The 70583-nt window shown below is 49.2% G+C and overlaps 2 protein-coding genes across 3 annotated transcripts in view; one reads left to right on the plus strand and one right to left on the minus strand.

Moving 5' to 3' along the window:
• The window catches only part of Angel1 (angel homolog 1), a 21514-nt gene extending 17459 nt beyond the window's left edge, over positions 1–4055 (plus strand). The window contains exons 8-10 of the mRNA XM_046440777.2: positions 236–305; positions 831–994; positions 1944–4055. Coding sequence (XP_046296733.1) covers positions 236–305; positions 831–994; positions 1944–2104 — 395 coding nt within the window. The 3' untranslated portion in view covers positions 2105–4055. The remainder of the gene's footprint in view (positions 1–235; positions 306–830; positions 995–1943) is intronic.
• Positions 4056–7232: 3177 nt separating this feature from the next.
• Positions 7233–28797, minus strand: Vash1 (vasohibin 1). 2 transcript variants are annotated; one of them, XM_046440781.2, is made up of 8 exons: positions 28463–28797; positions 26670–27063; positions 20102–20190; positions 18946–19002; positions 17394–17468; positions 13984–14365; positions 12003–12115; positions 7233–11117 (listed from the first exon to the last, which is right to left on the minus strand). In XM_046440781.2, exons 2-8 carry the CDS (start codon positions 26979–26981, stop codon positions 11045–11047), a joined length of 1101 nt encoding a protein of 366 aa, XP_046296737.1. In that variant the 5' UTR covers positions 26982–27063; positions 28463–28797; the 3' UTR covers positions 7233–11044. The 2 variants fall into 2 exon arrangements, with proteins under 2 accessions (XP_046296737.1, XP_046296735.1); XM_046440779.2 differs by lacking the exon at positions 28463–28797 and having other exon boundaries at positions 26670–27645.
• Positions 28798–70583: the final 41786 nt, after the last annotated feature.

Here is a 70583-nt window from a genome sequence, read left to right on the forward strand (position 1 = left end):
GATCTAAGAGTGATTTCAAGGGACTGGGGTGTGGCTCAGAGGTATAGCGCTCGCCTAGCATTCGTGAGTCACTGGGTTCAATCCTCAGCACCATATAAATATAAAATAAAGACATTGTGTCCACTTAAAACTTAAAAATAAATATTAAAAAAAAAAGTGATTTCAAGGTGGAAAGCTATGACCCTACTTCACTGACTGAGAATGATAAAAGCTTTCTCTCTCTGGTCTTCTACAGAGCGACCTGCTGGTTGGGCCGAGTCTGTCCTTGAGGAAGACACATCTGAGCTTGAGCCTGTCTTCCCCAGGTAAACTTCCCTCCAGCTCTCTTCAGCTTTTATTCAGCCCCTTCCTAGGTGTGGAAGAGGGATTCCATTGGCTATCCTGAGGCTGATTTGGGAAGCAATTTTTACTAAGCTCTTGCTCTTCTCCCAAGAAGATCATGGAGAGAGTATATGGATATGCAGAACTCAGAGGAGCCCACTCTTATTTTTGCAGACAGAAAGCACATGAATGTCTTCCTAGGCAGGTAAAGCCTCTTAGAGAGCTTGGTGGCTCATGGACAGGGGCACTTTGGGTATACTTTATCAGGTGGCAAGTGGAAAATGCAGATTTTAAGGGTTAAGGGTCTCAGTATCAATGTGTCTGTTTCTGGGCTAATTTTAGCTAAGTCTGCCCATCTTGTATTAGCATGGAAAAGTATTTGGTGAGATTGAATCATTAGGATTATCCCTTTAAAAAAAAAAAAAAAGCTTTATCAAACACAGAGAGAAAGTGATCTGGGGAAATTTTAATGGTTTCTGTTGACTGACATCTCCCCTCTATTCCTATAGGGTTGTAGGCACCATCCAGCACTGCCTCCACCTGACCTCAGTCTATACCCATTTCCTGCCCCAGCATGGCCGTCCAGAGGTCACCACGATGCCCTTAGGTCTTGGAACAACAGTGGATTACATCTTTTTCTCAGCTGAGTCCTGCGAGAATGGGAACAGAACTGGTAAGTCTGGGGGATCCAAGGTTCTGAGAAGCTACCTCCAGGGTCCTGGGGATCTGCTGATAATAAGCCAGGCATTTGGTGGCATAACTTAGGCTGCTGGGACATGATTAGCAGAGGAGCAGGTTCTGTACCAACCTTGGTGCTGGCTGCTGCCCTCATTCTTCCTGTAGGCTCCCTCCCTGCCTTCTCCATTTATCCTTCCAGCATCAGAGAGAGGTGAGTGAAATAGGCACTCTCTACCCCTATTTTAGGGGTAAAAATAGAGTACTAGGAGTGATTGGACTTGTTTGGGTGGGAATGTGGGGGACACAACTAAATGAGGCCCTGTTTTCTCTCTTCATCTCATACCAGTAGTCACAGGGAGGAGTTTACCAACGTCATGCCTATTTTGTTTAAAATGTAGTTTTTAGAGTGTTAGAATCAATTGTTTATGTTTAAAAGTCAGATTTTATATAGAAAGTCTGGATTTTTTGGGGGGGGCGGGTACCAGGGATTGAACTCAGGGGCACTTGACCACTGAGTCATATCCCCAACCCTATTTTGTATTTTATTTAGAGACAGGATCTCACTGAGTTGCTCAGCGCCTTGCTTTTGCTGAGGCTGGTTTTGAACTCATGGCCCTCCTGCCTCAGCCTCCCGAGCCACTGGGATTACAGGCGTGTGTCAGCGTATCTAGCAAAAGTTTGGATTTTTTTGCTTCTCTTGGAAGCAAAACTGTACCTGGGCTATGGTCCTGTTTGCCATAGGCCCTGGCACCCACCTGTCTTCTCATTGATATTACCACAGGGGGGCATCTCTGAGGAAATGAGGCCTCATAGCCAGAAGCTGTAGGAGGTGGGACACAGCCATAGGGATGTGGCCCACAGAGGCTTGGTTCCTGGAGGGCCTGTCGTGCTCCCCAGGAGTGGCTGTGGCTGCTCTACCCACTGAGTTCTACTTTGTGTCCCAGGTGATAGGCTGGATCGAGATGGAACTCTCAAGCTCCTGGGCCGCCTCTCCCTCCTCTCTGAAGAGATTCTGTGGGCCGCCAATGGCTTGCCCAACCCCTTCTGCTCTTCAGATCATCTCTGCCTGCTGGCCAGCTTTGGCATGGAAGTCACCGCCCCGTGACGGCCCCCAGGGGAAGAGAGCTTCTCTTCCGGAAGACCTCAGTGACCAGCGACTGTGGAAATGCCCTGTGCTGTGGAAACTTATGTCCCTCCCCCTCATTCCCTCCTGTCCGTGGTTAGACTTTCTCCAGGCCTGTCCACGTTTTCTGCCTGTGGTCCCTGCCCTGCCCCAACCTCTTCCTAATCCTTTGCCACATACTCAGTGGCCCTGGGAGAGGCAGAAGCGGGGGGGGGGTCCTCCTTCCTTCCATGTACCCAGCGCTCCCCCTTGATTTTTAATTACCAGGGTTGTGGGAGCTATTGATCTCATTGGTTATTTGCTTTTAGGCCGTTTCTTGGTGGTACCTTCTGACCTGACCTTCTCCCTGCCTTCCTGACCCCTGGGCCTAACCCTCTGGCAAGGCATGCACACATGTGATGTGTATATGATACATGTGCCCCCTTGGGGTGGGACTGCCCAGCACGGCCATGCCTGCCTCTGCCTGGTCCACTTTCCACATGGGGCTGGGTGCCCAAGGGTAGGTTGAGAGCTGGGTGCTGCCAGGTGGCAGCAGGGCTGTGGGCTTTCCCTCTTGTGACCCTCTTGAGTTTCGTCAGTTCTTTATCTTGCCAGCCAGGGCCTACTTGCAGTCTAGGCTCTGGGAACAAATGGGCCCCACAGCCTGCAGCAGCAGATGGAGGGGGATGTACCACCTACCCAGTGGGCCCTGAGCCTTCAGCCCAGAGGTCCCAGCAGGCTGGCCATGATTGCTCTAGGGCTTGTCCCTTTCCCAGGCTGCCCTGAGACAGGCAGAAGTTTGAAATCTTATGTGGGGTTCAGTGGGCTGGGTGTGGTGTGAAGTTTAAAACTTTCTAAGAATGGGGAGAAAGAACCTTTAGGAAACTGCTGCTCAGTGGACTCGACAGAATTGGGCATAGGAGGGAGTCACAGCCGGGGAGAGTAGGTGGGCTCTGCAGCCGCCTTAACCAGCACCCAAGACCTAGTGGGCTTGTTCTCTCCTCTACACCCACAAGCAATTGTCTGTTTCTTTTTTCCCACAGTTTTTTTTACTTTTTGCTGCCTCCTCTTTTCCCATTCCCTTCCACTTTCTCTCTAGAAAAGCCTGCTGTTTCGCACAGGCCAATTTGTCTCAGCAAAAAGATGGCTTTGGGCCAACCTGGTCCAAGAACGCAGGGCGGCCATGCTTGAGGATTTGCTCTGTCCAGCATCCCTCAATGCACAGTGTCTGTGCTTTCCCTCCGTAGCACAGGGTACTGTGGCCCTCCCAGGGACCCCAGCCCACTCTGTGTCACCTGCATGCCTTACTTTTTCATGTCTGGGGTGTGTCCTAGGGTGTTCCTGGGCCACCTCCTCCCAATTCCCTGAACTCCAGAGCAACAGCTGGCCCTTGTCACTGTGACTTGCTGTTGCTCCACTCAGCCTCCAGAAAGAGACTGAAGGGACTAGCCAAGAGGCTTGCGTTAGGGACAGTGGTGGGCCAGAAGTTGATATTCTTTTCTTTTTTGAAAGCCAGAGACCTAGCTCCAATTCTGCTACTGCATTCCTGGTTATAAGCTTTCATGCTAAGTTCTGAAATTTTTCCTTTTTTATGTTTGTGTATTTTAAAGCTTTGTTTCCTGGGTACCAGGCACGTGCCTGTCTGAGCCCCAGGCCTGCCTGCCCATCATTAACTCTGTCTGTCCTTGGGCACCGCTTGAGGTGGTGTCAAGACAGTTCCCTGTTTGTTCCTAGGATGAGAGCCCATCAGTGTTCTCTTCTGCCAGGAAATGCAGGTTAGAAATGGCTAAAGACAGCAGAGGCCGGAGTTGACAGGTTATCCTTTCTTTGTTTTCTTATTTGTTTCTGTTTTAGAGATGAAATGGGGGGTGGTGGTGGTTAAATGGTCATTTAAACTTCATTCTGCAGTCTGCAGAACTGGGGCACCTTTTTCCAAATAAAGGTTTACCTTTTACCTCCCTATTGTTGGTCTTTTTATTAGGACCCTGAAGGGCCTGGGGTCTTGAGATAGGTCATGGAGGATGAGGTGGACACAAAGGAAGAGACTGTGGAGCTTCTGATCCTGGGGTGGGGTTTCAAGACCAAATCCAAAAAGAGGAATTTCTTGTAATTTGCATTTGTTAACCTCCTACTTCCCCGGTCTGGGAGGAAGATGGGCTTGAGCAAACCCTCCGCCAGCCTTTCTTCCCGGTGAGAAGAAAAAGCTCTGTCTGGGCTGCTCTATGCTCACCTCATCTCCTGTCCCTTGCCTCCCCATGGGCCACACCTCATGTAAAGGAGGGCCTGTGCCCAAAGCAGGAAAGACATGTTTTCTTGGTCAGAGCTGCGGCAGCTGTGAGAAGCATGAGGCACGTGGCAGATGCCTCTCGCCGAGCATCTATTTCTGATCATCTCTTGCATTCTGGAGCCAGGGCTGAGCTGTGGGCCATCTGTCGCTGGAAACATTTTCTTCTTTGCCAGGTCTCACTTCTGGGACTTTTGTCCTCCATCCTCTCTATGCATTTAAGCCTTGCCAAGAGCATGAGGAGCCAGGTATGGTGTTCCTCTGAATAGATTCCCAGACCTCAGACTCGACCTCTCAAGAGTCTCTGGGCATCTGAGTTACTTAGAGCCACCTGGTGCTTCAGTTGCACTACCCAGGTTGGGATTCACTGATTTGGTAGAAAGTAAACTGAGCCAGGGATTAAGAACACCACTCGCCATCTTGGCTGGGTTGGTTGGTGACTGCAGGTAAATTACTTAGCCCTCTGAGTTTCAGTTCACATTCACTTGGTGAAATGGAAATTTCTCTTATGAGGATTTTCAGATCTGCTGTGTGCTGCGGCAAGAAAAGAAGGCTCAGAATTACACAGAATTAAGGAGTTTGGGGTAGATGAGCCCTGGCACAGAGGAATCCTGGCTACCTCAGTCACTTGGTGTGGCACAGCACTGGTGCTTGTCCATTGTCGAACAGCATGCCACCAAACAGCGTGGTGGTGTTCAGAGAGGGCCGTTACATCTGATGAGACAATCCCAGAGAGAAGTTGAGAACCTCGACTTACTGCTTCATTTCTTGCTGGCATAAGTTCCTCGGAACACAGCCTTTCTGGAAGCAAAGGTCTGAGAAGGAGAGCTCAGAGGCAGCTTGAAACCAAGGACTGAGAAGGAAAATGATCAACCAGGGTACTTTTTTTTCCCTCTGCAGTTCCTGCCCTGGCATAGCTACTCACTGGAGGATTGCTTTTTGGTCAGTTGCGTGATGGCTTTTCCCACCCTCCTTCCTTCCTCTGTTCCGGATGGACTACCATGGGCTTGGCAGGGACCAGGGAGGGCACGGCTGGGATATAGGCTGGGATGCATCTTGGGAGTGGACTCTGGGGCTCCTTTCCCTAGTGTCCATCAGGAGGATCTGTTGCAGCTCTCGGCTCCCAACACCCTGGTGCACCCAGCCTTTCTGAACAAATGTGCAAAACCAAAACTCTTGCAGATGAAGGCCAGCTGGCTGAGAGCCTGGTAGAGTGCAGATTGGCCTGGGTCAGAATATGTGAATTCCATGTGTTTTGAAGGGAACTTCCCTCTGTCCCATTCCTAGTCTGCTCCTATACCCTAATGCCTGGGACCTCAGCCAGCTGTGGTGAGAACAGTCTCTACTTTCACATCCTTCGAAGTTTTGTTTCCCATGACCAAGTCCTTTCTGGCTAGGGATTAACAGGAATCTATGTATCTGTGCACACTGTCATGTGGGCTAGGTCAGCTAGCCCTCCAGCTGACCTGAGGTGTCCCATCACCACAAGCCAGGCCTCAACAGCTGGTCCCTTCATCCCCACTGGCAAACGCTAAGGGTTATCAGTCAACCTGCGTCTGGGCCAGTCTGCTTAGTGTGACAACTGCTTCCCATGGCCACTGCCCTCCCCAGTAGCAGTCAGAGTGCCAGGTCCTGGCGGATGGGGGGGGCAGAGTGTCAACCTTTTCATCTTCAGGGCTGAGACGTGCTACCCACTTCCAAAGGTCCAATCCAGTTTAATCACATGCTTAGGTTAGGCAGGCACATGCTGTGCACCTAAGAGAACCAGGGGAGCAAGAAATGAGGCAGCCCCTCTCCCCAGGAAGTTGGGTTCTTACCCTCCCTGGAGTCTGCATTCTAAGGAAGGGGCCCAGGCCTGCCACAGGCCTCTTACACAGGAGAGCCGTCTTCTTGGTGCTTGCCCACCAGGCTTCTGTGCTGTGTTGTTTTAGCTGAACTTTCAGCGTGTGGATGACGGCTCTGCCTGTGGAAGGCTGTGCAGTGCGAGACATTGCTAATTCAGTTACCTTCGTGGAAAGGCTTTTGGGATGTCATTTCAGTGGATTCAGATAAGCCTGCAATAAAAGTGCTTCTACTTAACAGTGCACAGTCCAAGATGTCGTCAGTTCCGATGTGGCCTCTCCAGCTGCCCGCTGCCAATCTGAGCGCGCCACACTACTAACAAGGGCAGCTTCCTGTGGTAAACTGCAGTCTAGTCAGGACTTTGTGGAGATGGACTGGGGTAAGAAGTAGGAAATATCTCATCTCCTTTGCTTACAAGTCTGGGTTTTGCTTTTAAGCTGAAGGAAAGGAGAGCAGAGACATGGGACAGAAGGAAGGGTTAAGGAAATGCCTGAGATCCTGTGTTTCTCCACTGATTGAGTTTGTCAGTGTGGAAAGAGTTGACACACAAGGACAATGAAGGGGAAGAAAGGGCATGTTGGGTGGACCCAGGGGTGCTCTCCAAATCTGTGGCCTGGTGACTGATGAGGAGGGACTTCAGTTCCCTGTTGCTATGGTTTCCTGAAGTAAGCTCATCTCCTGGAAGAACCTCCCTTTCTCCTTTGTCCTGATGGGTGTGGTGGGCTTGAGCAGGGACAGCAGGGCTGGGATACACCTGAGGGTGAGAGGGACCTTATCTGCTCCCAGATAAGGTTAGCAAGAGCTGAGTGGCTTTGGCAGGCTGAGAAAAAATGAGACCTCTGAAGGCCTGTGTCCATGGTCCATCATGATGGCGGGGAAGTTTCCTGTTTCCTGGTTTTAGACTCTGCTCCCCTCCTCTCTGGGTTCTTGCAGCCAGTGGCTGATGATGGTGGGAGGCGGTGGGCTGGGGCCCCAGCTCCCAGGGGGAAGAGAGACGAGGAGGCCTTGTTGTGATTTCTGCCCAGCCCACACAACAAGCTGGGGAGACTTTATTTGTTTCAGGGGGAAAGTGAGAACAGGAATGAGATGAAGTGTCAAGGTGAAAGGAAGGGCAATACTGATATGAGCAAAGGAAGGACAACATGAGGACCACACGTCACAGCCTGGGGAGGGCAGCTGGTCATCACAGGGCCCACGGGCCAGGCCCAGCTCTGGAGGCCCAGCTCTCCTTTTTATCAGGCAGGAACTAAAAGGGGACCACGGAGCACCAACATGGAGCGAGAGGGTCACCCCAGTGGACTTGCAGCTAGCACCACGCAGCCCTGCCTGGCCCGAGAGCCTGGTAGGAGGCTGGTCCCTGGCAGGAGTGTGCTCCCCCGCAGTCCTCTACAGGAGGCCTCCTGCCCTTCACCCATCAGCCTGTTGGGCCTGGCACTCCCCTGCTCTCCAAGGTCAGGGACACAGTGCAGGTGGTGGCCTGCCATGGCACACACGCACAGGGGCCCCTGGGCACTCACCAGCCAGCGTCAGACTGACTCCCAGAGCCAGACCGTGCTCTAGGAGGTGGGGGCAGAGAGGACAGAAAGGCTAGAAACAGACATGTCGACGTCTTGGCTCTTTCTGAAAATCAGTGCCCTGGCCCTTGGCTGCATCACCTCATCCTGGGGCCACAGGGCTGCTGCTCTCTGCACTTGGCCGTGCCCACGTGAGCACGGGCTGCTGGAGTGGCGGGCGAGGGGTATGAGAATGTGGTGAGGCCACAGAGGGAGAGGATTGGCAGTTGGTGGATGGGAAGGCTCTGAAGCCAGCTTCCTGGTGTTCCCGCCCTGGCACCTGGCACAAGGAGCCAGGCTTTGGGAGGCCCTGTAATCACCCCTACCCCAGGCCTCCTCCACCAAGCAGCTTTCTCTGACCTCACCATGACCCCTCCTTAGCCAGCAGTTTGCACCAGGGCAGAGGAGCTGGGGTCACATCAGCCAGGCCCCGTCCCTCACAGGCAGTGTAATGAGGTGACACCATGGAAGGTGACTAAGGCCCCAAAGTCCCTGCCTCTCTGTCTCCCCAGAAACCTCACAGTCAGGCCAGCCCCGGAGAGTACAGCCTGTGTAAACAGCCCGGGGGGAGGAGGGGTTGCTACATACGGGAAACAGTTAAAAACAAATTCAAAAGCACCACTGTGTCCTGTGGTGGTCTCCACAGGCCTGAGGTCTCAGCTCAGGAGGGGTGAGTGCCAGGGATTGCAGATGGGGGTCAGCAGAGAGCAAGCAGGGTAAGGGTTCCACTCTGCTTCCTCCTCCCAAGCTTCCCCAGGAGAGAGCCTGTGGGTCAGAGTGTCCTAGGAACTAGGAGCAGTTTCCTCTGTCTACCTGACTCTGGCTCCCAGCTCCCTCTTGCATCTCTTCGCCCTATACCCTGTCATTTCTGGGAAGTCGCCAGAAGCATCTGGGGCTTCTTCCCTGCTGATGAGCAGCCACAACCAGACCCAGAAAGGACCTTGTTTCAGCCTCACCTTTCCTGAGGTGAGCCATCTCTATCTTGGGGAAGGGAGGAACATGGGGACCACAATCCCCACTCCCTGAGAGCTGAGATTGGCCAGTGAGCCAGGGATCACCATGACCATCTCACTGGTCTGGCCAGGGATGTGGCCTGGGGGCAAAGTGGGCACCTCCCTAGGGCCCACTGACCCTAAGAAGAACCTGGTGAGGCTCCCAACTGGGAGTGACCGGCTGGCCTCCTCGGGTGCGTCGGGCCTGGCTCTGGGCCCTGAGCTGCAGGGTGGATGAGAGGCAGCCTCTGGGGCCTTCCCTGCAGGCTCTGCCCTCCTTCTCTCTCTCTCTCTCTGCTTCCAGGCACCAGCCCTTCTCCTGGCAGGCTGGGTGCCACCTACCCAGGTCTCCAGCCTGTCTGCAGGGACAGCAAAGATGAGCTCAGGGTGGCTCCCTGGTGGGAGTGTGTGTGGGGTGGGTGTCTCTGCTGCTGAGACTCGACTCTGGAGGAATCTCCTCTGAAAAACCCGGACCTTCCCACTCTAAAGCATCCCTTGGACTCCTAGCCAGCACAAGCTCTTGACTGCAGAGGAGGCAAACGTACTCTTTTGCATAAACTGGCATTTAAATTTCTTGACCTGATTTGCCAACCTTTAAAAATCAGATTTCTCATCCAGATTCAGGGTTCTGGTCTCTAAAACACAATCTGGCCCCACAGGGCCTGCACTGTGAGGAGAGCTGAGCAGCAGCAGCCCACAGTGTGCCACGGTCCCCATGCAGCCCTCCCGTTTGTCACTTGCTGGCCCTGTGGACATTTGAGTTTACAACCCCAGTTCTGCTGCTCCCCTGCCCAGGCCCACAGCTCCTCTGCAGCCTCACTGAAGGCTGCCCCAGGTCAACACAGCCTCTCAGTAAAACCTTAACGATCGCCACATCAAGTTGCCCTTCTATAACCTCATCCTCTCTCCAGCTTCCTGACAAGAAGCCCTCTGTGCTGGGGAACTCACCCCTCCCCAAGGCAGCCTGATCGTAAACTTCCTCCCACATCCCTTCCTCACTTACACCCCCAGGTCTCGGGCTCTGTCCCTTCTTAGTGGTCCAACTGCCCTTTGCCCTACACCTTCTTATTTGAACTTCCAGAACCTTCTCCCAGCTCTGCCAACATTTCCGCATGCTTTCTCTTCCCTGCCAGGGGTCTCATGGATGATGGGCAAAATGTGCACGACTCCAGGTACTTGGCTTCTTCTCTACTAGCGCCCCGAGGAATCACTAACTGTGGCAGGCCCCTTTGTCCCTCTAACCCACGAGCCTAAAGGGGCTGCTAACGGAGGGGATGTGGGCCTGGGGCACAGCTCTGCTGGTCTGGTCTTGATTTCCCCTGCAAGGGCTGAAGTTTTAGAAAGGGGACACAGCAGAGGCCACTCCCAGAAGAGCCAGGGGAAGGACCCAGGCCTGAAGTCCCACCCCATGCCCACCTCAGCCAGGACTGGAACCCAGGTCTGCTCAGTCCCACAGCCATGCTGACCGACCCCAGTGTCATTCTGGGCCCTCCACAAAGTCCACACCCTCTGCTGGGAGCCCCCAGGCTGCAGTAACAGGCGAGGCGGGGCTGCGCATGTGGACCCGCTGCTGGCCCGTGACCTCTCCTCTGCCCAGGGCCCTCTTCTGGTTCTCCTCCAGCCCAACCCCTGCTAGCTTTAGCTCAGGCCCACATGGTGTGCCTATGGGGCCACAAGGGCCAAGGGCTCTTCTGGGCCACCAGCTCCTGCTCTTAGGCAGATGCGGCCTGAGCCCAGCTCCTGATTTATGGGCTGCACAGACCTTTCTCAGGATGAGTCTACCCTGCTTCCCTTTCCCTGGGTCAAGTTTCTGCCAGGACAGTCCCAACTGCAGAACACCTCATCCTCTCAACCCACACAGGCTGGTGGGGCTGAGAAATTTCCCATCTACAGGATGCACCCAAATCCCAGAGAGCCACTGGGAGTAAAGTCACTGGGGAACCAGCAAGCCATCCTCCCCCAGCCCCGCGGCTCTCAGGCCCCTGAGCGCTGCCCTTCCAGCCACCAGCACATCCATTTGTCATTGTCTTTTTCCCCTAAATACCTTAAACGTCAGTCGTAGAGCCAAAGACTCCAAATAAAATACTAACTGTCTTCTTGACCCAAAGTTAGGGACTTGGCTCAGTGGCAGGGGCAGCAGAGTGGGGCGGAGCCACAAGGCACCCTTCCTGCAACCTGCAGCCTGCCCCCACAACCCCTTCCCTGGAGCAAGGCCAGTTCCAGCAGGTGGATCATAGTCTCCAGAAGCAGGGGCTGGGGTGCTGCTTGTGCCTCAGACTCGGATCTGGTACCCGTTGAGGTCTGGCATGGCTTTGGGCTCTGAAGGCTTCTTGTCACCCGAGGGCCTGCAGGGAGGCAGAGCAGAGCAGCGGGCAGTGAGTGGTAATCGGGAGCTGGAGGAGGAGGGAGCTGCCCTGCTGGCTTCTCTCCTCCATTCTCCTAGGGGCCCTGGAATGGGAGGACACAGGGGAGACATGTTTCTGGAACCCTGGCCAGCCAGAGCCTCCCGAATGGGATTCCTATCTCACAGGGCGCTTGTTCTCTGCTGGAGGTTAGCTAATCTGGTGGCAGCTGGTGGGTAATACCTTAGAGCATAAATCTCCGCAGGGGAATCTGTTCTTTACAAAAGCTTCCTAGGTCAAACTCAATGGTGATGGACATTTTGGTGCCAAAGATCTGCTTGGTATCCCTTAACTCATGCCAGAGGGGTGGCTCCTAAATGACAATTATATTTAAAGCAAGAGCCAGAATGATAGGAGAGGGAATCAGAGCAGGAGATTTGGTATTTTAAGGGCATTTTTTTTTTTTTTTGCCATCTAGGCACAGACAAAACCCACAGACTTTTGGGAGTCTTGGGGGCACAGTTGTGTTCAAAGCTACTTACCCTGGTTACACAGAGCTGCAGGAGACGGCAGGGGGACTCTTTGCCTGGCAGGAGCCCGGTGGCCACCCACCCTCACACCCCCCCATTCTGCTGCCTGCCGTAGACCTTTCTGTCTGGACCACATTGGTCCAGCACAGGGCGGCCAGGGGCCTTCGGAGGGGTGTTTTCTTTGGGGAAATGGCACCACACTGCTGTGGGAGATGCCAACACCTAAACACACCCATCCCAGGTCACTTCCCATGGGTGGGACACAAAAGACAGAAGGATGTGAAGGAGAGGGACCCAGAGGAGAAGAGGAAAGGGGAAGGCTGTGTTGGCCCTGTCCCCATGCAATGTCATCCCTCACCGTCTCTCGCTGCGGCTGTTCCTGCGGTGTGGGCTGGACTGGGCCCGCTGCGGGGAGGACACATCCTTCTTCCGGTCCTTGGTGGGAGAGGGTGGGCCGGTCCCTTTGCCAATCTAGGTAGGGAGGGAGAAACAAAAGCATCCTTCAGGGCTGCCCGAGAGCCAACCTGCCCCACGGAGAGAAGGGCACAAGTCCTGGAGGCTGCCCCAGGCAGGGCCCGGGAAGCCCCAGGCAACCCTCTACCCTGTCTTTGGCTCTTTCCAAATCTATTTCCCAGGCACCGAAGTGCAGCAGCTGCCCAGCTGCCCAGCCCCTGCATCCCGAAGGTGGCACGGGAGCAAGGGAAGCTGCTGGGCTGTCCCATCATTATAAAAAGTCTTCCAGAAGAGGCCTCTTGACTCACACCAGGCCCATGTGCCAAATGGAGAGGTGGCCTGTGTTTGAGCTTTGCCTGGGAGCCTATCAAAGCCAAGAGTGGCACTAGTTACCTTGAACAAGCCAAAGTCAGATTAGTAACTCTGTCTGATTAAGAAAAAAAATCAGGCATGGTGGCACATGCCTATAGTCCTAGCAACTCAAGTGGCTGAGGCTGGAGGATTACGGTTCTAGACCAGCCTCGACTACTTAGGGAGACGCTGTCTCAAAATAAAAAAGAAAAGGGGTTGGGAATACAGCTCAGTGGTAGAGTGCCCCTGGGTTCAGTCCCCAGTCCCACAATAAATAAATGAGATGAATCATTCCTTAGGCAACACGCTCAACTTGACTTGAGTTCTCGCTACTGCGGGGAGCTGGAGAGGGGAAAATACCAGAGAGGCCTTCGTGCTGAATGAGTGGGGAGTCACAGGACTAATGACCAAGTGACTGTTGGTTCCACCTCTAGGTCTAACCTGCAGCCTTGGAGACACAATAATATTCCCTGCAGCAAAAGCAAGGGTGCAGGGGGACCCAGAACAGGGTGCCCGCCTAGGCCAGAAGACAGCAGCCCCTCTCTAGTGTGCAGGGTCCCTGCAGCCCACCTCTGCCTTGGGGGAAGGCACTGTCAGTCCACAGGGTCTTGGTCTAGGGGCTGGCTGAGAGTCCCCTGCCTGGACTCTCACAGCTGCCTGTGACAAGCTCAGACCCTCCCTCAGCAGGCTGAGCTCCAGTCGGATCTGCCTCTCATGCCACCCGCCTGCCCGCGAGTCTCTGGGCTTCCCATCCTGCGAAGGCAGCTCCATGGCTGCTCACCCCAGGGCTGACACAAGGACGGGGCATGAGCCAGTGCCTAGGCTGGTAGGCGAGCTGGAGGCTCCAGGTCATCTGGAGGGGCACAGTCACGGTGTGGCTGGGGCTGAGCAACCAGAGTGGCTGAGCCCAGGAGGGGACCCTATCAGGCCCCAAGGGAAGTCCCTCTAGTCCAGCTGGACCCAGAAAGAGCCCCAAATTCTGACTGCAGAAAGGGGCCAACTCCTCAGTAGCTCAAGCCCAGCTCTTCTGGGTTAACAGACCCCCGAAGTCCCCAGACATCCCCTTGTAGGTGGCAAAGAGGGGGAAGAAATCACCACCTTATTGTCTTCCCTGGGGCTGAATTTCCTTTCTTCTACTCTCCTTCTAGTGTTTTGTGAAAGCTGGGTGCTGGGGCTCAAGTGTGGGGGCACACAGAGAGGGGAGGCTCTTGTGTCCCCCACACCACTCCCCTCATTTAGGTCAGGATTTCCCCCTAGCTGGTCTTTACTCCAGAGTCCCCGCCACCTGGAATCCATGCCTCTGGCCCTTGCTGTGTCAAAGACCCACCCCCATGCCAGCTCCATCCCTGCTTCCTCTTTCCTGAGCTGCCCTTGGCCTGCCCACCCAGGGGACAACGTGGGCAATAAGACAAAAAGGCTGAAATGACGCAGCTAGGACACACCATCCCCTCCCTCATCCTCCCACCACCTCTGCTGGAGTTGGGGCATGGAGCGGGGTGACAGCAGGGAGGGAAGCCGCCAGGGCAGAGCCTGACCTTGAGCCTCAGGTCGCGGGCGTGGCGCTCCAGCTCCTTGCGGAAGTCGTCGCGGCCCAGCTTCTCCACGTCCAGGACCGAGTGCTTCCACTCGATCTGCTCCACGCTGTGCGGGTCGTGGGACACGCACTGGCCCAGCTTCACCTTCTTGAGCGCGTGCCAGCAGCGGCCGTAGGCGGCCTCGTAGTCGAGCACGAGCTCGCTGAGCGTGCGGAAGGCCGGCGGCTTGTACATCAGGTCCTCCCGCCGGCTCATGCCCAGGGCCCCGTAGCGGCCCCCGAAGTTCACCCCCAGCACGATGTGGCGGAAGTAGTTCCCTGAGAAGTAGGTCTTGAAGCTGATGGGGAAGCGTTCCAGGGCGGGCATGCTGTTGGTGAGGTAACTGGCCAGTCACCCCCGCTAAGGAAAGGGCCAGCAGAGCGGGACCAGCATGCGGGGCAGGGCCGGGGCAGCCGCTACCCACCTGCATGTGGCTCAGGGACCCCTAGGCCACCAGCTTCTGAAGGCAGACACCCCAGCTTGTTCATCTCCAAACCCCTGTCCTCTAGCCTCAAGCTGGTGTACAGGGGGGCCTCCTGAACTGGCCTCCGTGGGAACACTGAGGCTGCCGTGATGTCAATCAGAGCTCCCAGAATAACAGCTAACAGGGGTCCCCTACTCCAAACTGCAGGGCTTTCCGGAGCTGTAGGGTGCCCCCCCCACTCCTGTCGATCACAGGCACTTCGCAGTCGCTGGTCCCCCCAGACACCTTCTCTCCATTTTCTCTTTCGCACAGACATCTCCTCACAGATGCACAACATTCTGGTGGCCTCTACTTTTCTCACCATCGCCCCCTCCCCCTACACAGACACTGTCCCTTGACCCTCAAATAGAATCAAGCTGTGGCCACAGCCGGTGGGAGGCACACGGAAGCCTCTCAGCACATTGGTCCCACTTGCTCACCCCCTCCAGGCACCTGGGCCTCTCACCTCAGCCCCTAGCCCAGCTCCTGCAGAGTCTCCTGCCCTGCCCGCCTGGCCTGCAGGCCTCAAGCAAGTCAACTCCCCGATTTTCCTCCATGGCACCCACCACCACCCATTTTCCACTTATTTCTTGGTTTGCTTGCTGTTTCTGTCTCCTCCACCAGAGAGGAAACTTCCCGAGGACAGGGACCTTGGCTGCCATGCTCTTTGCTCTTTCTCCAGGGCCTGTCCCCGAGTCCCGCCAATCACAGTTACTCAGTAACACTCTTCTTGAATACATGGGTAGAAAGGGATGAGTGAGCAAGTGGGGGGCAGATGCCCCCTACAGAGGCTGCACTCAGTGCCCTGGATGAACGACTGTGCCACAGGCACTACCACTACCCCCATTTGCAAGGGAGGACTCCAGGACTTGGAGATGTTAGGGAACTTGCTTGGGGGTCACGTAGTATGTAGCAGAGCCAGGATTAAGCCTGTGGCCTCAGACACTACACCGTGCTTCCTCTAGCACTACTCAGTCTACAAGCGCTGACTGAGCCCAACGCCTTGCCAGTGACCAGGGACACAGAGTATATGAGAAAGGCACAGCACTGCTCGGCAGAGTGCAGTGGGAAGGAGACCCAGGAGCTAACAGTGCAGAGCCCACTGCACTGAGGAGCTGCGGGGACACGGGGAGGGGCCCTTCACCAGACTAGGTACTGTTCCCATTTTCCTTGTGCCCACAAGCCACCAAATGACCTTGAAAGGCCTTGGGACCACATGATCTTGGCTGGCCCAACATCCAGGTTGCTCTGCAGGGATGGAGCCTCTGCTTTAGTGCATGGCTCCTGAAGGAGAGGGGACGAGGGGTCTTCAAGGAGGTGCTGGCAGTGGCCTGACGTTCCTGAGTGGTCTCATGATTAAAGTCACAAAGAGCCCTAGACAAGGTGATGCTGGCTGGGCTCCTGGAAATGGGTCCATCCTATCACAAATGACTGCCACAGTGGAGCTAGCTCTTAGGACCTCTGAGGGGATGGGGCAGGGGGCACCACAGCCTTTTTATGTAAACTTGAGGCAGGTATGTCCATGGGAGAGTGTCACCTCGGTTACAGCCCTGAGGGAGCATCCTTCTCACTTTTGACTTCTCCTGAGACCTAGTCCTGCAGATGCACTTCCTGTTCATTAGGTGTCCTTCCCTGACCCTTCCGGCTACCTCCAATCTGCACTCTCTGCAGCACTGAGCTGGTGGGCTATCTGCCCCAGGGATCATCAATAGGCAAAATGATTCAAGGCTGGCAGGGACCCAGCATGTGGTGGTGCACACCTATAATTCCAGTGGCTTGGAGGCTGAGACCCGAGGATCATCCAAGGATCAAGTTCATGGCCAGTCTCAGCAACTTAGCAAGGCCCTAAGCAACTTAGTGAGACCCTGTCTCAAAAAGTAAAAAGAGATGGAGGTGTGTCTTGGTGGTAGAGCCCCACTGGAGTCAATCCAAGCCAGGAAAGAAAAGCTGGTAGGGAATATGGGAGGGGTGGGAAGAGACGAAACACAATTGGCTCTGAAATGGTAAAGCTGAGAAATGGATACATGGGAATTCATTATATTATTCTATATTTGTACAAGTTTTAATATATTTTAATAAAATGACTCATTAAAAAAAAAGAAAGGTAGGAGCCAGGTGTGGCTCTGGAGGTTGAGGCAGGAGGATTGCAAGTTCAAACCAGCCTCAGCAGCAACATAGTGAGGCTCTAACCAACTGAGCAAGAACTTGTATTAAAACAAAAAATAAAAATAGGCTGGGGACATGACTCAATGGTTTAGCACCTCTGGGTTCAATCCCCCATAAAAGTACCAAAAAAAAAAAATCATGGGGCTGAGGTGCTGACCAATTAAGAAAAGAACTGACCACAAATACCTGCCTCACCTTCCCCTGCTCTGACTGGGGGCCCTGGGGGAGGGCAGCTCCTGGGAGCTTGTCTGCTTCTTCCAGTTGTTTTGTGGTACTGGGGATTGAACCCAGGGGTGCTCTACCATTGAGATATGCTCCCAACTCTTCCTGTTCTTGAGACAGGGTCTCACTAAGTTGCCTAGGCTGGCCTTAAACTTGCAATCCTCCTGCCTCAGCCTCCTGAATAATTGGATTACAGACATGCACCACCTTGCCTGGCAGTGGTACAACAGCCCATAGGAGACACTGTGCCCTATTCAGAATTCAGAGAAAGATCACTGGGTCCATGAACTCAAAAAAGACCTGCCCAGCAAACCTGAAGAGGAAGCAACTGAGGCACAGATGGCTGAGTCCCGAGGCTCCTCCACCTGGGGGAGGCTCCTCACCAAGGGTCAAGTTCCTGGCTGCACAGGGGAGCTGGGAGAGCCCTGGGCCTCTTTCCCTCTCCCCACTTCTGGAACAGGAAGCTGAGGCCAGGACAGGCGGGTCCCCTAGCAGGCCTCCCAGGGCAGGGGAAGGATACATTCCTAGGATCACGGCTTCCAGGCATTTGATTGGCAGAGCCTCTTTGGTCATTTCCTTGGCCAGGTCCATCAGCCTGTGGGAAAGGGAGACAGCGGAGGACAATGCCTCTGGCCCCTTCCAGTGGGGGATGTCCGAAGGAGGGGGCTGGGTTACCAGAAGGCTAGAAGGACAGACCCCCACCCCTCAAGCTGCCCTCAGCTCAGGCTCCTCCCCTTCTCCCGTGGCTGCAGCTGAGGGGGTGGAAAGAGGCCCCTCTCCCTCAGTTCCTTCCTTCCTTTCATTTTCTCTCCCACTTGTCCTTTAAAGACCTCTGGGGGAGGGGAGCAGCACGGAGGACAGGACCTTGACGGCCACTGTGCTGGGGCCTCTGCAATGACAGTGGTAGGAGGAGGTGGGACCTTGGCATTGACCTCTTCCCTGCCGGAGCGCAGTGGCCATTCCTGACTTAACCAAGGTGCCTTTGAAGAGCCGGCTAATGGATGCAACTGCTCCCCAAAGCCCAGAAGTGGGGTCTCAGGCAGGCGGCTGCCTGGTGGCCCCCCACCCCCACTCCCGCGGCCTGCTCCTGAACTTGGAACTCAGGTTTTAAGAGAGTCTGTCCTGGGGCCCGGGGATTCGGCCTGGCCACTGGCCTTCCACAAGAGTGCCTGGATTCCTCCACCTCAGGGGCTGGAGGCCCCCCCCCCCCAGAGAACAAAGCTAGGGGCCTAGGGAGGTGGATGTTCCCCCTGGGGCCTCAAGAGCCGGTCATTCAGTAAATAAAGCATTTAAACCTTTTTTTTTCTTTTTTTTTTCCATAAGAAAGCAAACATAAATTATGTGTGGAGCAAGATGCAAAATTTATCTGGGTTTTAAAAATTATAAACTCCTGGATTTAAAAATTTTAAGCCTATGGGCATCTCTGGGCCATGCCCCCAGCCTCAGCGGCCATCCTCCTCGCCATTCTGCCCTTGGGGCTTCCCTGGCAGAAGTTCTCTAGAGCCTGGAGCGAGTGGCTCAGCCAGGGGTCGAGGAGTGAGAGATGCCACCTTCCTTCTAGAGGGGTCCCTAATGCTCAGACACTGATATTGGACCTTCAGTTACATGGCCAGGAAAGAGTCTAGAAGGACACGATGGGTGGATGCCCAGGGGCCTGCGAGGCAGATGGGCAGAGAGCAGGGGCCGCTGCGGGAGAGAAGGAGAAGGGCTGTCTCTTGCTCTGCTAGAAAAAGTCCAGGTGGCCCATCGACCTGGGACCACCCTCTATCATCAAGGCAGGTGGGGGGTGCTGCCTGTCATGTTCCATGCTCAGCATGGACTGGTGGGGGTGGGCTCCCTTCCACTAAGATAGCCCTGGCTGTTCATCTCAGGTGAACGTTTACATCATGACACCCTCAGACCCAGGTACCCCAGGTACCAGCCCACGGCTGGCTTTCCTCCAAGAAGATCTAAACTTCCATCCAAAGGCAAACCACAGGGGCTCCTAGGGATTCAGCCCAGCCCGGGGGCACTGTGAGCCTGGGCAGGGGGCACTGTGAGCCTGGGCAGGGGGCTGGGTGTCCCATTCTTACCCTGTCAGAGGTCTGCTCTTCTTAATTTCAAAGAACTGTGTCCCTGTGTGATTGTACCTGTGGGAGCTGGTTAAGGACCGTCTGGGTTCATCTGAAAAGGTGTCCCTTTCCCCTGCCCATCTCCCAGGAGTATAGGCTGGGTAAGGACACAGCAAGGGGCCTCCTCAAAGCACCTTGGAGGATGCTCAGACCTGATTCTCCTGGAGGGGAGACAAGGGCACAGGGCGGGTGGGTGCCTCTCCTTCCCCCTCACAGCCCCTTCTCTTTCCTCCCCCCTCCTCATCCTCTCCAGCTTTCACTCATTCTTTCCTGGCCTCCCTGTCTCAGACGGGGACTTTGAGCAGACAGCTGATGGCCAGAAGCCATAGCTGGGAACGGCTTCCTGAAGCACTGAATTTTGCAGACAGAGGAGGCTGGAGGGTGGGGGTCCAGCTCAGCCTCCAGTTGCTAGGTGTTCCCAAGCCAGCCTCTCCCTCCGCACCACAATATTCCCACTGGAGAGCAGAGGGACGGGGCCTGACTTGCAGTCCTCAGTGGGCCTTTCTCTATTTGGGACCCATGTCTAGTTCCCCCACCTCGGCCTCCTCTGCAGTCAGGAGGGCTGAGGTAGAGGACCCAGGACACTGCTCTGGGGCAGGGGGAAGGAGTTAAGGGGCCCTCCAACAGGCCTCAGGCACCCACCTCCTCGCAGGCTGGGCAAAGGGCCTCTTGCCAGGAAAGACAAGTTGAAGAACCAGGAGAAAATTCCAGGATGTGCAAGTGACCTCCTGGAGCTTAAAGTCCCTTATCTTCCCCATTCCCCACACTTTTAAAACCCTTTTTCCAATACCCCCAGGGAACCTTCTTGCTGCTTCCTCTAGGGCTGGATGGATGACAGGGACCACCCACTTCCTGCAGCCCGTCCCAGGGGCCACTTCCCTCTCTCTCCCTGTCACACACAGGTAACAGGGAAGCTGGTGAGGGAGGGGCTGAAGCAAGTCATCAGACGAAGCCCCCCCAGCTCCAGGTAGCACAGAGATGCCTGGGTGAATCGCACCTCGAAGCTGGGGAACCAGGTGGCTCTGTGGACACCTCTCCAGCTTCCTCTGAGGCAAGCCCACTTGGCCTCTGGTTGAGTAACGAGACGGTGGTCATGGACCCAGACCAGAGAGGATACTGCAGCTCCCTGATGTAGCGCTGCACGGCTTCCAGGCGCTCGGGGACGGGAGTGGAGGGCTGGAAAGTAGGCACACTCGGTACGGGGATCTGGAGATACAGAAAGAGCTCTGGTCACAAGGACAGGCTCACCCTGAGCTTCCGGCCCTGCAGACACCAGCATTCTCCCCCGAGAAGCCAGACCCTGGGGAGAGGCAGCTTCCTTCCCTCTTGCCCAGCCTCCTTGCTTGGCAAACCTTCCTCCCCTCCTGCCTTGACAGCATTTCTATACAGAGCTTGCGTGGACTTTCCAATTTTATGCTTCTTTAATAATTTTAGCAAAACATAGGTTAATTCAGCAACTGTTCGTATTTTTACATATTCATTCACTTCAAGGCTTAGGGAGAATGTCAGTATTGGAGTTAAGCTCATTAGGTGTGCGGTTCACTCTATGCTATGGTGAGTGTGGTTTGTCCCCCAGAGGTGTGGGAGACTTGGTCTTCAGTGTGGTGATGTCAAGAGATGGGTCCTAGTGGCAGGTCATTATGTCACCAGAGGCCTGCCCTCAGAAGGAAAGAAGGCAGTTTTCTTCTTGTGGACGCTGAAGCAGATCTCAGGGTTGTCATAAAAGGAGCATGCCTGACCCCTCCCCCTTCCTCTGGCTTCCGCAATGTGACCATCCTTCTCTCACCTGCTCTCTAACCATGATGCCATGCACCGCCACTGGGCCCCCACCAGAGGCTGAACTAATGGCATTGGGGTCACCAATCTTGAACTTTCATCATCCAAAGCTGTGAGCTAAAAAGACTATTTTTCTTCCTAAGTATCTTGCCACAGGTATTTCATTAGAGTAACAAAAAACAGTGCTGGGTGTCCTAACGTAGTACGCCTGAAATCCCAGCAATGTGGGTGGCTGAGGCAGGACTCCAAGTTCAAGGTCAGCCTCAGCAACTTAGCAAGGCCCTCAGCAACTTAGTGAGACTCTGTCTCAAAAAATAAAAAGGGCTGGGGATGTGGCTTAATTGTAAAGCTCCCCTGGGTCCAATCCCTGGTATCAAAAAACAAACAAAAACCTATAACAGGCTTTCCCAGAGTCCCCTCCGCCCAGGGTGATGTCTCGGGAGAGATGAAGATATCTTAGCAGTGGACATCACCCACCCCAGTAGCACAGGCACATTTAGCAGGGTTTCCAAAGTGCCAGCCTGGATTGTTGGGGACACCTCTCAGTGGCAGCAGGGTGAGAGGACTTATTTTGGGACATGTCTTCTTGTAGCTCTACTCACCAGAACCTGGCTGCTCAGAAGGGTCTGACAAAGGCCCAGGGCCCTTGGGGTCTCCTTTCCCACCAGCTCCCTACCTCAGCAATACGGGAAGCCAGACGGTCCTCAGAAGGGACTCCCCAGCATCAGCCCGGCCAGGCGGGACGGGGATGAGATGCTGGGATGCTGGGAGTCAGGCAGCAGAAGCAGACCCTGGCCTTCCCTCAGCCAGGCAGCCTCCAGGAAGGAGGCCACATGCAGGTGTGGACCCCCCCCCACCCCGCCCTTCAGCCCCGGGAGCCTGAGTCCTGGCATTTGGCTGCCACAGTCAGAGAGGCCAGGGGACCAGGAGTGCATCCGTGAGGGTCCTCTGAGAACTCACAACAGATTCCCTGGGTAGAGCCAGACCTTCAGGGGCAAAGCCACCCCTCTGGGCTTCCCTTTGGCTACCAGCACAGGGGGCTGTGAGATGGCCTTAGGCTCCGCACAGGGCGGTCCCACCCTTGCCCCATCTCTTTCCCCAGGCCACCACCTGGTCCTCTAAGGTTACACCGGGCTCTCTCGCCCCAAGGGGCTGGGGCTGCAGTGGGGGGTCTGTGGGGGCATGTGTGAAGGGCGGAGAGGGGAGCCCTATGGGGGAAGGGCAGGACCCAACTCTTTCCTTCCTCTCCTTGGCAGGCTTCCCAGAGGAGGAGATATGGAGCCCACAGGGCACAGCCTTTTAAATGCTGTGGTTTTGGTGGCCGGGGAGGAAGGGACATTCTTCTTATCATTTCTGACAGGGAGGAAGGGACATTGTACTTATCACTGCACACTCACATATGGGGCCTGCTGATGGCAGGGGACACAGAACAGTGTCTACCAGATGCCTCCTCCCTTCACAGGGCAGAGATGCAGGAGAGGAAGGGCCCCTGGTCCAGAGAGTCTTGCGCAAACAGCCCCTCCCCCTGCCGGGTCCTCTCCCTCTTGCCTGGGCAGTCCTTGTCCCTGGCAACCACACACGCCCACGCAGCTGACAACCCAGTCTGGAGAAAGCTACTTCCCTTGGCACGTTACTCTCCTCCTCAAACTGGTGCCACCACTTACAGTCACTAGTAGGATAAAAGTCCAGGGGTGGGGGCTCCCCCTCTCCCTGCCTGACCACCCTGTGCCCCATGGCCTCCTCTGTGTCAAGAATATGGGGGCAGAGGGGGGAGGGAAGTGGTATTACAGGAATCACTGAGCCATTTCCCATCAACAGCACTGCACACCCATTCAGGCACCCAAACTCAGGTGGCACCCAACCACAGGTGGCACCCTCCTCGAGGCAGGGAGTTAAGGGGGCATCCGGTAAGGGCACCTCCCATGAGAAGCTCCAAACAGGGAGGGAGCTTCGGTCCAAGAACCATGCAGAACCAGGCTGAGGCTGAGGCCAGGAAGTGCCCACACGAGCATCGAGAACACGGGCACCTGCCATCTAGAGAGAGAGCCCAGGGACTAGCAGCTTTGCAAGAAGGAAGAGAGTCCAAGAGACTGGGCTTCCCAACAGGGCCTCAGAGTCCCCATCACCCAGGCCAAGGAGGAAGGAAGCGTCTGGCCAGCTCCCTGACTCACACTGCCCCAGTGCGCTCTACCTTCTTCCTCAGCGTCCATGACAAACACAGACCCGTTCACTTGCTGGTTAGAACTCTGCACATCCAGGTGAGCAGGCCACTTGGGGACTGGTCTCCTGGATTTGACCTTCAACCCCCACCTCCAAAACAGGAGGCAGCAAAACTTCCTCCCTGTTGAGGGGTGGGGTCAAGGGGCACAGGGCGGGCTGGTGATATCTGCTACCCAGATCTCCCTGGCAGCTCCTCCTCCATGATCCCAGGCAAGGGTGCCCCTGGCCCCAGGAGTCCCTGAAGGCCTGAGTCCCACAGGACAGTAGCACTGGTGCAGCCCCTCAGCCCAGCACAATGAGGCGGCCTCGGGAAGGAGGGGATCGCTGATGGCAGGAGATGACAGAGCACACTCCAGAACTCGACATGCCATTGAAGCCCAGCTCCGTGACTTCAGTGATGCTCCTCAACTTCTGTGTCTCAAAGCCTCGTTTTAAGACAGGAACCTTTATAGAACCCATCTGCAGTGCAAATGGGTTGCTGCATATGGACACCTGGCGATATAGCTCAGTTGGTAGAGTGCTTGCCTTGCATGCATAAGGCCCTGGTTCAATCCACACACACACACACACACACAAAAAAAAAAAAGAAGAAGAAGAAGAACAGGGCCTGGCATGTAGCAAAGCTCAATGTCTGTCCACCAGCACTCCTACCCAGGCATGCCCATGAGATGTCCAGATTCCCACTCTGCAGGTGCTTAATGGCCAGAGTCACGGTTAGACCCTCAGCAACTGGGTGTCATAAGCAGCCACCAGGCTTGTAAAGGTGGTGACAGCTTGAAATGGCAAGGGGAGATTGTCATCAAGGAGCATCAACCACTGCTGGCTTTGGGATCCTTCTAGATACTGTTGCTCTTGGCCCTACTGACACCATCCTGGCAGAAGCTCTTTCTCCAAAGCCCTGTGTGTGTGTCTGGGGTGCTGCATGCCAGCTCTGTGCATTTTGGAGCACCTGCTGGATGCTTCTCTAATGAGGCCTTCCGTTCTTTCCACCATTCATCCTGCCCAACATCCTCTGAAGTGGGCCTTGCCCATTGAGCCCATTTCACAACTGAGGAAACCGAGGGCAAGGGGGTTGCACACCTTCCTCCCATAAGTACATGCAGAAGAACAAGATTTGAACATGGGGGCTCACTCCAGAGGCGCTCCTTTAATCACACTACCTGGCAGGGGCCCAGACACAGCTGCCTACCTGGGCTGGGCAGGTAACAGACACTGGAGGGCATGCTAGCAGGGGGAGGGGGCTGTGGCAAGCTGGGGGAGGGAACCCCTCCCCAGCCCCTGCTGCCATGTGAGACTGAAGCCTCATTTGTCTCGTTTTCTGAAGGGATGCCAAACCTGTGTTTTGTTCTGTGAGAATCTCCCCATTTTAGCTTTTGGCTCAGGTGGGCTTTCAAAACATAGTGTAGTTGTGACAACACTTCCTGGACCCACCACAGTGACTTCGTAGAAATGCCCCATGCCAGCTCCAACATCACGGCTGCTAGGGAAGGTGTGCCCTGGGGACAATGCTCTCTGAGGCTCAGGGTATGACACCCACCACAGCTGCCCTTCTCCAAGGCCTCCCTTGGACTCGGGGCCAAGGTAGTGGAGGAACTTCCTGCAGACACAGGTGACTTCTCTGAGACACCTTTCCCACCACTCAAGGAGGAGAACTTTCAAATTTTTCCAAATCTTTAATAAAATTCCTCCCACCCCATCACAGTCCTGTCCACCTCAACTCCTTCCTCCCGGGTAGCTTCTTTCCCTTACCCATCCCTTTCCTGTACATCAGAATTGAAGATGACAAAACGCTATCACTGAGCAGTTCCTAGTGAGCTCACCGGTGTTTTTTTAGTCCCTAGAAGTGGTGACAGCCCTACAGGAAGCCATTCACACTCTCCTGCATCCCTATTTAGACATAGGACAATGGTGGGAGAGCTGCCTGCTCAGCACCATCCTGCTCATGTGGGACAAGTGTGCCACTCTGGTTTCATTGGCACTGATGCTCTGAGTAACATCTACTCCCCTCCTCCTGAAGAAAGGGAGAACAGGTAAGAGCACCCACAACCAGTATTGGTTTGGTATTTTCCAGTTTGTCAAATGCTTGAACACCTGGTGACTCATTCACTCTTCCCCACAATCAACCCCGTTTTACAGATGAGAAAACTGTGGCTTAAATAGGTTAAAGGGACCTTCTTGAGGTCATATAGACAGGCAGGTGATCCAAACCAATGTACATACCCTTTGACTCTGTGTGTGTATGTGTATGTGTGTGTGTGTGTGTGTGTGTGTGTGTGTTTGTGGTACTGGGGATCAAACCCAGGGCCTCACTTATGGTAGGAAAGTGCTCAAATTTATCCCAAAGGAAAAAAAAATCATAGATGGATCCCATATTTGTTTTAGAATGTTCAACACAGTGTTCATTTTAAGAATAAAATCCTGGAAACAATGTCCAACCACACATTAACTAAATAAATTATAAGTCAGTACAGAGGATCATGATGCAGCCATTCAAAATCAACCTAGTTTTTCTCTCCTGGAAACATTAGACAATAGCTCAGCCCTCAATCTCTGACTTGTTTTCCCAGGCATGTATTTATTTATTATTATTATTTTTTTTTTGTGGTGCTAAGAATTGGACCTAGTGCCTCATGCATGCAAGGCAAGCCCTCAATCACTGAGCTACCACCCCAACCCCTTCCCAGGCATTTTTAAATGGCTCTACCAATAACTTGGTAAAAACAGGCCACTTTTCCCCATGCATAAGCCTCTCTAATTCCATTCTCCCTAGCCCCCACCCTTCTCACCTGAGCAGGTAGGATTAGGCATTGTGCTCTGACCTCTGCCCAAAGGGTTCTGTACTGGAGACACTGCTTCCTTTGACTTACTGGTAACGTTTAAAAAATATATCAGACATGAATTTCCTATAGCACTGTACAGGGCAGAAACTCTCAAATACCCTTTCATTCAGCAGACACACATCAGTGCCTGTTCTGTGCCAGGCACACAGGAGACCTTGGGAGGACAAAGATGAATAAGATACAGCCTCTGCCTTCCTTGGCAAAACAAGTGAAGTATTGCTGTTATAGAGGAGTTCCAGCCAACACAAAAATTACTTAATTTTACTCTTCTCCATATTTTTTCCTCCTTTATTCTTAATTTCCCTGAACCTAGTGTTCAACAGAGCAGAGACACTGGATTCCAAACCCCTGGCGCTCAGTCCCCACTCTGACACTGGCTTGACTTGACTTGCTACTTGTGCTTTGATCTTCCTTATCTGTAAAATGGGGACCCAAAGTGCACTTACTTTGCAAGGCTGTTGGAGAATTCAGTGAGGTAACACCTGAAAATAGTTCCTCAGCATATGAAGTCCTGTATTTCCTTAGTCCTTTATTATCTGTCTGCTCCAAGTTCTCTGGCTTAGCAAGTATCATTAGCCAAACAGATGTCAAGCCATATTAGTTTGCTTGTTAGTTATCTAAATCCTGCCCCAAAAGTGATGAAGGAAAACCTCCCTCATAGAATGATCCCAAAAGCAGTGGAGAGAAAGTTCTGGACAAGTATGACCTGTCTAGTTTTTAACTCTTACCACACCTGTGGTTGCTGCCCTAGCCATCAGAGGAAGAGTGTGGCTTTGCTCTGCCCCAGGTCACTGCCCTAGCTCATCCTGTGCCCATCCCTTCCACCCGCATCCATGCCCCATGCCTCACCTTGGGCAGGTCCGTTGCTCCACGGATCCGCTGCGCCACTTTCTCTCCATCAGGGTGGATCTTGGCTACATGCTTCCACATCCTTTCCCAGGTGGCTTCGTCCACAGGCAGCCCACCCCGGTTGACGAAGAAAGGGACGCCTCCATCTCGCAGGTCCTCTTCCCCTTCCTCTTCTGGCTCATCATCTCTCTGGGCAGAGGCCCCTTCGCTGGTCTCCAAACGCCTGACCCCAGTAGGGGCGGTGACAGTGGCAGCAGCAGTTGGGGCAGCACAGCTGCTGCCACCCCCAATCACCTTCTTCCCTCCTGGCATTCCTAAATCCTCGGCGCCGGTGGGAGGAGGTATCAGGAGGCGGGAAAAATAGGTGGTTCACAAGAGGCCTCCCACACACTAGCTGCAGAAATAACACATGGCCAAACAGAGGGTAGGGCGCCTTTAAGAAACCAGGGCGTGGCTCTTGTACAATGAAATACTACTTGGTAAGAAAAAAAAATCAGTGCATCAACCTGAAGTGGGGGCCCAGGGGTGGGTTGTCCTGGGTCAGCCTTAAGGGCCTTGTTTTGTTTGAAAACCGGGATAAAGAGACTACACCCCAATCCCGCAGCCTTCACAAAGCACCCTCATTGGGCAGCGAGAACAATGACGGGCAGCCGGGGGGTGGGGGAGTCGGAGGGAAACTGAGGCCAGACAACTCGGATCTGCGGCCGCGGAAAGGGAGGGTCAAAGGCACAGTGCCCACGCCGCCCGGGCGTCCGGGTTCCAGTTTCGAAGTGAACAAAAATCCCTCTACAAAGCCTCGCTCGCTCACACCTGTGCGCGCCCCTGGGGGTGGAGGGACCGCGGCCACGGGGAGCCCGGTGAGCTCCGAGTGGGGACCCCCGGGCGGGAGGGCGACGCGGGGGAGCGATTTCTCGGACGCGACAAATCCGGGAGCCGAGACTCGCAGCTGGCGGGGCGCGGGGAGGGGGCGCGCGGCGACGCGCACATTCCACGCCCGCGGCCAACTCCCCGCACAAAGTGGGCTTTGTCTGCGCCCCCGCCTCCTCGCCTGCGGGAGCCGAGCCCGCAGAGGGGGCAAGGCGCGCGCGGGTGGGTGTCCAAGACCCGGAGCGCGAGGCCCCGCCGGTCCCAGCCAGTCCCCAGCCGGGCGCGTCTCAGCGGGCGGACGGCGCCAGCCAAGCCATCGCGGGGCGCGGTTCCCGCGCCAGGGCCCGGAGCTCAGAGGGACCGGCTCGGGCGGCGCACAGGGGCCAGTCCGCGGTCACCGAGCGGCGGGCTCCGGCCGCGGGGTCGCTGCCCCAGGCCGGCTGCAGCATGGGCGGTGGCGCGGCCGGGGCGGGCGGAGGATGCTCCGTGGCTGTCGGCTCGGGCTCCCGCTGCCCGGCTGCGGGATGGAAGGAGGACCGCGGGGCGGGGAGGGCAAGCCTCGGGCTCGCGCAGCCACGGCCGGCGGATGTAGCTGGAGGCGAGTGACAAAGCCCGGGCGGGCGCGGACGGCGCTGGCCCCCGGGGAGCAGCCTGCGGACCCCGAGCCCACGGGCAGATGGCGGCTCGGCAAGGCTGGGGTCGCCGCTGCCAACCCCGCCGCGCCAAGGCCCGGCTGCGGCCCGGCTGCTGCCCGCCGGGTCCCCTGCCCTCCCGCCGCCCACCCGGCTCGACTCCGGCCGCGCCGCGCATGCGCTCCGTCCCCCCCTTAAAGGGCCAGCGCATTCCCGCCGGGTCCTCCCCTCCCGCAGACGTCCCTCTGCTCCTAGTTCTCTCAACCGCGCGGTGGGCGTTCGCTCCCTTCTCACCTTTCTTTTAGGGCGCAGCAAAGACCGTGCGGTGTTGCGGAGGAAGTTTACAATGGACCGAACAGAGCGCAAACTCTAGGAAGATTCCTGGCGCCAAAGGAATTCCTGCGGTCGGGAATTTCCTAAAGTGGGTACCACGTCGGGGACCTCAGCGTGGGGCAGCGAGAGCACTGGTCTGGGAAGCCCGGGGTCAGCGCTTGTTTTGCTCAGGGACATTCAATAGATCACTTCCTCTCTGGGCCTCAGCTTCCACATATTGGCAGAGGTGATCACCAATTCAAGAGTCCCTCCTGGCGCGTCTGCTCCTTAAAGGGGGACATCTAGTAGAGGAAATGAAAGGGTGAAAAGTCATCCTGTTTCACCTGGTTCCTGCCCCGGGGGGAGTGGGACGCCCAGGGATGTGACTAGTCAGTCTCACTGGACTGAACTTTGGATGCCCATGTCCCGCGGTCATGGCAGGATGGATGCTTCTCCCTAGGGTTGTGGGACCACCACATAGAAGTGGGAGTCCTGGCTGGGGAGAGCCAGTCGGTTCAGAAAACGGTGAAAATACAGCTGATTGTTGTGCTTGGCTCTTGGACTTTGGAGGCACAATGCACCCTCCTCCTCCCCCATCCCACCGAGAAGTAACTCTCTGAGCTCAAGCTAAGAACTTTGCTAAAGTCCACAGCCTCTCCCCCTACTGGTATTTAGTAAGAATAACAGCCTTCTGGGGGAAATGCAGATTCCTGAATGCTATAGACTGGATGTTGAATGTCTTCTCAAGGTTCACGGGTTAAGGTTTTGGTCCACAAGGTGTTATTCTGAGAGGGAGGAATCTTTGGGAGGTGGGGCCTTGTGTAAGGGATTTTGAGACTTTTTTTTTTTCTCTTTCTCTTTCTGCTTCCTGACTGGTGATCATAAAGATTCTACTGTGCCATGCCCTTATAATATGCCACCCTAGCCAGAGGCCCAAAATTATGCACTACCCATTTTGGATTGGAACCTTCAAAATGGTGAGCCAAAATAAACCTTTTCTTTTTATGTTACTTGCCTCAGCCATTTTGTTATAGTAACTGGAAACTGACTAATACATTAAGCTCCATCAGGCTGAGTTGTATTCCTTAGATCCACATTGTTGCATTTCTTGATATGCGGAGATTTCCACACTGGTGGTATGACAGGGAGTCTAAGAGACTCCTCAGACCCTCAGTGGTTCCCCATCTGCTACTTAAAAGTTCTGCCCAATATCAGAACATTCTGGGTCCCCTGAGCTCCTCTTGATGCTTCCAAGATCAGAAACCAAAGGTATGCAGTCATGGGAAAGGTTCTGTAACTCCAAGAAAGTTAGTTAAGCCTGGATTCTCTTAAGAGGGTCAAGAAGTCAAGACTTCAAGCATGTCTCTGTCACTAAAGAGCGCCTGCCACCTTCTTACTGTACAAATAGGAAAACTAAGTCTTAGAGAGTAACTTTCCCAAACTCACCCAGATAACAAGTGGCAGAGCTAGAATTTGAATGGAAGCCTTCCTTCTTCAGAGGCTCAGTTTCCACCCCATACTGTGCCTTTTGTGTTAGCCAAGTGCTTGTGGTGGTTTTAGAGCATGTTTATAAGTTCTTATGCTTCTCTCAAAAGATGGAGCCTGGCTCCCCTCTCCTTGAATGTGGGCTGAATATAGGGAGTCTAATGAGTAGAATGTGGTAGGAGGGATGCTCTGTGGATGCTATATGACTCTGGAGGCTAGGTCACTGAGTCAGCATCCACACTTTCCTGGAAGACACCAGCCCCACCATGTTGTGGGGAAGCCCCCCTGCATGGAGAGGCCACGTCAGTATCCTAGCTGACAGTACCCACTGGACTCTCAGCCCACAACCAGAATCAATCTCCAGGTAGGTGGTAGACTGAGACTTCAGTGGATCCCAGCTCCAGCCTTTGAGTTCTGTGACTGAGGTTCCAGACATGGAGCAGAGAGAGACCAACCTCACCATGCTCTGTCTGAAATTGAGATATAAGTCATCATTGCTGTTTTAAGCTGGTAAGTTTTGGGGGTAATGTATCTGATTTTGGGGTAAGTAATCTAATGCAGCATTAGATAATTAGTACTGTGGATTTCTTGAAATAGATCTGAAATATTCAGAATAAATAATACATTGACTTGGGGTATTCATTCAAACATTCAAACAGTAAATACCTCTGGAGCACCTTCTATGTGTCTGGCTCTGTAGCAGGCACTCAGGATACAATAGTAAGCCAGGAGGATATGGTCTTTGCTTTTGGCCCACTAGGAGGTAGAAGTGTTGCCTTTGTCCTCTGCCAAAGAGTTAGTACAGAAAGCTATGAGAGTGCACACCCAGGGCACTTTCCCGTGAGTTAGGAAGCCAGGGCAAGAAGAAATAATTTGGGCAAAAGACTGTCATAATTAGTCTAGAGAATTTTCTGACATTTGTGCGTAGAGGTAGGAGGGAATATGTGTTAGGCAAAGGGGTCAGCAAATAAATTAGAAATTGTGAAACTGGAAGTGGATGTGTCTAACTCAATTCAGTCACAAGCCCAGAGAGGACAAGTGTCTTACTGGATGTTGCACAGCTTGTGAACTGGACCCAGGTCCTGAGTCCTTTGTCAAACCCTCCCTTGACTCCCTAACCCTTATGTCCTGGGAATACCTATAACAGACACTTGAGTAACTCCTTATTCGGCTCAAAGGATTTATGACCATCATCTCTTTTGCTGTCTTTACAAAAATTCAGGAAGAAGTTTAGCATGATTCCCATTTTACAGTTGAAAAGAAGCTAGGCAAATTGTGTTCCTAGTTCCAGGAGCTGGTGTATCAGAGCTGCTGGGTACCAGGGACTTTGATGATGACGAAGATGATGATAATGATTCTTAGCTCATATCCTGTATCACTATTGTGATCACCGTGCTCTGGACTAATGTTCTAGAAACTAACACACAATGTCTTAGGGCATCAACACTGATATCAGTCTTCTCTGACTCATCTTCTATTCTTGTGGCATTGAAGCTAGAGTCAAATTCCCGGAGAGGACAGTCTGGTGGACTTAGCTTGGGTCTTGGGCCCACTCTGTGGCTGGAGGACCAGGAGCAACTTCCTTAGCTGCCTGGCCATGATTTCTGGTAATGGAGGCAGAGGGCTGTTAGTAAAGGAGGGGTGTGGGGAGCACGGGCCAAGCTGTGTAGGTAAAGGGCACACACTCCATATGCTCACGGTCCAGTATGGTAGCCAGAAGTCATATGTGGCTATTTAAATTTAAATTCAACCTTAAATAAAATTAAAATCAGAGTTCCTCAATCACTAATCACATTTCAAGAACTCAGTAGCCACCTGGCCTGGTGGCGCACACCTGTAATACCAACGGTTCAGGAGGCTGAGGCAGGAGGATCGCGAGTTCAAAGCCAGCCTTAGCAAAAGTGAGGTGCTCAGCAACTCAGTGAGACCCTGTCTTTAAATAAAATACAAAATAGGACTGGGGATGTGGCTCAGTGGTTGAATGCCTCTGAGTTCAATCCCCAGTACCCTCACCTCGCTAAAAAAACAAAAAAGAAAACCCCCCAAAACAAAAAAACACAACTCAGTAGCCATATTGGGCTCATGACCGCTGCAGTGAGCTGTACAGATTATAGCATCTTCCCATAATCACAGAAATTTCTGTTGGACAGTGCTACTCAATGATTCTTATTAGGATTCACCTTTCCCTTTTGCTGTTTTACCTCATTAATTATGAACATGGAAAAAGCAAAAAAGAAGGTGAGTCATAATCTTCAGCCCTTTATTCAGCAGGCATATGCTAAGCGTCTGTGTTGAATCATGCATGGTTGTACACCTCAGGGATAACTGGGAGGGGCCTCAGATATCCTCGGTTCCTTAGAATCGCCCAGGGAACTCTTGATACCTGGGCTCCACCCCGCAGAGTTTCTGATGAAACTGGTCAAGAGAGAAGCTTGGTACCCAGAGTTCAGGGAGGCTCCCAGGTGATGCTAATGTGTAGCTGGGCTTGCGAACCAACGGAATCCGGTCTGGCCAGTGGAGTGATTAGCTTCAGATAGACCTGAAAACTTGAGTCAGCCCGAGTCTGAATTTCCCTCCAGGGTTCTTAAGACAAAAATCAGAGTTCTCTGTGGATTTGTCCTCTGTCTGAATTGAATGCAAAATTCTTAGAGGAGAACAAGACTCCTCTTCTTTCATCCAAACATAAGCTAATCCATTTTGAATCAATTGCTAAAAGAATCTCTGATTTGGGGTATTTATTTATTTATGGTACTGGGGATTGAAACTCCATCCCTAGCCATTTTTATTTTGAGACAGGGACTTGCTAAATTGCTGAGGCTGGCCTCCTGCCTTAGCCTTCTGTATTGCTGGGATTATATGAAATGCACCACCACCACCAACTGGGGTCCATCTTAAATTTCTTCTTTCCCAAAGTGTTCATGTGTTTCTGTGTATTTTTCAGGAAAGTGGGTGACGCCGCTTCCCCCCCCCCCCAACTTGACTGCCCTTTCCTGAGCTCCTAGTGCACAGCGGCTGCTTTGCTTAATCCCCAGGACAATCTTGCAAGGCCAGTATTGTTGATTCCAGCTTACAGATGATCAAACTGAGATTCAAAGATGTTAAAGAGAACTCATCCAAGTTGGCACACTGGCATCCCAGCCACAGAGTGCATATTCCTTTCTGCAAACCACCCTGCCCCAGAGCTGGGAGTGTGGGGCACCTGGCAGACAGCTTCCTTCTTCTCTGGATCCATGTAGGGAGGGAAGTTCTGTGCAGGTGGGATGCAGTCCTCTGGGTGTTGCCGGAAGCCCTGGAGCTGATAGAATCTGGACAGTAGTTACCTGTGTTTAGTGAGAGTACACAACCTGGAGGGCAGGGGGTTGGGGATTAGGCAAGTGAGGGGACTTGAGTGGGGTTCTTTTAGTTGATGATTGTGCCAGGAGGCTTTTGGCTAAGGGATTTGGAGGCAGCCAAGGGCACGGATGTACCTGGAGCAGTTAGCTCTCAGACCCCTCGCAGTTATGGCGCCTACTTGGTGTACGCATTATCTATTCTTGGCCTGGATTCCTTGGGCTGGCAGAGAGTCTCTGTCGCCGTGTATCTTTGCAATCTGAATCCCTTCCTGACACTTCCTGGGCAGCCTGGCTTGGCCTCCAGGGGCTGGGAAGGGCAGAAGGCATTGTGTCCATTCCAAAGGACTCTAACAGAGCAATCTCACCCCTGCTGTTCTCTGGGGACCACCTCATAGAGATCCAGGCCTTGGGCAGGAGCAAGGGCCACACTTAGAATGAGTGGGGCCTCATTTGGGTGCCATTCATCAGGTCTACATGGGAGCAAAGTCACCCAACACCATGACACAAAGAGCACAGAATATCACAAAGGGAAGAACTTTAAAGATCCTGTCCAGCTCTTGTTTCACAGATGGGAAACAGGCTCAGGGAGGCGACAGGACTTGCTTAGAATTCCACAGGCAGTTAGTGGCAGAGATCGCAGGTGAACTTAGGGCTCCCTCGTTTCTGGCCCGGGCTGCCCTTCCTGATGTATTCTCCAGCAGGGTCACAGGTGAGCCCCTGAAGGCTCTGCAGTGTCTTTGTAGGAAATGCACTTCACTGTGAACAGCCACCTCCATCAGTACAGTCACTTGCCCAGCATCTGTCTGGGGAATGGCTCTGTGATAAGGACTGTCACTGTGAGACCGTTAGTCTTCCCTGCACCCAGAGGAAGGTGCTCCTGTCATCCCCTTCTACTGGAGAAAGTGGAGGTTCAGAGAGGGGGCAACATGCCCAAGTCCATAGTCTGCCAAGTGAGGCAGAGGCAGACTTTGCACCCCATGCTTGCTGAGTCCCCTTCCTTGATCACAATACTCTGCTGCTTCCCCAAGATGCCTTTCCCCCGTGCGCTGCCCATTGGACTTTATGGCCCCAGGGGACTGATTGGCAGCCGCCAGCCCCAGCAGGAGTGGGTGGTAGTTGGCAGGGTGGGAGGTGGCTAGGATGCCCTTGCTGTCCATCAGCTGTGCCAAGGAAGGGAAGATAGTGCTTCTGGTGGGTCCTCTCCTGGCAGGGGGCGATTATCTGGTGCACTTGGCATGAGACACTCAGGGAGGGCTTCCCATGCATGGGCAGAATGCCCAGTCAGGCTGCAGGACGAATGGGCAACATGTGTGCCCCAGGCTAGTACACAGCTGGCTTGTGATTGTGCGTCTGCCTGCAGGGAAATAATAATACTCTGTTATTGCAGAAGGCAGAGAATAGACACAGTATTCGGGGCTGGGTCCTGAGATCATGCTTTGCTCTATCCCCATCCCTTCTCTTGGGTCATGGCCTCTTAGGGAAAATTAATTATGAAGTTTGAGTATGTGTGGGGGGGTTAGCTCTCATGGCAGGTGCAAACAGGCCCTAGATGACCCCTTGGAGGAAGTCTTCACATTCTTGCTCTGTCTGGCTCACAAAGGACCCTTGTTCCCTTCTTACTGCCGCGGGAAGAGACGGGGAGTGATTGACAGCACTGCCGAGCTGGCCCCTGGAGATGAGAGAGAAGGGCTGGCCACTGGTCTGTTCCCGTCTGTCACAGATAGATAGGCTGTGTCAGGGACCACACGACAGCCAGGCTCCAAGGATTCAACTCAGCCAGGACTACAGTGGCATTGTTATGGCTTGGATGTGAGGTGTCCCCTGAAAGCTCCTGTTAAGGCAGGAATGTCTGAATGTCTGCAATGCTTGGCTGGCGAGAGCTGAGACCTAATCAGCCGTCCTAGTTTGGATGGGCTGTCGCAGGGATGGTATGGCTGGAGGAGGTGGATCACTAGGGTGTGTCCTGGAAGGGGGCATCTTCCCTGTGGACCCCTCCTCTCTCTGCTCTCTGGGTGCCTTGAGCAAAGCAGCGTCCTCTGCCATGCCCTTCCACCGTGACGTTCTGCCTCACCTTGGACCTGGAAAAGGAGTCATCCCACCGTGGACTGAGCCTCTGAAACTGTGGACAAAAATCAACTTTCCCAACCAGACACCGTGGCAAATGCCTGTAATACCAGGGACTTGAAGGCTGAGGCAGAAGGATCATGTTTGAGGTCAGCTTCAGCAACTTAGCAAGACCCTGCCTCCAAAAAAGAACAATTAAATGAATGAATGAATGAATAAAGGCTGGGATGTAGGTGTGGTAGAGCACCCCTGGGTTCAATCCCCAGTACTAAATAAAACTCTTTCTCCTCTAAGTTGCTCTTCTCAGGTATTTTTCTCTTGGCCATGAAAAGCTGACTACAATAGGTGTCTTGCTAAGTGTTTGGTGGGTGCGCTAACGCAGGGCTTCTCCAACTTGAGTGTGCATCAGGAGAACCTGGGGCTCCTTACAACATGCTGGCTGGTCCCTTCCCCAGAGTTTCCCATCCAGCAGCCTGAGTGAGGCTGCAATTCTGCATTTCTAACATGTTCCCAGGTAAGGTGGCGGGCCAAGGACTTCCCTTTGAAAATAACTGTGTTGAAGTATAATTTTCAAAAAATGTAAAACTTTATAGGAGTATAAAATGAATTTGTGTTAAAGATCATATTTGTTTAATGCCTTAGTTAATAAGTGAACCAGAAAGTTATTAAAACCATTTAAGGGGAAAATTTAAAGAGACAAATAGAATTAGCAATGCTAAAATGAACTTGCTAGTGGTCATAAAACTGGCTAATATTCCTTTTTTTTTTTTTTTTTTGTACTGGGGATTGAACTCAGGGGCACTCTACCACTGAGCCACATTCCCAGCCCTATTTTGTATTTTATTTAGAGACAGGGTCTCACTGAGTTGCTTAGTGCCTTGCTTTTTGCTGAGCCTGGTTTTGAATTTGTGATTCTCCTGTCTCAGCCTCCTGAGCCACTGGGATTTCAGGCATGCACCACCATGCCCAGCCTGGCTAATATTCTCTAAGTTGGAGTGTTATTTTTTAAAAAAAATATGTATGTATTTCTGCTAGACAAAATTCATTTGCATATTGCTACAGTTTGGATCTTGAATTTCCCCAAAGGCCGGTGTTTTAAAGGCTTGGTCTCCAGGGTTGTGCAATTGGAGGTAGTGGGACCTTTAAGAGGTGTGGCCTAGTGGGAGGTCCTTAGGTCATGGGAGGGGGCATGTCCTTGAATGGGATTGTGGGACTCCAGAGCCCTGTTGCTCTCCCTTGTTTCCTGACCATGAGGTAAACTCTTTTGCTTTGTGATGTGCCATGAGGTGCTAATCTAACCACAAGCCCAAAGGCAATGGAACCAACTGATCATGGATTAGAACCTCTAAAACTGTGAGCCAAAATATACCTTTTGTCTTTATACTTGATTATCTCAGGTGTTTCATAATATTGCCAGAAAGCTGACACACATATCTATGGGCAATAGTATATATTCTTTTTACTATTAGTTTTCTACAACTAAGCTTCTATCCTTAGAGGGTTATAAAGGAGTCAGCTGTAAATGTACACCCCTGCGGAATTGGGTAGTCATCAGAAAGCCCCTAAATCATCTGGAGGACTTGTTAAAACACAGGTTGATGGGTCCCATCCCAAAGTCATTGGTGCTTTTGATCATTTTGTGAGTGACCCAAAGACAGGAACGGAGTGACGTCAGAGTGGATCACAGTGAAGTCGCTCTCCTTCTTGTGTTTCATAAGTAATGTTCATGTCCCAAGACTTCATTCTTGGCCATTTTCTTCTCTAGACGGATGGGAACAAGGATGGCCATGAGAACTGGGTGGTGTCCATGGCAGGCAGGGCTGAGCAGGAGGAGGAGGTGCTGGGAGGCTGGGCTCAGAGACAGGGGTGTGAGTCACCAGCTCAGGCTCAGGCAAAAGCCAGCATGTCTCCTCACCAGCCCCTGTTCCCAGGAAGCAGCCTGACCTCACAGTTAAGGATTCTTGGGGAGGCAGGAAGGAGACAGAGGGGACTTAGCTCCCACCAAGAGTTGGCCAAAGTGCAGAAGAATTTTTAGCTCATCTATTGAATAAGACCTTGTGACAGGAGCATCAAGCCCCTGGATTTGATGGAATGATAAACTCTTTGGGATTCCCCTACCCCCAGGCCATTTAGTGACTGTTGAATAGAACTCTGAATCAGTGAGAACTCCTTCTTTAGTTCTTGGGGTTTATTCCGGGCCAGTAATTCCTTCTTGGCCTCTGATGTCACTTCTTTGGCTGTTCTGGTTGTGTGGCCTAAGCATTTTGTTTAATCAATACCCATTGGGAAGCAGGAAGAACAAGTAGAAAACCTTTCCAAAGCATGTTCAGTGGTGTCGGTGCAAAGGAGCATCTCAAATTTGTACAAAGTTTTTCATTTTGCAAAATATTTTCCCCCAGACATAATCTCATTCAGTTGGATATCTTTAATCTTTGCCTTTTAAAATAGCTTAAAATATCACATATCTAGGAAGAAATCTGATAATGTGTGTAAGACCTCTTCGTTGAAAATGTTCTATCATTGAAAGAAACTAAAATCTAGGTCAGTCAAGGGGTAGACCACATTTATGGATTGGAAGACTCAGGATTGCAAAGATGTCAGTGGTCTCCAAATTAATCTTTAGAGGGAGTGCAGATCTTTATGAAAATCCTGGAAATGTTTCATTTGTGGAAATTGACAAGCTGATTTCTAAAACTCATGGAAATTCAAAGGGCCAGGGACAGCAAACACGATTTTGAAGAATTATTAAAATGAAAAATTATTTGAACAAAGAAACTGGTAAACATAAGTAAATGACCCATTTCATGTAACAACACAAGATGCACAAGAATAATCAAGATTTATTATAACTCTGTAGTCCTAGGACAATGTGGTATTCCTCCCCGACCTGCTCTAAGTTTTACTTGTGTGTATGGTTCTGGGCGCTACTGGATTGCAGAGTATGGGGGACTTTCGGGGCCTCAGTGCACATCTGTGCTCTCTTTCAGTTGTCTAAGCTGGCTGGAGAGTGTCTGATCTGTCTGTGTTCATGGCAGACATGATCAGTAATCCAAAGGCCACCCCTCAAGTTTTAGGCCATCCATTTTCCACGTGGCAACTAGTCACTCTGTTATAATCTAGATCTGGAGGTCTCCCAAAGTCTCATGTGTTAAAGGCTTGGCCACCACCCACGCTGTTGGGAGGCGGAGGAAACTTTTAAGAGGTGGGGCTTAGTGAAAGGCAGTTAGGTCATTGGGGGTGTGGTCGTTCCGTGAAAATGGAGGGTCTGATTCAGACATGTTGCTTGGAGTAACAGCCGTGAATTCATAAGAATCAGGGTGAAGAGGGGGCCTCAGTTTGCAGCAGGCCTCTCGCCTGTAACACTAGGAAGGCAGTCCCAACCCCTCAATTGGACTTCAATAGCCCTTTACCTGGGGCCCCTCCTGGCCTCTCCAGCCTTACCAACTGTCACCCTTTCAAACCTTCTAGACATCTTCATCTCCTTCAGGGACTGACTCTAGTTTAAGGTCGTAGGCATCCTGCATTCCTCTGCCTAGTTCTTTCTTCCCCGACCCCTTTCCTGCCTGGAGAGCTCCTACTTACCTTCCAGTTTAAACTTCCACACCTTAGGAAGGCTGGGGTCCCTGACTCCTTAGACAGGGCAACCCCCTGTCCCAAGCTCTCAGACAACCCATTGCTACCCCTTCCACGATGCTCTGTGCCCTTATTCAGGATCTGCCCTTCCAGTCACATGGGAACGGGAGCTGTCTGTCTCGCACACCACTGTCTCTTACTCCTAGGATGGTGCCTGGCACAGAGAGTAGGGGCTCCATCAACATTCATTATCCACATAAATGAGTGAATGTACAAATTCAGAATCACATTGGAAAGGCGGATTTTGTAAAATCGAATCTATTAAGTCTTGCCTATCTTCACATTTTGGCAAAGAATCCCCATGATGCGTTGGTGCCATGTTTGAAATTCTAGAAGGGTGGGTTAGTGTCTCTCCAGAGTTAGCAAAACCTGTCCTCCTTCTCCAAATGCTTGTCAGGCTGGGAGGGAGAGTGTGGCTGAACTGGCCAGCCATCTCCACCCAGGGAGAAATGAGGCCAAGGCGGATGCCTGGTGTCATCTTTGAGTGTGACGAATCGGACATACCCATTGTCTTTGGTGAGCCAAAGGTTTTGTCTTGTTTGTTGAACTTGTAAGAAGTCACCTTGAGGGCTAGACCAGCAGCACTGAGAGTGGCAGGTTGTGTCCAGCGGGATGGTTTAAAGTCCCCAGGGGCGTGCTGGCCTTAGAGGTGGCATTTGCTCCCAGTTTTGTGTTGTTACATGAAATGGGTCATTCACTTATGTTTACCAGTTTCTTTGTTCAAATAGTTTTTCATTATAATAAAAGAATAAATGAATCTTTAGCATTGAAAATTTAGAAAATGCCGATAAAAAAAAGGGAAATAAAAATCCCTCAGCTACTCAGAAATCAGGGCCAACATATCTAACAGGTAGAGAAAGCACTGTGCCTGGGCCCCACAAAATGTTTTAATTTTAAATTCTCTTAAAATCAGAAGAAAGATAAATATAATAATAATAATAACGAATATATAACAACTCTAGTCTGGATTATACTCATCATTACATTAATGAACTTTCCCCCCCAGGACTGAGGATGGGAACCCCGGGCCTCCTGCATGCTAGGCAAGTGCTGTTCCACCCTGTTAAATCCCCAGCCTATCTTCATCTTTATAGTAATGCAGTCATGAAATATAATTTCCCACATCTTTTATGGAGGAAGAGACCCAGGAAGGCAAATGTGTCCAAAGCCCATAGAGCCACACTGTGACTCTGGCAGAAATAACCATTTCTAATGGTTTGAAATTTTTATAGCTTCCTAGTTCCCCTGAATCCTGTGTACACAACACGCCTGTGGACACATAGACACATTTATAGCATTTTTACAAAAGTATGATTAGATTTGCTCAGGTTTTATGATCTTAGCTGAACAACATAGAGTTCATCCTCTTCCATCTTCCAGGATGCTCCTCTAAAGTATTCTTCTTTAAGGTTTTATTTAGTTTTGATTCTGAAAGCAACATATACAGCATCATTCTTAACGCCCACGTTTTGTTCAAGCGAGTGGATATATTGTAATGTCTTTTGCTAACCTCTCTGGTGTTTCCAGGATTTTTCAGTTATGAATGACACTCCCATGAACACTGTGCCCTCAAAAACCGTACATTCAGGAGCTGGGGTTGTGGCTCAGTGGTAGAGCACTTGCCTAAAATGTGTGAGGCACTGGGTTCAATAATCAGCACTGCATATAAATAAATGAAATAAAAAGTCTATCAACAACAATAACAAAGCAAACAAACAAAACCTGTGCATTCATCTGTGATTGTTTCCTTCGAATAAGTTTCTAGATGTATAATTTTGAAACATGATATTGAAGAAGTTATGAACATACCCCCCCCCCCCAGCCAAATATTATCCTGTTCTGTCATATTGACTTTTTTTTTTTTTTTTTGTATGGGGGATCGAAGTCACTAAGCCACATATCCAGCCCTTTTATATATTTTGCTTAGAGGCAGGGTCTTGTTGAGTTGCTTTGGGCCTCACGAAGTTGCTGAGGCTGGCTTTGAACTCACCATCCTCCTGCCTCAGCCTCCTGAGGATCATATTGACTGCTGGGATCATATTGACTATTTTGAGTTAAAGGCACTTGAAGAATGGCAGATGCAAGCCAAGAAAAATTGGGTCAACTCTTCTTATCTTTCTAGTTACTTCTGTAGCTAATTAACTACTCAAGCCCAAGTCCCTTTGGCTCCTTACATTTTCATAATTGGCTACTCTTTGTCCAATTTAGTATCTAAGTGTTCAATGTTAACTGTTGTCTTTGAGTCTTCATTTCCTTATGAGGGTTCTATGCCATGTAAACTTGCATACTTTTCATCTTTCAATTTCCTCTTGTTATGTCAATTTAATTCTCAGGTCTGGTCAAAAATCCTAAAAGGGCAGAGATAAAATTTTTCTCAATTTTTCTCCTCTAAAATAGATTGTACTCTTGGCTTTTTTTTTTTGGTACTGGGGATTGAACCCAGGAGTGCTTAGCCACTGAGCCACATCCTCGGCCCTTTTTATTTTTTTATTTTGAGACAGGGTCTCACTAAGTTGCTCAGGAACTCACTAAATGGCTGGGGCTGGCCTCTGCCTCCCGAGTCACAGGGATTAGCTAAAATAGATTATGCTTCATTTCACAGTGGAAGGGTATGAGTGCAACATGGGCCACTTGCGATGTTACCTGAAGATGTCCTGGAGCCTTGACTTACATTTCTTTGTGCTCCTTAAGTCAACTTGTGTTGACTCACCTGTCAAAATGGCAGGAGTTCAATTCTGGGGGTGGCTGGGTCTCAATCCACCTGCCCAAGTTATGCAAAGTGCTGAAGGCCTCCTCTGGGATACTTCACCATGCTGTATCTCAGCTTGTGTGTGCCCCTTGGGCTCCTGTCAATGCTGCCTCTATGCCACATTTGGGGCACAGGACTCTTGGGAGGACTTGAAGCCTGTGGCTGTGCCAGCATGGAGATCTGTTCTATCAGAACAGAAAGAACCGCACAGCTCCCCTCAGCAGTGTGGGGGACTCTGTCTTCTGCTCTGGCTACTCTTACCTCTTCATGCAGGGCTACACTTCTTCCGTTATTGCTTTAGCAGCAAATAGCCTTGCCTCGAAGCTCATTCATTGGCTTTCTGCTCTACAGAATCCACAAGGTAATCCATTCCAAAACGCCTCAGGACCAGCTTAAATTTAAAGGAGGGGTGAACACAGAGGAGTTCAAGACCAAATGGTATTCTCCAGTAATTCAACTGCAAATAGAATGAAAATGTGTATAGTGGTGCTAATACTTTAGAAAAGAGAACCCTCGTGGTACTCACTGAGCTGGCTTCTGGATGCACTCAGTAGGGCTACGTCTTGGCCATGGAGAAGGGAGACGTGGGTTCTGTGGTTAAGTCACCTCTGCATTTTGGTAACAAGTACAAATGCCCAGCTGCATGGTGAAGCAGAAAGATTTTTTTTGTTGTTGTTCTTTTTTTTTCTTTCTTTTCCCTCTATTTTTCTCTTCTTTGGCATTGATGTTTTCCAATGTGAAGCAGGTTAATGTGCCTATGTAGCAGATTTTACTTGGCTTAGAGGTGCGTGGTGTAGGGGAGGCAAAATTTTACCTTTCCCCTCTTACAGCTTTTCAGCTCAGCCTGATAATTAAATTGACAAGAGACATCAACAGGAGAAAAGCCTTCAGATGTATTTAAGGCAAGTTTTAAGTGGCACGGAGCCTTCACAGAGAAACAAGACCCAATGACGTGCTTGGAGTTGAACATTTTTTATACTGACTTGGACCAAGAGTAGTAAGTTATCAAAGAGTAATTAAATTACATGGGGGGCGTGGAGTAAAAGAATCTAAGAATTGTGTTAACAAGGTGTGGAGAGATTCCTGTCGTAACTTTCCATTCTTGATAAGAATGATACTGTCCTTCCAGTGTAGGGGCTGAGACTGTCATCTCAGGCTCTTATGAATCAGAACCAAGTTCAGAGGGCTCTTCCTGCACCGGCTGGCTGTTCTGCAGGTGCCTTTAACTCAGTCACTACACCAGGGGGGCAGATTCGGGGGTGACCTATTCCTAGTTCCTTCAGCAGGAAGGAGGCCATTGAAAACCATGATCTTGAGACTGACCTTGTGCTCTCTGTAGCCTTTGTCTCTGGTCAGCCTTAACTGCACCTGTATTTCTTGCAGTTTCTTACAAAGAAACTTCCTTTCCAGAGTCAAAATATTTCAACTGAAGTTGTTTTGAGCCGGAGGGAAATGTTTGAAAGCTCAGCCTTTGTTAGCTCCCCAAACATTGTTTCATCCACAGTGAATGGAAATAGTCACTTCCTTAGGGAAACCTTTGTCATTGAAACCTGCTTTGACTATGGAAGCAAATGTTTTGACTTTAAAGAAGGCCCCCACGACTTCTTCTAACAGCTCCCCAGCCATTTATTGTAGGATTATTTATTTATTTATTTTTTGGTACCAGGGATTGAACCCAGGGTTGCTTAACCACTGGACCACATTCCCAGCCTTTTAAAATATTTTATTTAGAGACAGAGTCTTGCTGAGTTGCTTAGGGCCTCAATAAGTTGCTGAGGCTGGCTTTGCACTTGCGATCCTCCTGCCTCAGCCTCGTTGGGATTATAAGTGTGCACCACCACTGCCACGCCTGGCTTACTGTGGGGTTGCGATGGTGTTATGGTTTAGGTGTGGTGTTCCCTCAAAAGCTCACATGTGAGACAATGCAAGAAGGTTTGAAGGAGAAATTATTGGGTTACAGCCTTAACCTAATCAGTGAATTAATCCCTGATGGGATTGATTGAGTGGTAACTGGAAGCAGGTAGAGTATGGCTGGAGGAGGTGGTTCATTGGGGCACGGCTTTGGGGTATATATTTGTATCTGGGGAGTGGAGTCTTTCTCCTTCTGAATCCCCATGTGAGCTGATTCTCTCTGCTACACCCTTCCACCATGATGTTCAGCCATGCTCGAGCCCCAAGGGATGGAGCCGGCCTTCTGTGGACTAAGACCTCTGAAACTGTGAGTCCTCAGATAAACCTTTTTTCTTCATAGTTGTTCTGGTCGGGTCTTTTAGTTGCAGCAGCGAAAAAGCTGACTAAACCAGATGGTTAGGTGTTTTGGGTTTGATCAAGAAAGATGGTCGGGCTATCTTGGCTAGTGTTTACAGTCAAGGTGGTGCAGCGAGGAGGGGCAGATCATCACAGCTGAGCTGTCTGGATTTGCAGTCTTCACTCTGTTAATGCAAGCTGAATCATTAGTGAATTAACTGGGGGTCCTGAGTCTCAGCTTCTGCATCTACAGAATGGGGGTGATGGTACTTTTGACTTCCTATGATCATTATAATTGCTAATTAGTGTCTGAGAGAGCACTTAGCGATAGCTAAATGCTAATAAGGGTTGTGGTATAATAAGGGCTGTGAATAGTATTGTATCCATATAATTTCTTGGTTCTGACCGTTGTGCCATGATTAGGGAGGGTGTTGTTAATGGAGGGTGCTGGGTTAAGGGTATACAGGAACTTAGTTTTACTATGGCATTCCAAAAATTATTTCAAAAGCTAAAGAGCACTTAGAGGAACTATTTTTCTAATATTTATTATTTAGTTGTAGTTGGACACAATACCTTTATTTTATTTATTTATTTTTATGTGGTGCTGAGGATTGAACCCAGGGCCTTGCACGAGCTAGTCAAGCATCCTACTGCTGAGCCACAACCCCAGCCCTAGAGGAACTATTTTTGGTTGTGTGATTCTTTGACAGGAGATGTAAGCTTTCTGAAGCTAAGGACAATGATCCTCTTTCCCAGCTTCCAAATATTTTCCAGCAAACTAGGTAGCATTCCTGCTTTCCTTAGCCTAGAACAACACTGAAGCAATCGTCATTACTTTTAATATTTGAGGACCCAAGAAGATGGTTTGTATTTATTTCCTCCTGGAACCTAGCACAGTGCACGACACAAAGAAGGCCTTCAATAAATAGTTGCTGGATAAATAAAGAATTGAGATGTTGGGGGGCGAGAGGAAAGAGGCAATAAGGGTCATGCGCAGATTTTTGTTGGCAACTTCAGCACATGTGTACCCCAATGCAACAGCCTCTGTGCAAACCAGGGGAGTGCCTGTGGTATAACCAGGGGAGTGCCTGTGGTACAGACAGTGTCTTATCAGAATGGAAGACAATTCCTAGGCAAAACTTGAAGACCTGAAAGCATTTCTCAGAAGCGCTTGACAATGCCAACTTACATCTGCATATAACAAATGTCATGCAATAATTTTTGTTTACGATTTGTTTCATATGAGCCAAATATTGACAATGTTTACTTCAATATATGTCATTTTCACTGGGGTGCGCAGGATATATAACAAATATTCTACAGCTCATAAAAATAGATGGAGCTATATTATACATGTGTGTGTCTCCGTTCCTCAAGTAAATGTGTGGTTCTTTGAAGCCGTGGACTCTCCTCAGAGAAGCCCCCTCCTCCACACCATTGTTCTGCAATAGCTGGTATGCAGCTACTTGGTAGATTTTTTTAAAAAAGGTACCTGCTGTCCTCTATCAGCATATATTGTATTTATTTATGTTTTGTGGTGCTGGAGATAGATCCTGGGGCCTCAGTCATGCTGGACGAGCACTCTACCACTGAGCCACATCCCCAGCCTCAGCATATATAATTTTTTTATTAGAGCTTTGTAGTTATACATGGTAGTTGGGTTCATCCTGACAAACGGATACATGTATGGAATTCAAGTTCAGCTCACAATCCCCCTTTTCCTCCCTCTTTTCCCTCCTGTTCTCCCTCCCCCTCCCCTTCTCCTACCACAACTTGACTTCCTTTTGCTCATCTCTTACTTTATGTTTGATTGGTTCTTTATATTTATAATCTTCATAATATATATTCTTAATAATCAGTCTCATTTTCAAACACTCTGGGTTATACTATTATGAAAGAAATTTGTATTTGTTGTATCAAATACAAGGAGTAAAGAATAGAAGATTTATATGATACATTGTTGGTAACCTGTTTTCTGATTATGATCTAGGGAACTCCCATCATTACACGTACCAACATCATCTTCTTTACTGACTTCAAAATTTTTATTGTACAAGTGGGCTGTCAGTTCAACCAATACTGTTGAACATTTAGGTGTTGAGAGCCATCTGTGGGATGTGTGTGGACTATATTGTGCATCGCAGCCTAATGAATATGAGAATCTGTTGTCTGGTAACTTCCAGTGGACATTTCCTCTGGTTGACCACCCAAACACACTGTGAGCTCTATTCAGCTCTGCCAAAGGTCCCACACAGCACAGGAGATGGGGTGACCTGCTGCAGCTGTGCAGCCCCTCTGAGATGGGTGTGACCTGCCAAGATGCCAATCAGCCTGGGGCCTGCAAGACCTCAGGAAGCAAGACTCCACCCCTGAAACCTTATCCCCTGCCTTTGGTTACCCCCTTAAATAAACCACAGGAGCCATTTTCTAATTGTCCAGCTCCAGCTCCTGTGTGGGCTGGTGTGGGAAGCCATCCTGACACGTGACTGGGCGACTCCCGTTAAGGGTCTGAGGCTTCTGGCTGTGTCGGAATTTTCCCGGCCCTTTCCTGATGAGAGAACCCGTCCGTGTGGGGGTGTGACTGACCACTGACCCCGGGGGCCCAATCACTGACCCTGACCTTGGAGTGCTGTCCCCCCTCAACCTTCATTGGATGGAATTATCCCCTGAATTTCTTGTTCCCCAATAAAAGGCTACTCCCTGGCGTGTTCACTCTCTCTCTCTCCTGCTAGCCCTGAGTAATCCTTGCTGCCCTGCTGGGCGGTTAGAGGTCGGAGCCAGAGAGGGGAGCCGTCTCGGACCTGGCAATAGAAATAAGGTAACTGAGTCTGTGTGTTTTATTTCGATCTCTTCTAACTAACTTTATGCCTAGAACCTCATTAATGAAACCATTGCGCAGGCCGCGTGGTAGAGGCTGGGCCTATCAGGGGCTCCTGCCGCAGTCTAACTGGGCAAAATAACCGACAGGTGACAAGCAACTTGAAGGTTGAAGCGGGAACTGCTTTATTGCGGAACAGCAAAGGTATATATATCTAACTGATTATGTACAGCTTGACTCAATCAGCATCATCCAATCATAGCATTGCTCTCCTACAGATACAGCAATCAGCCAATAAGGAGTCCCCACCATCTTGATGGCTCGGTGGTGATGCCTCACAAACCATTCCTCCTGGCAAACTGCCAGGCACCGTCTTGACTTGATCGTGGCCTCCAACATCTCCCCCTTTTTGTTTTATTAAACAACAAGTATGTGGCTTAGGGACAGTGCCTGTCTTAGGTAGTCCAATACTACATATGGTCCTTACCCGTCACTGGATGGCCTGACCTCAAATTGTCAGCCTCCTGGCTTAGGTTGGTACCATTGTAATTGGATCTTACCTGTCTTTGACTACCAGCCCAATATATTTAGCCATACTTGTGGATCTTGCCCTGTTTCCATCATGGCCTGTTTAACGACCATAGTGGATTCTTTTTGTTGTCTGTGTAATTTACACAAACACCATAAACAACCTGTCACAAGCAGAAGGAGGAGGATACAAAATGCCATGATACCAAGCCATTGACGGCTCCAAGTGAGAAGCCCTTGGAAAAATTGTACCACCGATGACACCGTCAGCAAAGATACCCTGGTACTATTAAGAGTTATAATTTGTTGTATCAATAGATTAGTTCATAATGCATAGAAGTGATACACAGTCCAGGTAAGTTCTGTAAGCAGCTTAAAGCAGAGGAACCCATTAATATGTCTATTCCTTCTTGAAGTAAATCGACTCTTTGGTTGAGCATCAGAATTCCATTTCTAAGATGATCATTAATAATGTTTTGTGTTTGTAAAGCTTGTGCTACTTGTTAAGTTACATTATTTATTGATGCAGCAGTTTGTACAGTTTGTGTGATAGCTATCGCAGAAGCTGCAGCAGCAGCAGCAGCAGAAACAGCAACAGCTGTGATGATGGTAGCTGTAATTCCGAAGTCTCATTTGGTTTTCAGTAATACTGGAAATTCTTCTATTTTTGTCCTCACTGGCACTGGGATGAAGGTAGGAATTCTGGCAATGATGGCTAAAGAAAATTGTGTAGCAGGCACTAAGAAAACAATTTTCTGAACAATTTAGTACATTATCCTGAACAGAATTATTAGATATAATGAAAAGGAAAGGTGAAAGTAAACAAACAGGGGTAGATTTGAAATCTATATATTTAGTCTTATTTATTTGTACATTGGTCTCAAACATAGTACTAGTATTATAATTGTAAGACCCATTAAACATTGATCCTCCTTTTATAAATCCTACAGGTGAAATATCCATACAAGCTATTCTTGCTACTAAACCTAGGAGTAACTCCCGTAATACCAGTTACATTACCAAATCCAGTATAGGTATTATTTATGGGCCAGGACTTTCCTATAGTTTGATTCCCTAATCTAATGCAAGGCTGGGTAGTATTATTAATATCAGTAGTATCACCTGGGTTTGACTCTTCTTTTGATATCCCATCCTTCTTCCTGTAACTTGCATATGGGTTTGAAGGTATTCCCACAAGTAAGCCTCAAGGCTTTTTACATTTGAAATAGGCCTCAATGGTGCTCATTATTCATTAGCCTCCAGGTGTGGAAGAACCATTGTCGCAGATGTAAGGATAGCTAAACTGGAGTTCTGGATATCAGCTGTTATGGATTTGAGATATTGCTAACCCCGCATTTCGGGCGGGCAGGTGCGGGCTTGGGCTCACAGCCGCAGCGTCCTGCTCCCCAGGCAGCCCCATGGTGGGGGGCGGGGAAGGGCCGCCAGCTGGAAAGTCCCTGCTGTGCCGCGACCCGCTTGCACACACGGCGGCCGCTGCACCGTGCCACCTCACACACCCTCTGGTGACAAAAAGGGGTTAGTAGCAGCCTTTTGTTGTAACTCCTTCCCTGATAGTCCTTCCTCTTCTGAACTTTCTTCCTCTTCTGACTAGAGTTCCTGGGCTTTTATCAACGTATGCCCTAACTGTTCTTGGTTTTACTGGGGTGCCTCCTTCCTTGAGCAATTTTAACACCCTTTCGGTTTGATTTTTCCTAACTTCTGATCCCATATTTCCGTAACAAAGACAACACCACACACTAAGATAAAATGAAACAAAAATGAAACAAAATGAAACAAAAACACACTGTATCAATTTTTCTATTTTCTTTGAAATGGCCATCTGTCCTCTCGCCCTATCTGTTCCTCAGGGGCGAGCAGCTTTCCTCCTGTCCTATCTATTTCTAGGGACGGGCAGCTTACCTTGTCACTTACCCCCTAGCGTCCCGGAGTTCCCTGTACGGGCCACCATTTGCTGCAGTCTAGCTGGGCAAAATAACCGACAGGTGACAAGCAACTTGAAGGTTGAAGCGGGAACTGCTTTATTGCGGAACAGCAGAGGTCTATATATCTAACTGATTACGTACAGCTTGATTCAATCAGCATCATCCAATCATAGCATTGCTCTCCTACAGATACAGCAATCAGCCAATAAGGAGTCCCCACCATCTTGATGGCTCGGTGGCGTTGCCTCACAAACCACCCCTCCTGGCAAACTGCCAGGCGCCATCTTGACTTGATCGCGGCCTCCAACAGGCTCCATCCTTTAGAACTATAATGCTGACTCTATCTTTTGTTCTTTACTAATTGTCTCAGGCCTTAAGTTCTTTTGGAGGCTTATCCCTCTGAGCAGGCAAGAATTCCCTGGTGAGGTGCTGGCCGCCCTGCGATGCCACCTTCTGTGTGTTTTGGGAGTGCTGGGTTCCTGAGGTCCTGAGGTGCCCATTCCCACAGCCTCCTGGCTGCGGCCCATGAGTCAGGGGCTGTGGCTCTTCCTGGATGGTATATAATTCTGCGGCTCCACAGCTCTGGAGTCTTGGGTGCAGCCCCAGCTCTGCAGCTCCACTGTCATTTTCCTGGTGGGGACTCCCTGTGGTGGCCCCAATCCCAGAACCCTGCTGGGCATGGCCTCATGGGGCTTTGAGCCACAGGGGCCCTGGGGCTTTCCCAGGTATCCCCTGGGAACAGGTGGAGGTGGCCCTGCCTCCATAGTTGGTAGGTTCTGTAGGCTACAGTTGGCACCACATGGGTTTATTGCTTGTGCCCACGGAGCAATTGCCTGGGCCACAGCTGAGCACACTTGAGCCACTGTTGGGATGGCCAAGGAGCCCTGCACCCAATATGCATAGCAGAAACTTGATGTGGCCCAGGCAGTGAGTGCTGAGGTCCCAGGGTGCCCTGTACCCCTCCTCTCTGGGAACCAGTCTACCCTCAAGACCTTTTCACTCTGGGCCTGGGATGAGAGCAGCAGCATGATCGGTCTCTAAAATGCCTAAGGGTCATTTGTTCTCCTGATGAGCCACATCTGGCTTCATTCCATCCATAGGAAGCTCTTTATCAAATAGTTGTGTGGCCACACCCCTTTTGGTATTTTCTCCCAAACATTTTTTTTATTCTTTATTTATAGGCTGAGGATTTTTCAAATCTTTAAGTTCTATTCCCCTTTTTATTATAATTCTGTCTTTGGTTCATTTCCTTTGCAGTTTTGCTCTAAGCAGTCAGAGAAGCTGGACCCCTACCTCTACACTTTGTTTAGAGATTTTCCTCCTCCAGATATCCATCCTAGTTGGAGGCTTGCGGGTTCTGCCTTCCACAAAGCATCCCGATACAATTCAGCCAAGTGCTTTGCTACTTTGTAACAAGGATGGTTTTTCCTCCAGTTTCCTGTACCTTGCTCCTTGTATCTGCCTAAGGTCTCATCAGAATTGCCTTTAGCTTCCACATTTCTCCCAGCATTCTGCTCAGGACCACATAGAGGATCTCTAGGAAGATTTGGGCTCCCTCTGCAGTTCTTCTCTTCTGAGTTCCCACCAGAATACCCTTTATGCTCCATCTGTGGAAGTTTTGGTGTTTCCCAGTAGGTGCCTTTTGTTTGTAAACTTCCCATCATTTGAACAAATACTTGAGCTAATCACCTAATAAGGAGAAAAGCTTTCTTTTGGCTCCCAGTTTGGGAGGTTCTGGTGCAAAATCAATTGTTCCTATTGCTTGTGGGCCTGTGGCGAGACAGCGCATCATGGTGAGGGCACGTGGCAGAGCACGATCACGTGACAGAGCAAGACCACTTATGACATGGTCAGGAAGCAAAAGAGGCAGAAGAAGGTGCTGAGTTCCACTGTCCCCATTGGGATCACGCCTCCAATGACCCAAAGACCTTCCACCAGGCTGCACCTCTTAAGGTTCCTACTACCTCCCTCCCAGTGGCACCAAGCGGAGGACTAAGCCTTTAATGTTGGCCTTTAGGGACATTCCAGATCCAAACTATAGCATATCATCAACTCTCTCAGCCTCCTCCCATTACTTCCTTCCAAAGCCATTTCTACCAATTTAGGTGCTTGTTGCAGCCAATTTCTCAGTCTGTTTGTGCTGCTAAAACCAAACACCCCAACTGGCTAATTTATAAGCAACAGAAATTTAGTTTTTAATGATTCTGGAGACTGGGAAGCTCAGATTGGCCTTCAGTATTTGGTGTGGGCTGCTCTCTGCTTCCAAGATGGTACAATGTTGCATCCTGGAGTAGAAGGCAAAGGACAAGAGAAACCAACACTGTGGGACCCTCTTTTATAGGGTGTTAATCCAATTCACTGGGGCCTAACCCTCATGATTTAATCACCCCCTTTATCAGTCCTACTAAGTTTCAATATGAATTTCAAAGGGGATACCAGCATACAAACCTTAGCCGTGTTATAGCCTTATTTTTTTTCTGTTATATATTACAACTCAGTGGCTATCTTTAAACCAACTTTCTTGGGGAAAAATCTCAGGAGTGGAATTGCTGTTAGTTTTAGCTTAAAGCTTAGTGATATTCTATGTTGTTGGGTTTTGAAGCTCACTGGACACAGGTACAGATGTCTGGTTTCCCCACCAGATTGTAAGATTCCAGAATAGAGGAAGAGGCCCTGCAGGTCTTGGGTGTGTCTGATTCCCTACCAATCCTAGCACGGCCCTGAGCACTAGAAGTGCTTTGTTTGCAAGTTATAGCACACCTGCCGAGGAGCAGCTTCAATCCATAAATCATTTACTTAGATAATGTGGAGTCTGGGTGTGCATAGTTCAAGGCAACCCCTCAGCTGATGTCCTTCCTGTCCTGATGACCCTCCTGTCCCTGGCTTGCCGGCTCACAGGGTGGGTTGGCTGTCTTCACTCCCTCTCATTCAAAAACAAGGGGGTGGGCAGAGCAGCTCTTTTCTTGCCTCTGCTTGTATCAGAGAGGCACATATTTCAAAGGACTCAGGAATATATCCAAAAGAAACAAAGTCTGCATACAAAAGAGACGGCTGCATACCTATATTCACTGCAGCCCTGTCCACAGTAGCCAAGATGTGGCATCAGCCCAGGGACCTGTCAACAGAGGAGTGGATGAAAAAAAATATATGTGGGATATATACACAATGGAGTATTATTCAGCCACAAAGAAGAATGGAATCCTGTCATTTCCAGGAAAATGGATGGGACTGGAAAACCTCATGTTAAGCAAAATAAGCCAGACACAGAAAGGCAAGTATCATGTGTTTCCTTTTATATGTGGGAACAAAACAAAACCCCAACCTGAAAGTAAAAGAGGGGAGGGGAGGGGACTTATCAGAAGGGATCTGGGGGAGGGGGGAAAGTTAGGGGCAAGAGAGGTCAGAGGGAAGGTGGACATGATCAAGATATAATGATTGCATGTATGTAAATGTGAGAAATCCATTGATTTTTGTACAGTTGACAGTGTTAATAATCATAACAATGTTGTAAAATAAAACCACCAGGAGAGTTTTCCTTCCATGCCATGCACCAGAATTGGAACTCAGGGCTACTCTTCGCCTCAAAGGAGTAGTATAATTTGGCCAATATCACTCCCCAGCACTCCCTCTCCCTCCCCTCTTCCCACCCCTTAGTCCCTTTCCTCTATGATCTCCCTTTGGTTTCCACAACCTATACTCTGTTCAAGATTCCCTCACAAATGAAAAAGACAAGAACCCTAACAGCAATATGACATTTGGAACTTATTTTTAAAAACGTGCCTTCGATGGACTGTGAGAAGTACTGACTATGGGAAGTACTGACCTAGTCACCACCCTGACATGACCCAGGATGGAGACGAGTTGAAGTTGAAGGTTTAAGGCAGGTTATCTGGAGTCTTTGCAAATCTGGATTTGCAGAGCTTTGTGAATGTGAGATGCAGCAAACCGCCCTCCAGGGCCCCTGCCTGGGGCCCCCAGGACAAAAGTTTTGGAGCAAAAGGCCTGAGACCTCAGGGGCCACGTTCAACCACTGAGTGACTCATTTTCTTTCCCTCCTCCAGTCTGGATTCCGGTCCCCACCGCTCTCCCCCATCTCCTCTCACCGCCTGTTCTCCTCTCCTCAACTCTTTGTCCTCTTTATTTTTATTTTTTTATCCTTCCTTCCCCTTCCTCCCTTTGCAAGGCTGGTCCCCTTGGGCAGTGGAAAGGCTGGAATCTGAGACCTGGCTGGCAGCCAGCAGGAGCAGCTGGGAGGCCACCCTGGGCCGGGTCCAGAGGTTGTGTCAGCAGTTGGAAAAGAGGAAGTGAGGCTGCACAGGCTTCCGGTGGCCCTCCCTGGGGCAGACCGGCTCCCATCCCCCCGCCCCCGCTGGACCCCTGTTCCTGGGGGAGGGTGGCAATATATGCCCTGCCCTGTCCCCTGTGTACCACTTTGATATTGGGACTATTTTGAGCTCAAGTCACTCTAAAAGTAGTAGAAGCAGGGACACTGTTACGGTTCAGATATGAGGTGTCCCCCCCAGAAGCTCCTGTTGATGCAGAAATATTCAGAGGTAAAATGATTGGATTCAGAGAGCCATCTCCTAATCAGCCCATCCTAGTTTGAATGGACCAGGTGATAATAACCGTAGGCTGTTGGGGTGCGGCTGGAGGCAGTGGGTCACTGGGGGCATAGGGGAAGGGTGCATCTGGCCCACAGCCCCTCTCTCTGCCCTCTGGTGGCCGTGAGATGAGAAGCTTTCCTCTGTCCTGCTCTTCAGCTGGGATTTCTGCCTCACCTTGGGCTTAGAGCAATAGAGTCGGCCATCTAGGGACTGAGACCCCTGAAACCGTGAGCCCCCAATAAACTTTTCCTCCTCTAAGTTGTTCTCGTTGGGTATTTTGGTCACAGAGACAGAAACACTGACGGGAGCAGGCATCTCCATCTCTGTTTCTCTCTGGAAACAGGAGATAAACTCTCACGAGGAAGATGCCCTCCTTCCTCAGGTCACTCAGAAAACAAGTGTTTTGCTGGGATTTTTAAGCGGTGACAACGTCTCTCCCCACAGTGTCCCCCTGCTCCGGCTTGCTCTTTGCTAAGGACCAAACCCATGAAACTGTTTTTCTTTCTCCTAAGACCAGAATGTGTTGGAGGGTGGCCTGCCCCCATTTCTCGAGTGGCCACTCCCAGAGCTGGTCAGGAGGGGAGGGACGAGATTTTGTCCTCTTGACCCAGTTTTGGGAGAAATCCTGGCTTTGGCTCTGGTGTCTGCCCCTCTGATCTGCAGCACCCGCTCCCCAGGGTTTGTTTGATAGTTCTGAGATCTAAATGGTGCCAAGACCCTCGTGGTACCAGAGCATTTGGCCCTGGTATTTGGTCACTCCTGAGCTGTCCTTTGGTCTTATCCACATGATCCTTGGGAGCCATGGGGGTCACTGCTGCTTCATTTGGCAGAGACCTCTGAGTCCCTTTAGGGTGCCCCCGACAGAGGCACTCCCTCTCAGGGGTCTGCTGTGGGCATTCTTGGAGCTGGGCTTCAGAGCAGGGCGCAGTGTCTCTTGGTCCGCATCCTTTTCTGTTTTCACTCTCTCTCCTCCAACTCCAGCCCAGGAAAAGTCTGTGCTGGATCTTTGGGTCTTTATTTGTATTCCTCTCTGTTCTTCCCAAGCGTTTTGACCCCAGGGCTTGAAGACCGGGAGTTCTCACAGACCCGTCTCAGCTTTCTGCTCTTCCATGGTTCTCTTCAGGGGCCCAGGATCTGCTTAAAAGGGTCGGAAAGCAAAGAGGGGGCAGGTACCTACAAAACATGACCCTGCTTCTAAGCCCTTGTCCTGTGGCACAGTGCCCAGTGTTTAACAAGTGATTGTTGAAAACTAAATGAGTGAATTCAGGTCCTGGCTCAGGGCTGAGGACTTGAGTTCCAATCCTAGCCCCTGGCTGACCTCCCTCAGTGACCTAATCCATAAAGGAAAGGAGATGAGATCATTTCTGGGATTCCTTCCAGCCCCCACACTCTAGATTTTGTATCCACATTAGAAAAAAGAATATTTATTCCATCATCCACCAAACTTGTACAGGGAAGGAAGTCCCTGGATGCCTACAGATGTGTCCCCTTCCTCCAATACCATCTCTCCACGGTCACCAGAGCAACCTGCTGGTAAGGCCCAGCTGAGTTTGCTCCTCACTGTGGCAAGGGGATCACCCGCTCCTCAGAGCCTCAGTAAGTTCCCAACAAGGGAGGGAAAGCCTGGGAGGCTCTGAGTCTGCGTTAAGTGGCTTTGTCATTGTAGACGTGGAATGCTTGACTTGGGTTGCTGAATTATGATGCAGGGGACCCAGCAGAGTGAGGATTTCCAGCTAAGAGGCCGGCAGAATCTTGGGTGTGAGCTGTCTTGGGTGCTTTCTGTCAAAGAGACGATGTATCTTTCAGGAAGTTCTTTAGATGAATGGTTATGTTCTTTGCAACTCATCTCTTGGGCAGGCATCTTTTGGAATAGCTGGGCAGTGGGTCAAAGTCATGTCAATATACACACTGAGCTGAGCGTGGTCTGATGTTTGCCCCAAGCCACCCTTGCTGTCTGTTGGAATGGCAGCGATGTCCCCCACCACCCTGCTGTGTTCCCTGGAAACTGACACCTTTGGGTGCATTGACGTTCCTTTGCCCTTTTGGTCCAGTTGGGCTCAGCTCATGGTGGCAGGGAAGAGGGTGAGGTCAGGATGCTCACTTAATTCTCTTTCCTGCTGGGCTGCCCCTGTTGGCTGCTTCCTTCCTACTTCAGCCCTCAACTCCCCGTGGGTGCCTCCTCAGACCTCCCCTCTTGAGTTGGGGTACCTGCCCAGGCTAGGGGAGCCAACTGCCATCAACCCTGTTACTTCTCCTCTGGTTTCTCACTCCCAGTGACTCCAATAAATGCTATTGGAGCTCCGTGGAGAACTTGAAAGAACATACCCAACCTAGCTCTTTAGTTTAATATATTATCAAACTAAGGTAATTTCCAGAGAAAGCTGAAATCATGACAAACAGCCATAAAGTGAATACACGTTAAGGATTTTATGTAGTCCATCATTAGTGAAAGCTGGTGAGATGTTGTAACCAGTTCCCATGAGAAGTCAAAGAAACAGAAATTCATAGTGGAATACATCAGTACTGAAGTAAATGTTCAGATACAGATGGTCCTCGACTTACAACAGGGTTACGTCTTGATAGACCCTTTGTAGGTTGGAAATGCATTTGATGCACCTCATGTCCCCAGCATCATGGCTCAACCTAACCTGTGTCACCGAGCTCATGTCAGGCTAGGGTAGGGAAAAGTCATCTAAGCAAAGCCTGTTGTATGAAAATCTCATGTAGGTTGTTGAATATTCTGCTGAAAATAAAACGGAATGGACATATGGGCATGGGAGTCACCAATGGGAGCTTTGTGGACATGATGGGATGTGAAAACACAACATCCAGATGATGTTGGCAGCACAGCACACTGTGGGTACCCATCACTTCCCTGGGGATCCTGTTGACTGATGGGGAGCTGTGGCTCTCTGCCGCTGCCCAGCATTAAGAGAGAACATCCTACTGCACCATGCAAGCCTGGCAAAGATCAAAATTCCAAACTGGAAGAATGTGTCTACTGAATGAATGTCATTTTTTCACCATTATTAAAATAAACACTCCCAAGTTGAATCCTTGTAAGTCTGAGCCCAACTGTGGAAGGAAGGGAGTCCCTCTCCTGGGGCACGGGGAAGGAAGTTTATTGAACCTCCACAGAACAGAAGTCAGTCTGCATCAATGAAATATCACTCAGCCTTAAAGAAGAATGAAATTATGGCTTTTGCTGATAAATGGATGGAACTGGAGAATATCACGTTGAGTGAAAAAAGCCAATCCCCAAAAACCAAAGGCCGAATGTTCTCTCTGATATGCGGATGCTAATTCACAATAAGCAGGGGGCTAGGGAAGAATAGAGGTACTTTGGGTGAGACAGAGGGGAGTGAAGGGAGGGGAGGGGTAGAGTAGAATATAGTAGAAAATAGTATGAAACATAGTAAAATGAATTGGACATTATTACCCTGTGTGCATATATGACTACATGACCTGTGTTAACACTACACCACATACAACCAGATGAATGAGAAGTTATACTCCATTTATGTGGGATGTGTCAAAATGCATTCTAGTCACCAAAAAACAACAATAACAACAAAAAAGCCAAATAACCCAATCAATAACTGGGCCAAGGACCTGAACAGTCATTTCTCAGAAGATGATATGCCATCAATCAACAAATGTACGAAAAAGCGTTCTTCATTGCTAGCAATTAGGGAAATGCAAATCAAAACCACTCTAAGATTTCATCTCACTCCAGTCAGAATGGCAGCTATTATGAAGACAAGCAACAATAAGAGAATGTTGGCGAGAATGTGGGGAAAAGGCAAACTCATACAGTGCTGGTGCGGCTGCACATTGGTACAGCCAATATGGAAAGCAGTATAGAGATTTCTTGGAAAATTGGGAATGGAACCACCATTTGATCCAGCTATCCCTTTCCTCGGACTATACCCAAAGGACTTAAAAACAGCCTACTACAGGGACACAGCCACATCAATGTTTATAGCAGCACAATTCACAATAGATAGACTGTGGAACCAACTTCGATGCCCTTCAACAGATGAATGGATAAAAAAATGTGGCATATATACACAATGGAATATTACTCAGCAATAAAGGAGAATAAAATCATGGCATTTGCAGGTAAATGGATGGAGTTGGAGAAGATAATGCTAAGTGAAGTTAGCCAATCCCAAAAAAAAACAAATGTCAGATGTTTGTTTTCTTTGATATAAGGAGGCTGATTCATAGTGGGATAGTGAGGGGGAGCATGGGAGGAATAGACGAACTCTAGATAGGGCAGAGGGGTAGGAGGGGAAGGGAGTGGGCATGGGGTTATTAATGATGGTGGAATGTGATGATCATTATTATCTAAAGTACATGTATAGAGACATGAATTGGTGTGAATATACTCTGTATACAACCAGAGATATGAAAAATTGTGCTCTATATATGTAGTAAGAATTGTAATGCATTCCACTGTCATATGTAAATAAAAAATGCATTCTGTCAGGTGTAACTAATTAGAACGAATAAAAAAAGGAGGTAGAATCAATAGGCCCTGCTCATGGATGACTATGAGGGAAAGAAAGTCAAAGACAATATTCAAGTTTTTGCCTTCAGTGTTTTGCTGGATGGAAGTGCTATTCACGAGGTTGTGGATACAGAAGAATGGTTTTGGAAAGGAGGGGAAGATGCTGAGGTCATTGCTGAATGGGAAGGGCCTATTGGACAAGCAGTGGAGATGTCCATCAGGGACTTGGACATACAGCATTTGGAAGCTGACTGAAGATATACTTAGTAATTGAAACTGTGGATGAGATCACTCAGCAGGAATGGATGAGACTGCCAAGGGAGGATAATCCCTCAATATCCATGGGTTCTAGGACCCTCTTTGGATACTGAAATCCATGGATGCACAAGTTCCTCATATACAATGGCACTGTATTTGTATATAACCAACGCACATCCTCTTGTGTACTTTAAATCATCTCCAGACTACTTATGTGACTCAATGCAATCCAAATAGTTGAACTGTATTATTTAGGGAATAATAAAGAGAACAAAGGAGTGTAAATATTCAGTACAGATGGATTTTTTTTTCCTTGAAACAAAAACAACCAAAAAGTCAGTCTGTATGCCTATGAACAAGAATTGCTATCAGTTATCTACAGTGAACAGATTTGTAAACTAGCCCAAAGTCAATGGAAGGGCAGAGCCCGCTGGCATCACAATTGAATGGTGGAATGTGATGATCATGGAAGGAGGGGGGCGCCAGCAATGCATAGTTTTCCACGAGAGCACCAGTTTCCTACACTAGCATTTATTAAGCACTTAACCATGCAGGCAGCGATGGGATACTGGGAGCTGACAATCCACCTGGGGATTCAGGACACAGAGAGCAAAGCTCTTCCCCTTTGGCCATCTGACTGGTGGTATGTTTACTAAACGTCCTCTCCTGACACCAAAATGTTTACAAATCAAGTTCCATCAGAAAGTTTTTCTTGTGGGAAAATCAAAAGGTTCTACCACTTTGGAAAAGTTTGAAAGCCACCAGTTCACATCCAAGAGCTTCATTTTATAGAAGAGAAAGTTCAGGCTCAAGAGGAGAGCCCCAGCTGGTTCAGGCCTCCAGGGTGTTTGCGGATCTCTGGTTGGGTTTGGGGGCCAAGGAGGTGTTCCCGTTTTGGCTTTATTAGGTGACACAAAGAGCTTTCCTGGAAGGAAGGACTTAGGACCAGGCTGTGACAGATGGTTTTCATCTCCTCTGCTCTGGGAAATCTGCTACCATCCCTCTAATTGGATGTTGGGAGCTTCAAGCAAACTGCCATCTACATGATATCATTGTTCAGCATCCCTAATTATACCTCGGAATTTGGCTTAAGTGCAGCTTAGAGGATGTTCATTAATAGTGTCGACAGGCACACTTCAGCATGTATGAGACTCTTTACAGCCGTCTAAGCCCCAACGTTGTTCTGGTGTGCTACGGAAGCACGTTCTCTCCCAGCTGAAAGATGATTTAAGAGGACACAGAGACTGGACGGAGACGGCAAGTTGTTTTTGTAACGTCCCAGTTTGAATGCAAAGTTTTATAATCCTTGTTTTCATCAGCTCAAGGAGGTTCCTTGCTGAATTATGTTCAGGACTTAGTTCCCCAAAGTCAGAGCAAAGTGCCCTTGGCATTTCCTAGCCAATCTCGGTCTCCAGTCTCTTCTCCATGTGTTGGCATCACCCATTTCAAGGGGAGGCTTTGTCTCCACAGGCAGATCGTGGTTCCATCTGGCCCTGCCACCCAGAGTCTTGTGATTCCAGATGGAAAAATCCCATCCTCCTCCAAAGCATCCTCCACAGCGATTGTTTTATCTACCACCAGCAGCACAGATCCTCCACAAACAGATGAGTCTCTCTGGGGGTGGAAAGAGTTGCTAATGGGGGAAACAGCTCATCTTCCACTCTTAACGCCTGTGCCACATGAATGGAAAAAAAAATCACACATCTGGCTGGTGGGTTGAAGAAGAGGGCTGGGGTAAAGCGGCTGGAGGGCTGGTCTTCAGCAGAGAAGATATCAGGGAAAAGGCTATTCTTATTGCCAAGGAAAATTATAACTTTCCATTGTGACTCTAGTTATTTAACCATCTCTCCTCCTTTTTCTTTAGGGAACCCCAAGTATTTGGCCGGAATCCTCTGGGGGCAACCAGTTTTCTCCCAGGAGGGTGAAACAGAGCCCCAGCCATTTTTATGGGTGTTGGGGGGGAATGAGTAGAATCAAACTGCTTTTCTTTCAATGATATCCTCATTCTACTTTCATTTGAAAACAAAAGGAGAGAATAGGATGGGAGGAGATTATTTATGAATTTGAGGAATAAAATTTCAGCTGCCAGAAGAGCTTGTGGAACCTAGTGCTGTCCTGCAAGCCTATAATCCCACTGATTTGGGAGGCTGAGACAGGAGGACTATGAACCTGAGGCCAGCCTAAGCAGTTTAGCAGGACCCTGTCTCAAAAAATAAAAAGGGCTGGGGATATAGCTTAGTGGGTAAAGCACCCCTAAGTTCAGTCCTTGGAACCAAAAACAGATACATAAGCAAATGATAATAAATTAAAAGTGCTCATGGAAAGTGCCCATTCTTTGATGGCCTCTCCAGCCTCCTCCTCCCCCAGCACCATCTCCCCTGGAGGCACCTGGGGCTCACTCTCACTCCTTATTCCCTCCCCTTGCAGCTCTGTTTTGCTAACCTGTTGGCAATATTGAGCTTTATTCCAGCCCTGTGCTCAAAGACTAGGTAGAGAAATCGCAGAGGACAGCAGGCCTCTGCGTGTTCAGTAAACTCCCAACCGGCCCTTCCCACAGGACTTGTACCTTCCTCCTCCCAACTCTCTTCTTTTCTGGCCTCTGCAACCCCAGACCCCCTTTCCTCTTAGCTCTTCCTCTGCAATCATGAACGCTCTCCGTATTGCAAAAGGCTGAATAAAACCACATCCTTAACCGAGGGGTGTGTTTCTTTCCCGGGGCTGCCCATCTGGGAGTCTGAAGTAGAGCCATCGCATTTTGGAGTTAAGAAGAGGAATCACTCTTTGCGGTTTGGGGAAAGATGTGAGCTGGACCTCATAGGCGGTGAAGTCAAGGATGCCTGGAAACACGGACCCTCCCCGGCGACGAAGGCGAAGTCTTTTGCTCCCCCTTCCGAGGGAGTGTGGAGTGCGTGTTCAAGCTTGATCCAAACAAATCCAGCCTGTGTGTGCATGCGCGCTGGGCAGCGGCAGCGCAGGAGGGGGGTGCTGGAGAAGCTCCCGGGCAGCGGGGGAGCAGCTTTGTTCCCTCCACAAAGCCCCCTTGTCCTCCGCTGGACAGGAGGAGGGAGCCCAAACTTCCCATGCAGCGCGCGCTCTGCATGGGCACCCAGAGCGGGCGGCTCCTATGCAGATCTGCCATTTGTCAGGGGTTGTTCCCAAAGGGCCTGGAGATGATGATCCCGCTGCAGGAAGTTGGTTTTTCAAAATGGGGATGCCTTTTGGCTGGTTAAATGGAAAAGGACAGTGGCTTCTTTGCCCCTAGTGTGAGATCTGGGGACTGCGAGTCACCTACCAATGGTAACTTTAAAATGTGGGAAGGAAGGGAGGGAGGAAGGGAGGGAGGGAGGAAGGAAGGAAGGAAGGAGGAAAATAGTGACAGTCACTCGTTTAATTAAGACAAATACCACCCGTGTTCTCAACACCCTAACTAGCTATGTAGTATTTTTGTTTTTAAAAATTGTTTCAACCTCACATTTTGCAATCATAATGGAAGTATGCATTTAATCTTTTCATTTAACATTATGTCATTTAATCATTTTGTTATCACAAAGTACATCATCCCATCAGGGTAATACAGCATATTTATTATGATTAAAACTTTCCCTGCTATTAGACATTCAGGTTGTCTTTTTTTTCTTTGCTATCATACATAATGCTAAAATGGACGTCTATGGATATACTTACTACCTTCTACTTCTTAAGAATGAAAGAAATAAAAGAGTAAGAAATGAAGTGATTGCTGATGTGGTGGCACCTAACTGTAATCCGAATGCCTCAGGAGGCTAAAGCAGGGAGATGACAAGTTCAAGGCCAGCCTGGGCACTTAGTGAGATCCTGTCTCAAAATAAGAAAATAGAAAAGGCTGGGAAAATAGCTCAGTGGTAAAGTGCTCCTGGGTTCAATCCCCAGATTGGGGGGCAGGGGGAGTATTGATTAAACTTTTACAATAGCAGTTCTCCAACTTTTTGGTCTCAGAATCCCTTTATATTCCTAAAAACAATGGAGAACCCTCAAGAATGATCATTTAGGTGATATATTTTGATATTTGTCTTACCACATTAGAAATTATAACTGAAAAATTCAAATATTTACCAACATATTTTAACAGAACTACATAAAATATATAACATATAAAATAACTGTAAAACTCCATAAATTATACATTTTTATGAACAATATTTTCCAAAATAGACATTTATGGAATGATGTTGTTTTACATTTTTGCCAATCTTGTATATGTTTGGTTTGTAGATTCTTATAACTGCTTCCTTATTCAATCTTTTGGGATCTATTACTTTGATTATAGTGTATAAAGAAAACCTGGTCTCATCTGTATATGTCCTTGAACAAGGAAGAGGGGACCTTTCGGGGTCCTCAGACCGTACTGAGAATCTCTGTCCTATAGCCTCCTGGCATTCTGTTGGGTGTTTCTCTTTCCGACCTCTCCACTCAGAGCCTTGTATATTTTGCACTTAGAGATGTAAATGTTAGTGTCAATTTGTTTTTGAAATCAAGGTTCTGAGAAGCAAGTCCCTGTTAAAATCACCCAGCCAGGTGCAGGGTTAAATTCCCCCCAGGCTGCAGAGACTCCGCTTTAATTTACTTAAAATTAAAGTACCCCGTGTTGTTCTTTAGCTTGGCACTGTGCAGAGCTGGTGGCACTGTGCAGAGCTGGTGGGAACACAGAACGGAATAAGGAACTCCAGACTTCAGCTTGCTAGCTAGCCAAGGACTAGCCAAGCTCATGAATATCTGTAAGACAGAAGGCAAGTAAATAGCCCATTGTTTATCTCTCTCTCTCCCCAAACTTACATACACACAGGAGTGCACAAATTATAACCCTGCTCTATGTATTTTTCAGAAACCAAACACACCCGTATCATGTTCCTTGTGAGGTGGTTTTGGGGAACTTTTGTCAAGAGGCAGGATGAAATAATAGAAACACAAGCCAGCCTGGAAGAATTTGAAAACTTAGACTTAATATTGACTTTGGGGGCTCTCTTCTGTAAATGTAAGCTCTGGTAAAACACAAACACACAACAGCAAAAAAAAATTACTTTACTAAAGCTTCCACATTCTATGTGTTTAACTGTGTTTAGATACTTTGGAAGATTGGTGTATTTGCTGGCTGGGGATGGGTTTCTTAAAATTGGGCAAGCTAGGGAAAAAGAGCAGGAGGCCTGCCATCTGGTGGCGAGTATATGTATTGCTCTTTTGCACATAACTCTTGGGCCAGTTTACAGAATCAGCCCTTTCCTCCTCACCCCCACCTTTCTTGATTAGGGAGATATAATTATGCCACAGTTACAATACTTAATTTTCCTATTTACATAATAACAAGTGAAGGGAATACACTTGTGATTTAGCTGATAAAGTGAGAGGGGAGTCCTCTTGCATTCGTAGTTAATTGCTCCAAAATTCTGCCTACAACTTTGCCACGCCCTGGGCTAACGTGGGCCAAAGTGTTCATTAATCCTGTCTCTGCCTGGCTGCAGGGAGGGATACCAAGGGTAGCATTTTCTTAGAGAATATCTTCAAAAGGGGGATTTCTGGGGTTCTCCCCCACAGCCCCTGGTTCTTAGGTGTTGTCTTGTAAGATGAAGATAACAAATCACAAAACCCTGAGCAGAGAGGCTCTGGGCAGGGAGGGGGTCAGCTGGGTTTCCAATGAAGAAGTGGCAGGTGGTCTCCAAGAATTGCTGGCGGGGGGGTATGTGCAGACTGTGGGAAACCAAGGTGGATGTTCTGTGAGTTCTTGAGAGCCAGATCCCCTTCGGACCTCCCCACTCAGAGCCTTGTTACAGTGAACCAGGGAGGGAGACCCAGGCCTGTCTGCTAACGAGCATGGGAAACTGATATGACAAAGGTATGGCAGGGGAAGCTTGAGTAATGGTGGCACCCAGGCATGAGACTGGGAAGAAACCAGCTCACAGTGCCCTGTGCCTAGCCCCAATATTTTTTTTTTTTCTGAAAATAAGCATAAAAATCATCAACCTCTTATGAGAATAAAATAAGAATTGATGGTTTACAAAATATGAAAGATTGACAATCACTGGTCTGTTAGCTAATTTCTAATTTAAAATGATTATTGAACAAAGACCCAGGGATGAGCCCTGTCCTGGGTGTTGGGCTTAAGGATCAACACACATTCCTTACCCTGGTGGAATGTACGGTCTAAAGGGGAGACATTGAACAAACAACTTTAAGTATCTTCTTAGGGAGTCAAGGACATTTTTTCTTTCAGTAAAGCATTACAGATATCCGTAGTAGCTGGGTTCATTTTGACAAAATCATACATGTATGGAGTTTGATTTCAGTTCACGATCTTCCCCTTCTCTCGTCCTCGTTCTCCTTCCTCTACTCTGCTGGACTTCCTTTTGCCCATCTATATTTATTTTGGATTGGTTCTTTTTACTTATACATGAAGGGGAACTCCCGGTGGTGTCTTTATATATGCAAGTCACATGATTTTTGAAGAATTCCTTCGGCATTGCCTCCCCTTTCCTATCTTTCCGCTCTGCCTCTGGATCTCCCTCTCTACTACTGATCTTCCCTATATCTTCATGATAGTTTTTCTCCTTTCCTGTATTTTTACTCTGGCTTCCACATATGAGCGAAAACAGTCCACCTTTGAGTTTCTGGGTCTGGCTTATTTCACGTAGCATGATGTTCTGCATTTCCATCCATTTACCAACAAATGCCATAATTTTATTCTTCTTTATGGCTGAGTAGAACCCAGTTGAGTATGTATACCATATTTTCTTAATCCTCAGTGACCTTAGTGAGCCATATGATTTAGCCAGGAGAAAGTGTGTGTGTGTGTGTTGTTTGTGTGTATACACATGAATGCACAAGTGTTGGTGTGTTCCTGGAAGGAAGAAAAGCAGGTGCATATGCCTGGAGACAGATACTGAAAGAAGACCAGTGTTTCCGAGCTGGAGGCTGAGGGAGATGAAGCTGGAGAGTCAGGCAGGGGTACTTGCACAGTGGCTTTAACACCTTCATCCTCAGGTACGAGGGGCATGTTCAGATTTGCACCTTCAAAGCTGACTCTGGCTGTGGTGTGTTGGCAGATGGCATGAGGGCCCAGGAGGGGATAAGAGGGGACAAGGGGGAGTGAGTTAGGAGAAAGCCAGTTGCAGTAACTCCAGCGCATCAAGGTGGTGGTGGCAGAGCTGGGGAGAGAAGTGGCAAGGAGGGGAGAGCCTGGGAGTCACTGGCCTCTCTAGTGACTCCAGCTCCAAGGTACCTGTGGGCTCCTGGAATGAAGTGTTATGGTTTTGATATGGGGTGTCCCCAATGGGTAAAGCAGTGCAAGAACTTTCAGAAGTGAAATGATTAGATCTTGAGTGTTAGGCAACTCTATGGGTTAATCCACTAATGTGGATTATCTAACTGTAGGCAGATAGGATATAGCTAGAGGAAGTAGGTCATTGGGGTGTGTGTGTGTGTGTGTGTGTGTATGCACATATATCTATATTTATCTATCTGTATATTTTTTGTACTGGGGATTGAACCCAGAAGCCACATCCCAGTTCCTTTTTTATTTTGAGGCAGGGTCTCACCAACTTGCTGAGGAGCTCGTTAAATTGCTGAGGCTGGTTTTGAACTTGTGATCCTCCTATCTCAGCTTTCAGAGCCGCTGGGATTATAGGCGTGCAGCACCATGCCTGGCTGAGGTTTATATTCTGTCCCTAGTGAGCAAAGCTCTGTCTGCTTCCTGGCTTTCATGTCCTGAGCTGCTCCTGTCCCTCCCGCCCTTCTGCAGGATGTTCTGCCTCACCTCAGGCCCAGAGCTGTGGAGTCGGCTGACCATGGACAGAAACTCTGAAACCATGAGCCCCCAGATAAACTTTTCCTCCTCTAAATTGTTCTTGTCAGGTCTTTTGGTCAGCAATGAAAAAGCTGACCACCACAGGACTGTGATTGTCAGAACCTTGGTAACTGCAGGCATATTCAGGCTATAAGAGATGGGCTCCTTTTGGTCCTTTGGTTCTGAGCAGTGCCTGAGAGAATTGTCCACTTAACATCAATATGAAGTCACGGTTATCTGTTATCACTGCTAACACTGAACACTTTTTTTAGGTCCTCACTAATGAAATCATGAAATGGACTGTGTGAATTTCACCAGAGAAGGGAAAACTGTCCCTTTTTGCGGGAGGGGGAAGTCTGGTAGGATTGTAAACCAAGCCCCATAACAAAATAGTAGAATTAATAACTGTTAAAACTAATAATAAATAATTAAAATATGAGTAATATAAAAACAAACTAATACCTTTTCCCTACACTGACAAATGGAGAGATATACCATACTCATGGATGAAACAACTTACAACAAATATAAACTCTTCTAAGATTAATATGTTAATTTAATGTTCTTCTAATTAGAATCCTAATGTGTGTTTTTATGCTTCAATCAGGATTAAATGTTTGATGATGAGGTTGTTTAGATCTCTGTCATTGCTAATTTTTTGTCCATTTGACCTGTCTTGTACTGAGAGTAGTGTATTAAAGTCTCCTTGCATTGAATTTCTCTGTATTTGCCTTTGTTTTTCCTCTATTATCTGTTTTGTATGAGTTAAACATTTACCATCCCCACCCAAGGAGAACCACTATCTTGACTTCTTATACTGTAAATGAGTGGTTTTTCCTATTTTGCCTTTGAATAAATGGAATCATATAGCATGTGTGCTTTTTGGTTCTGATTTATTTTATTCAACATTTTTTGGAAGGTTTATTCATGTTGTTATAGAGTGGTCATTCTCATTGTTGTCTTGAGTCCTGTTGGGTTTATATACCACAATTTATTTATACTTTCTACTACTGATGGACTTTTGAGGTAGTTTTGAGTTTTGAGCTGTTGCAAATAGAGTTGCTGTGAACACCGTTATGGGCATCTTTTGGTGCACATTTATATACATGTCTGCTGAGTATTTACCAAGGGGTGGAATTGCTGGGAACAGGGTAACAATTTGTTTTTGAGCCTCATTCTTAAATGTGAACAGCCAGCCAGTCATCAAACATTGAGGAAAGTCTCTTGTGTGAGGTGAAGACATAAGCAAACACATCACAGCAAATAAATACATGTGTTGCTAGTTTTCTTCTTATGCTAACTGCCCCCCGCCAAAACCCCTCATTTTCTGGTTTGGCCTGGCTCCTATTCTTTTCCTGACATCTCATTTTAAAAACAGATATCATAGCAGATCCAGTAACCATCATTGTATATATAGAGTTCTGGATAGTTGGCTCATAGTATAGGTTTGTCACATTTTGCCACTTCTTTGGAATTGGATGCCAATGCACTTTTCCTGTTTGGTCTCAGTGCCGTACATGTGGACAGTTTGTTGAACTTTGGTGGGTACCATCCTGGTTGCACATTGCATACCACGTATCACGAAGGCATTGCTGGGGTTGGGGGCGGTTGGTGGGGCAAGCAGGCTGATGTCCCAGAGCAGGGATAGTGGGCAGGGCTCTCTGATTTTCTTTAAGACAATGTCTCCTCTGGTTTCTTCAGCTGCATATGTGATTTGAGCCATGATTCATCAGCCTATGTTTTATTTTGGGGGGGGGTGTGTCACCATAATTCTTATGATTTTGGGTGCATAGGCAAATCATTTGATGTGTGACACATGCTTACATACACAATTATTTCATGGGTCAGATCAAATGATTTACCAAGCACTGAAAAGCAAATGAACAATAAGAGTGACAAAAAACAAAACAAAACAAAAAAACCAAAAAAAAAAAAGACCCCCAAAACAAAAAACCCACAGGTTCTTCCTGTGGGTGAGGAAGTAGAGGTGTGTTGTGGTTCATCTCTAGGCGCTCCCACCTGGGCCTCCCTCCCTTCCTTCCTCATAAACAGAATCAACAGCCGTGTGGAAAACGAGAAATGAATAATTGTTTACCACAAACGTGACAAATGGTTATTAATTCATGAGAGAAACACAAACATCAAATGAAAAAAAGTGTAAGAGAACATGAAGAAGTAATTGATAGAAGTAAAATGGCCCATTCAGAGACAAAAAACGCTTGCCCTCTCCGATCATCAGAAAAATGCATTTGAAATAAGATATCCTTTTTATCCCTCAAACTGAGAAAGTTTAAAAATAAAATGAAGTATATGCAGTGATAGAGGCACTCAGACAGTTTTAGGAATGTGAGCTGGTGTGATCTTTTCTGGAAAGACACCTGGAAATACTTTCTAGAACTTATAAGGCAGCTGCACCTAGGAGCGCTACCTCTCAGCATCTTTCCTAAGGAAGCAATCAGCCATGCCAGTGAAGGTATTCGTTCTGATATCACTTAAGATGGAAAAATTAAAAACCAATATTAGGCAATGACAATAAACCATAGCACATTCAGATAAAAGAATATTTGCAGTTTAAAAAGATTAGCATTTGAAAACTATGTAACTACATGGGAAATGCTAGTTCTATTTTTTGGGGGGGAGGGGAAATGCTAGTTCTATAAAATCAAATGAAGGAAGCAAGAAAAAATACTGCAAAGACAACAGTGAAAAATATGCTTAGAAAAAGATTAGAAGGCAATCAAGTATTGGCACAGGTTCCTCCAGAAAAGTTTTTTATTCTATTATTTACTTGTTTCTTTCATCAGAATTCAAGGTCCAGGGGACAGCATTCAGACCATTTTCCCCCCTATTAGCCAGCACCTTGTTCCATCTGTGCCCTGAATTAGACATTGGTTTAATAGTTGGATGATTGAGAGGGGTAGGATTTTATTTTTTCTTTTAAATCTGGCATTTTCTTAATTTTAAGAGATACACATTTTGTGACAACTCTTTCTGTAAAAGAAAGTGGGAATGGAACTCCAGCTAGATTATATTCTGTAATGGGCTGATAAGTGGCCAATCAGGGTATCAGGTACCATTCTCAGCAGCCTGCAGATGCCAACTCAGGGTCATTCTGAGAGGGAGGCCCAGGGAAGTCTGATGCCCATAGAAGAGGAGGAAGGAAGGTGAGAGCAGAGGCAGAGCTTGGCATGAGGTGGCTGCAAGCCAAGGACAGTCAACTGCCACCGGAAACTGGAAAAAGCAAGGAACAGATTCTTCCCTACGGTTTCTGAAGGGAGCACAGCCGGCTGAGATCTTGGTTTTGACTTGGTGACAATCGAGGCAGGATAGATTAGGCCCTTGGCCTCGACCCTGCCCTCACTCCATTTTCTTTGCACAATCTTACACAACTAAAACAATGGACCAAATCCATTAAAATAAGCCAGAAGATTCTGTTTTTCAAAAATATTGCTGGACTACCCCGAGGAGCATGCACAGAGGATCCCAAGTTTGACCTATAGTTAGGGAAAGTTCTCTAAGACCCCATGTATATTGCCTGCATCTCACACATCTGATTAAAAACCCGAAAATGAGCATTTGAGGCACGTGCAGTAGACATTATAAGCACAACACAGGAATCTGTCAATTACTTTTCTCTTAGCCTAAATCACACCTAATAAAAATCCCAAGAAAAGGTGAACAAAATTATATCAAAATGATTTCAACCATCATGAATAACTAAAAAGAACCAATAATAAAAAAAAAACCCTCAGGACATATCTAAACACAGACCCAGCTGGAGTCGGGGTGAGGACCAGTTCTCGGGTCTCCTCTCGGCTGCTTCCTTGCAGGGGTCCCTCCTACTTCTCTGAACTCTCATTTCTCTGGTGCACTGGTCTTCACCCAGGGTCTCCGACAATAATGATTTCAGACTTTGCCCTTCAGAACGATGAAAGGATACATTTCTGTTGCAACAGCCACGAGTTTGTCTCAGCCTCAGGAAACTAAGACCTCCCTAAATATGGGAAGCTTGAGGGTTCATCTGTAGGGTCCCTTCAGAGCTTATCATGTGACCCTACAGATGAACCCCTAAACTCCCCAAGATCAGAGTGCCTAACTCTCTCCCCACTTTCTTGT

This window comes from Marmota monax, unplaced genomic scaffold, assembly GCF_021218885.2.
Source record: "Marmota monax isolate L192 unplaced genomic scaffold, Marmota_monax_Labrador192_F-V1.1 WCK01_AAM20220418_F8-fsc00017, whole genome shotgun sequence".
Lineage (NCBI taxonomy): Eukaryota > Metazoa > Chordata > Mammalia > Rodentia > Sciuridae > Marmota > Marmota monax.

Coding starts and splice junctions, on each gene's coding strand:
- Vash1 (XM_046440781.2), bottom strand. CDS start 26,981: ATGCCAGGAGGGAAGAAGGTGATTGGGGGTGGCAGCAGCTGTGCTGCC. Junction 14,366..17,393: donor GAAGCCGTGATCCTAGGAAT/GTATCCTTCCCC, acceptor GTGACTGGCCAG/TTACCTCACCAACAGCATGC. Junction 12,116..13,983: donor CCCGCGACCTGAGGCTCAAG/GTCAGGCTCTGC, acceptor CTCCCTACCTAG/ATTGGCAAAGGGACCGGCCC.